The sequence below is a fragment of the Lepisosteus platostomus genome, chromosome 5 (genome assembly GCF_059453375.1).
Source record: "Lepisosteus platostomus isolate fLepPlt1 chromosome 5, fLepPlt1.hap1, whole genome shotgun sequence".
In the NCBI taxonomy this organism is placed as follows: Eukaryota; Metazoa; Chordata; class Actinopteri; order Semionotiformes; family Lepisosteidae; genus Lepisosteus; species Lepisosteus platostomus.
In genome coordinates, this window is record NC_142615.1 from 34992868 (window position 1) to 35064745 (window position 71878).

General features: G+C 41.5%; 2 protein-coding genes, 2 long non-coding RNA genes and 4 other non-coding genes across 11 annotated transcripts; 7 read left to right on the forward strand and 1 right to left on the reverse strand.

Moving 5' to 3' along the window:
- The first annotated feature begins 1894 nt into the window (after positions 1–1894).
- Positions 1895–1952, forward strand: LOC148665825 (U7 small nuclear RNA). The gene has a single exon (XR_015938898.1). It is a non-coding gene; the product is annotated as a U7 small nuclear RNA (small nuclear RNA).
- An 8514-nt stretch (positions 1953–10466) lies between these two features.
- LOC148665826 (zona pellucida sperm-binding protein 3-like) lies at positions 10467–11349 on the forward strand. The gene is made up of 4 exons (XM_088632899.1): positions 10467–10635; positions 10713–10830; positions 11030–11130; positions 11208–11349. Exons 1-4 carry the CDS (start codon positions 10511–10513, stop codon positions 11347–11349), a joined length of 486 nt encoding a protein of 161 aa, XP_088489025.1. The 5' UTR covers positions 10467–10510.
- Positions 11350–11417: 68 nt separating this feature from the next.
- Positions 11418–11785, forward strand: LOC148665827 (uncharacterized). The gene is made up of 2 exons (XR_015936605.1): positions 11418–11614; positions 11694–11785. It is a non-coding gene; the product is annotated as an uncharacterized LOC148665827 (long non-coding RNA).
- Positions 11786–20150: 8365 nt separating this feature from the next.
- trnae-uuc (transfer RNA glutamic acid (anticodon UUC)) lies at positions 20151–20222 on the forward strand. The gene has a single exon. It is a non-coding gene; the product is annotated as a tRNA-Glu (tRNA).
- A 2245-nt stretch (positions 20223–22467) lies between these two features.
- trnaf-gaa (transfer RNA phenylalanine (anticodon GAA)) lies at positions 22468–22540 on the forward strand. Its single transcript has one exon. It is a non-coding gene; the product is annotated as a tRNA-Phe (tRNA).
- Positions 22541–24571: 2031 nt separating this feature from the next.
- Positions 24572–32988, forward strand: LOC148665830 (uncharacterized). 4 transcript variants are annotated; one of them, XR_015936586.1, is made up of 5 exons: positions 24572–24727; positions 26530–26569; positions 27947–28217; positions 29134–29194; positions 32086–32988. It is a non-coding gene; the product is annotated as an uncharacterized LOC148665830 (long non-coding RNA). The 4 variants fall into 4 exon arrangements; XR_015936587.1 differs by lacking the exon at positions 24572–24727 and adding an exon at positions 25115–25149; XR_015936585.1 differs by lacking the exons at positions 24572–24727; positions 26530–26569 and adding an exon at positions 28463–28591 and having other exon boundaries at positions 27605–28217.
- trnar-ucu (transfer RNA arginine (anticodon UCU)) lies at positions 31790–31883 on the forward strand. Its single transcript has 2 exons — positions 31790–31827; positions 31848–31883. It is a non-coding gene; the product is annotated as a tRNA-Arg (tRNA).
- Positions 32989–37101: 4113 nt separating the features above from the next.
- Positions 37102–42492, reverse strand: LOC148665832 (uncharacterized). The gene is made up of 2 exons (XM_088631670.1): positions 42034–42492; positions 37102–39339 (listed from the first exon to the last, which is right to left on the reverse strand). Exons 1-2 carry the CDS (start codon positions 42401–42403, stop codon positions 38258–38260), a joined length of 1452 nt encoding a protein of 483 aa, XP_088487796.1. The 5' UTR covers positions 42404–42492; the 3' UTR covers positions 37102–38257.
- Between the last annotated feature and the right edge of the window lie 29386 nt (positions 42493–71878).

A 71878-nucleotide genomic window follows, 5' to 3' on the forward strand; every position in this document is an offset into this window, starting at 1 on the left:
CACGACTCCAGAGACAACTATAGGAGGAGTACAGCTCGGCTAACGGGGGAGGAGCCTTCAATTCAGCCCGGGCACGAGACCTGAAGGAGAGGCTCCGCAAACTCAATCAGGTCCAAGGAGCCCAGAAAAAGAGGGTGATCCACGGCCTGAGACGGGGAGATGGAGAGGAAGTGCTGGATGAGAGCGACAAGGTAGAAGCGGCCACCGCTTTCTACATGGAGCTCTTTTCAGAAAAGCAGACGGAGGTGGAGGCAGGCGATGCTTTTCTGGAGGAGCTGAAGGCACGAGTACCGGAGGAGTTGAGGGAGGACTTGGAGGGTCCGATCGCGGCCGAGGAGCTGAAGGCGGCGCTCTTGTCCATGGAGAATGGCAAGGTGCCAGGGCCGGACGGACTCCCCAAGGAATTCTACACCTGCTTCTGGGACACCCTGGCGGCAGATCTGGTGGAAGTGGCGCAGGAGATCTTCCGCCGGGGGAAACTCGGAGACACCATGAGGGAGGGCATCATCTCCTCTTCAAGAGCCCTTAGCAGAGACGGTGAGACGGGACCCTGTCATCGACGGCCTGGAGATACCGGGAGGCGCGGGGGAAACCCTGAAAATCTCCCAGTACGCCGACGACACGACGCTGTTCCTGAGGTCGGACAGGGGGTTAAGGAGGGCCCTGCAGGTCATGGAGCAATACTCCAGAGCCTCATGGTCGAAACTCAACCGCCGAAAGAGCAAACTGAAGTTCTTCGGGCCCTGGAAGCACAGGACGACAGCGCCGGAGGCTCTCGAGCTCTGCACGGAGCCCCTCAAAATACTGGGGGTTTCCTTCCAGAGCCAGGACAACGAGACCAACAACTGGACCAAGAGGATCGCCAAGGTGAATGCGAAGCTGGGTCTGTGGAAAACGCGGTCGCTGTCCTACACAGAGAAATTGATGGTGTTGAAAGCAGACATCCTGCCGGCTTTGGTTTACCTGGCGGTGGTGTACCCGCTGCCGGCCAGACTCAGACGAGCGTTGCAAGGGATGATCTTCGGCTTCGTCTGGGGCGGCAAGTACGAGTACATCACGAGAAACCGGATGTGTCAGCCGGTCGAGGAAGGGGGTCGAGATGTCCCACATTTCCCCCTGAAACTCGACTGCATCTTCTACTGCAACCTCTGTCGGGCGCTGCGGGAGCCCATCGGCCCTCAGGAGGAGGACGAAGCGCCTAGTCGCCAAATGGGGTTTCCCCACGGCGAGGGAGTGCTGGAAAGGACTTTGGGCCCTATACAGGGATTAAAGGACAATAGCGAGTGGTAGGTTTGGAGGGACTCTCTTAATTGCGCAAATCCACCCCCACTTGCAAAGATTGATAACGGACAATCAATCGCCGTTGTTTTTTATTACATGGAGTGTTAATATGTGTGAGATGTTCCTTTTGAGATGTTTTTTTTGCGGAATAAAGTATATTTTGTAGAACAAAAAAAATCTTATGACAAGGTTTACAAGTTATCTGTTGAACTACATTCTAATAGGTGTGGTCACAGTCCAGGTCATTTGTTTACGTTTTTGTTTCTGGAGCAACTGTTAGATGAAATGTGCTAATATGTAACCTAACTCCAGTGTGAATAACTAGAAGAGGGGAGCAGCTCCATTCCAGACCAAGGTAGCTTTGAGATTGGCTGGGCCAGATCTCTCATTTGCATATCTGATTTGGAAATACAACACTAAACCCCCTTCTTGCATGGATTTAACTTGCACCCAAGAGTCCCCTACTGTGTATTGCTACTTATTTTTTTATGATAAGTGGTGATTAGCAGTTGACAGGTTTTATTTGTTGAATTATAAATGGTTCTGTATTATCACCCTGAATGGCCTGTACTCAAGGTTTGGTAGGGTATGTGTTTTCATTTCATTTACCCAATGGAATTTTTGCTCTTTTAGTATTTGTCTAGAAGGCTTTCTGAAGTCAGGAAGCCCATTTATTTGGTGAAAAAAGATTCTGTATTAATATTTCTCATACAACATAAATAGGGTCTTTTATGAATAAAAAGATCTTGCACTTGGAAATCTTAATAAAGCTGTGTGCTTCCATACACTCGAGCAGTTTTGATTCCTAATATTTGACCTTAGGTGTGGGAAAGGGTCTTTTTTGCCATTTGATTTCCAATTGATCAGCATAGACCCATAAAGCAACCTCAGCAGTGACAAATGTGCAAAAAGTGATCACTTGTTTTCGCCCGCTTTCAAACTGAAACCCTTTGGTGTGTTAAGAGAATGTGATAACCACTACACTGCGCATGGTGGGAATGGGTGACTTGCAGAGAGTGTTGAACTTCGAGAAAGGACTTCTCTCAGGAATATATTTCCACATTCTGAAGAGGAGATTTTCTCCATTTCTGTAGTCTGACTTCCTCTTTTGCTAGAGAGCTGTAGAATGTGGAGTCACCTATCCAGCTCTGGGAGGAGTGTGTAGATAACAGGTTTGTTACTGCCTGATGAGCACAGTAAATTAATACAGCAGAATAAACACACTGAGTATTTGAAGGGAATTAACAATCTTTTACGTCTCGCCATGTTCAATGCTGCTGTCATTTCTGTAATATTGTGATTATCACATTCATCACACATGCGCAAGATCCCCTGTTTGAAATTGGGCAGAAACAGGTGTCTTTTTATGTTCTCACATTTTGCACTCCTGCCAGTGTTTTATGGATCTTGTTTTGTCTTATTGCAAGAATTCGAATTTCCTGTGTCATTCATCACATCACATCAAACAGCCAGCAGATCATGTCACCTTTCAGATAGTCATTCTTTTGCTTCCTAAATTTCCTAGAGACAGGTCTTTTCAGCAGAACTGACAAACGTGGCAAACCAACCTGATAAGACCAGGTCCTAGAAGTCACTATTCAGTCAGTTACTACTGCCGAAATGCAAGCCCTTCCTCCAGCCTGAAGAAGTTGATCCTACATTACTCAGGAAGAAGATGTATCTACCAAACCTCAGAGAGCTGAACTGGATTACTCCCCTTCTGAATGACGTAACGCTCTACCACGCCTCTTCGTGCACTCATGCTCGAACTTTGGGAGGCTACTGCAGACAGCAGAGGTTAGATCTTACACAGAGGTTGAAATAGCTCAGCTGAGAAAGCCTTAGACTGATGCTCTATAGGTCCCTGGTTCAATCTGGGGTTTTGGCATTTTGTTTCGTTGCGCCATTTGTTCCTCTATGCAATGCCCTGTGTCCAAAGTCACACTTCCCTTTCTCAGCCTGAATCCCAAACTAGAGTCTTTGTGTCCTTGAGTCCCTCTTTTACCGACACTGATGAAGTACAGAAATAACTTAACATATTTTGCACTCCTTATGGTGTTTTATGGTGGGACCTGTATTTCTCTATGAATTTCCTTAGTGACAGCCCATTTGTTTTCAATATATTTCTGGTGAAGTTATTACATCGGTCTCCCCTGGTGGATTGTTTTCATATCTCACTTCTGACAATGACTTTTCTTATGTCACTTTGATGGGAGTACAATTGGAAAAAAAAACTAAAATGTGTGTAGTTGTTTCCATATCAAACCTGTCTTCCATTTTATACAGTATTCCACAGGAGTGAATCAATTCCTTGTTTAATTTTGCAAATGACCCTGCTGTCAAAAAAACTAAATTCCCATGTAGCCAAGGAGTTGCTGAAAAGCTCCTTCACTTTGATGTTTTGTGTTGTTATAACTAATTCATCTCCTTTTTAAAAAATAGATTTCTGTAGAAGAAAGGTGTCTCACACTACAGTTTAAATTGTAAACAGGTCATAGAAAAAGCTCCTTAGCTCCCTGTCAGGAATCAAACCCCACTCTCCTGTATGACAGGCAGGGGTTCTCACCATGGTTAAATTGCAACCGTAATAATATTGACAACATTAATAAATGCATATATAATTGAAATTGAAAACATATCTAACACAGCATCTTTTCTGGTTATATACCACAATGCATTGCTGATATTTGTTGTTTGCCATTTAGGTTAAATACTGTCATGTTTTTCTCAGCAATCGTCTTTTGATGCGTAAGTATAAATAATGATAATACTATTTGAATACATACAGGTCTTAATATTATTTTGATTAAAAATAGTACGTTAATAAGCAATAAATGGCATATAAAATAGTGTGAAGGTGAAGATCACACAAAATCAACTACAAATGTGGGAATTTTACATTTTTAGGATTATAAATTGCATGTAGCACATTAGCAACACTACAGTAATGCTAATATAACAATAGTGTAAAAAAAATCCTGACCTAATTCCTTACAAATGCTGATACAAAATGTGAATGATTTCAGAGTTTCGGGGATTGGGTCTCCTGATAGAGATCAGAGATGAACTGAGCCATGTGGGAAAGTGTACAGAACTGGTGAACTCCCAATTCCACATCAAGAGGCTGAGCACAATGGAAGAGTCCTGTACACACAAGTGAGTCCTTGACAACATGGACAATCAAAACGTACTGGTATGATATTATATTCTCTCTGTGGTGTAGAAAATATTCACTACTAGTATTATAGGTTACAGATAGGTCATTATATGACAGCTTACATCTGATTAATAGGATCCATCTCTGGCATACATTCTTATTTTTAGTTTATAATGTATAATCTTGCTAATTATTTTAATGCCAAAATAAAGTGTTTTATAAAAAGCTTCATGTTCTAAGAAATTACTACAACTTTTGAACTTTGAAATATTGCCACTTTGTATTCTAGGACTTAGCAAATACTGCAGAAAAGTGGAGTTAAAATGTGAAAATGTGTAATGGGTATGTCTGATTAGTTGATTAGTGAAGATCCAGTAGTAAAAATAGCTTCTAATATTATTTCTAATATAATATTATTTCCAGATAAACCAACTTTGGAGAGTAGGCAACAGTGATTTCAAAGAAAGTGTGTTCACAGTGTTGTTAAGGTATTGCTTATAGATTTTTTTATGTTTTTACATTACATTTTTACTTTGATCAAGTTAAAATATCCACAAAATTTAGCTTAAAGATACCTTGTTAACCACTGAATTTGCAACGTGTAAAACCGCTAAATTGTCTTTTAAAATATAAGGATTACAGTAGTACATTTGATACTAAATATTTGAGTAAATAAACGTTGAGTAAAAACTCGCTTGAGAAATGTCTAAGCTCAGTCATAATTTGGTTTTCAGACTTAAGACAAATTAACTGATGATGGAATTCAACTTCGCTGGCACAAACCAGAAAGATCAAAGACAAAAGAGGTGCCTGGGAGACACAAATCTTTTTAGAGCAATTAAAGGTACTCTTATTCTACGTTGTACTTTCAAACTTTGGGTACTCTTTAATTAGGACAGACTTTATTGCTCAATTACTATGATGCAAGCTAAACTTAATACACTGATTAAGCTTTGATCTTAGTAAACCTTAATGGTTCTTTTTTGAGATTATATTCAAGAAGAGATTAATCATCATTTGTCGATCATTTGTTCATTTGTTGGAGAACTTGACAATCTTTGACAATTATTATTAAATGAGCATTATACAAATGTGCGTTGATATTTTTAATATGTACCTTAATTGTAATATATATAAACACAATTGCTTTGATATGGATGTTCATTTGAAGGATTTGAGGAAACTATCAAGGATCGCAGAACAACCAAAGATACATTTGGGCATCTGCTCATGGTAAAGATGAAAGAGTACCGTAAGTGTGAAGCTTGCATACACACGAGAGAAAAATCAGTTTTAATGCACTTCATTAAACTGATGGTGTGCTTATCAATCGTGCATAAAAAATATATAGCAGAGGATTGTTTCGATCCATCGACCTCTGGGTTATGGGCCCAGCACGCTTCCGCTGCGCCACTCTGCTGACAGCTGTCACAGTGTGATTCAACACAACTGCTCTATCTTTGCTCTCTAAAAGTGCGCCCGAGATGAAAAGTTTCAACGGCAAACGCAGACGTCACTTTGAGCACTTGGTCTTTTATAATACGAATCATCACACGCTGCTCTACATGGGCGTGTCTTCAAGATCGTTGAGAACCAAACCTTCTGCTTTCCGAGGCAACTGATTCTTTCCTTGTTAATTCACAAATCTTCAATGAGAATCAGTGAAACGAAAACCAAACACATGTACACACTCGCGTCCTAGCCTGAAAGAAAAATGATGGAAGCATTTGAGGAATAACAAGAGTAGTCTGAACAGCTCCAGTCTATCAACTGCTCTACAAAGTGATCGCTACTTCCACACCCAGTTTATAACACTGAAAATGATTCAGGAAGCACAGCAAAGTTCTAAAAGCAGTGGTTAAAAAGCGTCTACTGTAGATACATAAAATGACAATTTCTCAAAAGTAAAATCTTCAGCTTTTAAATATTGTCATCCATATATTTTCGTTTTTCTCTTTTTTACATAACACGCTTTCGAGAAATAGACTGTCTTGTAATGAAGGCTGCATTAGAAAATGTGTGTCTAAATTAAAATCGGGTTTATGACTTCTGCGTTTTTTAGCTTTCTTAGCGCTTGGGTCTCGATTCAGATATTGCAATGAAAGCAACAGGGGAGTAAGTTTTCCTTTTCTAAATCAAAGGTGATCTGCTCACAAGGAAGTATAAAAACTTCAGCGTTTACTTTTTGAAGACCGCAAATTGTCGAAACACTATTGCTTCATAAGCTAATAAGTAAGGTTTTTGAGCACGCATTGTATTACTAATGCTGTTATTAATTAAAAAAAAGCTTAAATTCACATAATGGAATTCGGACGGCTCAAAGTAGTCTATTCTTTGGACAACTTTACTTGCCCGCTGAGTAGAGTTTAAAGCAACGGCAGCAGTAGCAGTAGCAGTAATAGCAACAACCTGGTTAGAGTGTCACAATACACTCTATGAAATTATTGCGGCTTCAGATCGTTTTGTTCTGTTGAAGCTGCCTACAGGCTCTGAATTGCTGACATCGGCTGTGATCTTTTTTCAGGTTTCATGAAATTCTTCACATATTTGAAATATTTAATTCGGGTTCGCCTTATACACGGTGCAAACCGTACCTGCAGCAGAATGCTGTGGCACATGAAGCCGTTTTGTTTATCGGTTGTAAGGATTTAGGAGCGTACTACAAATCGAGCAAGCGAAAATAAAATTTAACAGGAGTCACTTTTTGGATTGCTAATTCATTGTGCTCTGCTCGTCTAGGTTCAAATCCCATCCTTGTCATGGTTAAGGCCTGAGACGTGTGTGTTTTTTCTTAACGGTGTTTGCATTTGTTTCCTCTTAACTCTTGTAAACTCAGGATTTTTTTTCCTTGGTGGCAACAATACGCTTCTGCAATACAGTAAATGGTAGACTCTGCTTTCAAATTAGCTGCACCGGGATTTAAAATTCAGGAATATGAATGGCCAATTGCTTACAGCTAGGGTTTTTACGTTTTCTTATTTAGCGATTTGTGTATCAATCTTTTAACAATTCATTAAAATGCTAACAATATGTAAAATCAAAACAACAGCACCGTTAAATGCTGGGGAGACAGGTAGTTGTTTTTTTCATCAGATGCCAATCTCTAATGCTGTGTGTGAGAGCTTACGTACCTTTCCTTTTCTCACATTTTCTGACAACTATTCCAAAGGGGCACCCTGTCAGCTCCTAATACTTTTTAAAAGTCTGCCTGCATGTTTGATTATTGTCGTTTTATTTAGAAAAAGTTCAATATTGATCATAACTAAAGAAAATTAGGATCACGAATAAAAAAAGGGCTGAAGATGCGAGTCGCTCTTGAATCAGAGCTGGGCGACACGGGCTTCTGTTCTGATATGATTGTACGAGAAGCAGGAGGAATCTCTTCTCTCCTATGGAGCATGAGCTGAATCAGGAGTGAGACATTTCGTATGCTCGTGCATATGTTAACACATGACCTACATCGTAAAACTAAATTAAAAACTAACATCTAACAAGTTGTCAAAGACATTCATTTATATACAAACAAGAGACAGACATAGTAATGATTCTACATTAACTTGTCCTGCACTGATCAGACTAATTGAAATGTATGAAAGCCCGTTTCCGCCAGGGAGTTACAAAAAAACGTGCTATGGTATCGCAGAATTCCGACTAAGTAACTCAGAATTGCGACTTAGTAACGCACAACTCCGACTTTATATCTCACATTTGCAACTTCGAAATAGCCCATATTTCATTGTCTGTCCTTTTGTTATTGTAACGGATTCGGGTTCTAGCTAGCAAGACCTGGGTTTGAGCCAATACAGTGAGGCACGAAGTAGGGTGGGAGCGGCGAGGGCACAAGCCCTAGAACCCGAATTCGTTACAATAACAAAAGGACAGACAATGAAATATGGGCTATTTCGAAGTCGCAAATGTGAGAGGTAAAGTCAAAATTCTGAGTTTTTAGGTCGCAATTCCATGATTCTAAGTCACAATTCTGAGATACCATAGTGCGTTTTTTTTACTCCCTGGCGGAAACGGGCTTCCATAGGTTCTCAGTGCTGCGAAGCAAAAGCAATCTCTGGAAAATCAGACAAATTATTATCAGATCATGTCAAAAGCTGATCAGTATTTCTTTACTGGGAAGCAAAGAAATGCTTGTATTACACATTTTAATATGACATGCAATTACACGTGAAAAATAGTAAAATTATTTTCATTGCGGTACATGTTGATAGAACAGCCCCCACGATAAAGGAAAGTGTGGACGGACGTGTCGCATGTTCCGTACTCTGTCTGACAGCGAGTTTAACACACTTTCCTCGGAAATTAGAAACTAATTGAACAATAAATTAATCTGAGCAAATTTTACACGTGTGGGTGATTTAATTCTGTCGAAATTGCGTGGAACTCCTCCGCTGAGGTCAGATACACACGGGAAAGTGTTCAGGCGGCTTCACGGAGTCCCGCCTCAGACTGGAAGCAGGTTCTAATTAGACGCTGAGAACAATCCGGGTCTCTGTATGTAATTGATTGTGTTGATTGAGCGGTAGTGTGACCATGTGAGTGGTAGCATAGTCCTGCTAGTATAAAAACCTAGTCACCGTGTTCACACTTTATGCTCTCTTGCTTCAACACAGTTTGGTGGTTTACTTGTCTTACTTCTGTAGCAGTTTAGCGGGACGTCAATTTGGCAATGCGCTCGTTTCTCTTTGTGCTGTGCCTGTGCGCAGGGGCCGGTGTCACACCCTCTGCAGCCAGAGGGCGCTCCTTCTCTGTCCTGTCCCTAGTTTCTGGTCTGCTGTCCTTCCTGTCCCTCTCTTTCCCTTGGGCTATATATTTCCGGGTCTTGCACTCTGTCCTCGCTCAGCATTGACGTTCGGATGTCCTGAGACCCGCCTAGCACCAGGGCGCCCCACGTCCGCTCCCTGAGGGCATAGGTTTCTATACGGCATTCCTGAACTCTTTGCACTAATGAGCCCGGGCCTTTTTCCTGTCTCGCCGCTATGCATATGGGTCTTTTTCCGCTCTCCTGCTCCCCACGGTTAGTCCCTTTGGACGTCCGTGACAGATGGGCTCCCTGCACTGATTTCCGCTGGGACTCTCGGGAATTAGCGCTCCAGGCCGACCTCCCGGCTCCTGAAGACGCAGCCCAGTCGGAGGACTTAAGCCTGGCAGATGCGCCCTCCGAAGACCTGTCTGCAAGCGAGAACGACTCGCAGTCCTTGGCTCCCGACTTTCGCCGCCTTCCCGTGTCCAGAGACGCGTACTCGCCCTACTTCGACAAGGAGAAGATGAAGCCCGAAGCTGGCAGCCGCCCCTTACCCGCCTACATCAAGAGCATCCTGTTTTCTCCCCAGCGAGGGCGGCAGCCGGCTCGCCCGGCCATCAGGGGCACCCGAGGAGTGGCTGTGTGGTGCGACTCCAGCAGGATGTACGTGAGGGTCAGTCGGCTCCTGTTCGGCTTCAGCTGTCAGCCATCGGTGGTGACCTTGGGCAACTGCAGCGTCAGCCGAACCACATGCTGTTACTTTTACTTCATCTACGGGCTTCACGAGTGCGGCACCGAGCGATCGGTAAGCAGGTCTTCATCTACATGCAGTGTATCGATGTGAGCTGTAGGGCTAGTGTCGGGGTTGCCTTTCCTGGGAATATCCCTTCCTCTGTGACTTTGCAGGTTGTCCAGGGCCGCCTGGTGTACTCCAACACTCTCTGCTATGCCCCGCCCTCCTCCAGTGCACCTGTGCATCACTTCATTCCCTTCTTATGCTGGTCAAGTACTCCTACAACAGGTAGGCAGGGCTCTGCTGCTGCTGGGAAAGTGTCCAAAAGCCCCTCATCCCCTCTGTCCTGCAGGTTCCACTACTCCTACAAGGTTGGCTATGTCCCCACGTGGGCCAGGAGAAGGACCTTCTTCAAGGACCTGAAGAACAAGCACAGCTTTGTGCTGCTCACCACCAACTGTAAGCTCTTTGAGTGAGTAGCTCCTCCTGCCTGCAGGGGGTGCTGTGTGCAGGTGTAATGCTGCCTCTCTCTCCAGCCCACTGGGTCCGGCTCTCTCCCAAGGATGAGTACTTCCTGGGTCAGCCCATGTACTTCCAGGCCACTGCCTACTTTGCCACAGCGGCGCAGAGGCTATACATCCACTCGTGTTACGTAACGGAGAAACCAGACCAGCACTCGCAGCCCCGTTACCCTGTGATCGACAACTTGGGGTACGGCCCCTTCTGGGAGGGGAGGTGGGCAGGAGCCCTGAGAACCTGCAGGGGTTCATCCTTGTCCTTGTCCCCAGGTGCATGGTGGACAGCAAGGCAGATGGCTGCCTGTCCAGGTTTGTCCCCTCCAAGCAGAAGGATGTGCTCCGCTTCACAATTGATGCCTTCTTCTTCCAGAAGAAGCTGTCCAGGAAGGTACTGCTCTCAAAGGCTGCTCAGCCTTCTTGCTCTACTGATCCATTGTCTGCTTTTTTCATCCATGATCTAGATGTGAACCAGACTGTGGCAGCTGTAGTGCCTAGAGCTGCCAGCTTGCCTTCACTGATGGCAGATGGTCCTTCTCTGTCCCTCTATTGGCCTTGATCCCTTAATGCTGTGACCTTCCCTCTTGCAGCATGAAGTGACTGAGCTGTACATGCACTGTGTCATGGCTGTGGCTCCTGCTAAAGCAGCACCAGGGACCAAGTCCTGCACCTACAACAGGGAGGCTAAGAGGTACTTCTGCAAGGAGCCTGCTGAGGGTGCTCTGGGACATGCCAGGTGGAGGTCTCACCTGTCCTCCTCTCCTCCAGGTGGGAGGAGCTGTATGGTGACCATGAGGTCTGTGCCTGCTGTGAGTCCAGGTGTGCTGGCAGTCGGAATGAAGGTGGGTCTCGTTCTCTATCCCTTGTGGATGCATCTCTGCCCAAGAGACAACCATGCTTGGACAACTGAGGAATGATCCCGTGCTGGACAAAGGGACTGTTTAGATGAGTAGCATCACTGTGGGACTCTGGGTATAGCAGATCCCTCACTCCTGGGTGTTACTTGTCCACAGGTACCAGGAGCCTGGTGACCAGCAGTCGGGTGGCTGTGGCACCAGTAGAAGCTCCTCTGGATGTGGGAGCTGACTGGACTGAGGATGAGGAGGGAGACCCTCAGAGCACCAGTGAGGATGGGGAGGGAGCAGAGGACTTTGGAGATGTTGGCCAGTGGACAGGTAGGGTCTGGCAGGAGGAGCTCCTGTAGGGGTGGGTGTCCTGCAGTTCAGCTGGATTGTTCTCCTTCTTCCTCCCCAGGTGCTTGAATGAAGGCACCAGCCTGGCCCTTGTGACTCTCCTGCCTCCACTCGCCTTGTAATGGCAACATCTCAATAAAGCTGTGAAAGACCCTTCTGCCTGCCCTTGTTTCTTTATGGTTTATAGGTTTGAATGGGGTGGAGGAATTCAAGGGAAGTGAGACCCATTAATAAATTGAAGTACTGTATTTGTGGGGGTTCCCCTTTCAAGAATGCTTCCTGTATTGCTGCCAATGAGGACTGAAAATGGCTGGAGTAGTAAAGCATTGTACTGGGGGAAGATGGCTGCACTTTTCCTTAGGCAGGGCAGTGTGATCTTTTACTGTGGGAGAGACAGAGGTGTTCAATATACTGGAAATCCTCCTGTTTCCGAGAAGGGTAGTGGTTATGGAGTGAGTTGCTACTGTAGTGCCCAATAAGAGTGAGATCTGGTGTCCTATTCTAGGCTGCACAAACTTCCTAAAATAAACACGAGGAAGGAATTGTCAACAGGGGCTTGGTGTAAAGTAGGCCTTCCTTCCTTAGCAGAGGAATAATACTGCTGTGTGAGCATCAGTGAATAATGGTACAGTTAAAATCACGGAGGTCTTATCTTATGGGTGTTGGTTTCACAGCAGTGGTAGTGGACAGTCATGGGAAGTACTAGGATTGAGACTGGAGATCCCAGTACTTGATCCGGAAGACAGGTGTTCACAACTACCTCTACCAGCAGCACAGACTGTGTAGATTGAGACTGAACGCTTACTACACAAAGCCTCTCCACTGTTTCAGTGTCCCATGTCATGGATTTCAAGTGAATCCTAGTCTTCCTTTGTGACTACCTATAATTTGCACAATCATGATGGCCCACTAAGGCTGTCAATTTTTAGTCCTACTGCAGTGCCCTATTAAAGTTTCAAGGATTTTAGAATAAACTGTTTTATATAATGGTTCCGAAGGTGGCTTCACAAAGCACTTGACAGGATTACAATCGGAATACACAGGATAAAACAATTCCAATAGACTGAGGAGAAAAGTAGAAGCAGAGGGGTAAAGAATAGAACCAGTTCAGTAAAGGCTCTTCTACAGAACAAGGTGTTGAATCTGAATTTGAAGGAGTTTAGGGAAGGTGACTCTGGTATCCTTGGGGAGAGAGTTCCAGAGCTTGGGGGCATAACAGCAGAAGGCCCTGTCACCCATACAGTATATATCATTCATTTAGACCATTTCGAAATTGAACTTGGTTACAACTTCTACATTAGATACTCAAAACAAGAACATAACTCTTAGGAATTAAATTGATATCAACTGGTTGGGATAACAATTGAATTCTCGAGCTGTAATGCATTGAAGTTGAATACTCATCCAATCTCTGGGGATTCAGATCTCCTGCGGGGTCAAAGAAACAGTTGCAGGCTGTTGCTGTCCAATCCGCGCTGTCTGGCTAGGTGCCAGGCTGTGCTGTGCTGCTGATGCTCACTGAACGGCTAGTTAGTGTTGGCTTTAACTAGCAAAGTTTGCACACAGGAGAAAAGATGACTGTGAGTCCCAGCAAGTCAGGAAGAGGACCGGTTCGTTCCTGATGAAGAGCTAGTTCTGAATAGTGATACAGCTGTCCACGGTTCCGACCTGTTCACGAGGCCTGCTGCTGGTGCTAACCTCGGGTGGATCTTCTGGTTACTCTCTGGCAACCTCCACTCTAGACTCTTAGAACAAAGGAAAGTTCTGGCACTCGGACACACTGGCCGTTCCGTGGTTGTCCGGGCAGAGTCTCAGGATGGTCAGGAGGCGTACTGCGAGAATGTCCTGCCCTTGGCAGCCTTCTGCTCCTGGGCCGTCCTGCCCTGGAATTCTCCTTTGAATTCCCCTTAGAAAAGTCCACAGAATTCTACACTACAGGCTCTCTGTGTTGCCTGTTTTTACCTGGAGGAACTTCAGCTTGTTGATTGGCTGAAAGTTCCATGGGCATCAGATTCCCACGTGGGTTACTCGGCCCTACCAGTCCCTGATTGGTTGATCAAGGTGAGATATGAGTCACTTACTCCTGACACTTAGGAATGCAGTCCAGATGTCCATCTGGCACTCCCTAGACAGATAGGCGCCAATGGATGCCCATTGATCATGATAGCCAGGCTTAGCTAAGTGTATCCACCTTTGGGAGCTGTCCCTTATCAAAAGAAAACATCTTTAAATCAGCCTGCATGAATAGTTTCTCTGTGGCTGCACCACAGAGATGAACAGAGAGATGAGGCCTCATTTGGGAAAGCACAGAAACACTGAATTCTGTCTTATTAACAAGCATTGCCGCTACACTGGGATAGGACATTCCACACTGGAGTATTATTATTGAGAGACAGGATCACTGTCTGTTCCTCAGGCTAAAACAGGAGATCACACACTGGATTATTATTATTGAGAGACAGGTTTACTGTCTGTTCCCCAGGCTGGGGCAGGAGATCCCACACTGTATCATTATTATTGAGAGACAGGCTCACTGTCTCTTCCTAAGGCTGGGAAAGGAGGTCACACACTGTATTATTATTATTATTGAGAGACAGGTTCACCATCTGTTCCTCTGGCTGGGACAGGAGATCACAAACTCTATTATTATTATTGAGAGACAGGCTCACTGTCTGTTCTTCAGGCTGGGGCAGGAGATCACACTGTATTATTATTTTTGAGAGACAATCTCACTGTTCCTCAGGCTGGAACAGGAGATGACACACTGTATTATTATTATTGAGATACAGCCTCAGTGCTCCCCAGGCTGGGACAGGAGATCACACACTGATCTATTATTATTGAGAGACAAGCACACTTTTTGTTCCTCAGACTGGGACAGGACATCCCACACTGGATTATTATTATTGAGAGACAGGATCACTGTCTGTTCCTCAGGCTAAGAAAGGAGCTCACACACTGGATTATTATTATTGAGAGATAGGTTTACTCTCTGTTCCCCAGGCTGGGACAGGAGATCACACACTGTATTATTAATATTGAGAGGCAGGCTCACTGTCTCTTCCTCAGGCTGGGACAGGAGGTAACACACTGTATTATTATTATTATTATTATTATTATTATTATTACTGAGATACAGGCTCACTGTCTGTTCCTCAGACTGGGACACAAGATCACACACTGTATTTTTATTATTGAGAGACAGGCTCAATGTTCCTGAGGCTGGGACAGTAGATCACACTGTATTATTATTGAGAGACAAGCTCACTTTTCCTCAGGCTTGGACTGGAGATCACACACTGTTCTATTATTATTGAGAGACAAGCTCACTGTTCCTCAGGCTGGGACAGGAGATCACATTGAATTATTATTATTGACAGATAAACTCACTGTTCCTCAGGCTGGGACAGTAGATCACACTGTACTATTATTATTGAGAGACAGGCTCAGTGTTCCCCAGGCTGGGACAGGAGATCACACACTTTATTATTATTATTGAGAGACAGGCTCACTATTTGTTCCTCAGACTGCGACAGGAGATCCCACAGTTGATTATTATTACTGAGAGACAGACTCCCTGTCAGCTCCTCAGGCTGGGACAGGAGATCACACACTGTATTATTATTATTGAGAGACAGGATCACTGTCTGTTCTTCAGGCTGGGATAGGAGATCACGCACTGTATTATTATTATTGAGAGACAGGCTCACTGTCTGTTCCTCAGGCTGAGACCGGAGATCATGCACTGTATTATTATAATTGAGAGACAGGCTCACTGTCTGTTCCTCAGGCTGGGACAGGAGATCACACACTGTTGTAGTGTGCTCTCACGAGGCACCAGTTCTGTAGGGGTTTGGGCATTTACTGGGACAATTATTAATTGTGGCAGTTAATCACAAAATTGATTCTTTTAATGGTCTCAGAATCCAACCATGCAATATAACTCAAACAACGCACACACAGGTACTAATACACGAGGATACATTAATTAATATATATAATATGCATGTAAACCTAACAGATCTTATTGTAAGGGTTATCAGAATACAAAAAATATATATTCATTCAGTTACAAAGAGTTACACATATCAAGAGGACATACGTTCGGTATATCATTCATTTAGGCCATTTCGTAATTGAACTTGGTTACAACTTCTACATTAGATACTCAAAACAAGTACATAACTCTTAGGAATGAAATTGATATCAACTGGTTGGGATAACAATTGAATTCTCGAGCAGTAATGCAGTGAAGTTGAATACTCATCCGATCTCTGGGGATTCAGATCTCCTGCGGGCACAAGCAGTTGCAAGCTTGTTGCTGTCCAATCCACACTCTCTGGCTCCGTGCCAGGCTGTGCTGTGCGGCTTGCGACGGTGCGCTGCTGATGCTCTCTGAAAACTGGCTAGTTCGTTTTGGCTGAAACTAGCGAAGTTTGTGCACAGGAGAAAAGATGACTGTGGGTCCCAGCAGGTCAGGAAGAAGACCAGTTCGTTCCTGATGAAGCGCTAGTTCTGAATAGTGATTCAGCTGTCCACAGTTCTGACCTTTTCACGAGGCTTGCTGCTGATGCTAACCTCGGGTGGATCCTCTGGTTACTCTCTGGCAACCTCCGCTCTTGACTCTTAGAACAAAGCAAAGTTTTGGCACTCGGACACACTGGCCGTTCCGTGGTGGTCCAGGCTGAGTCTCAGGATGGTCAGGAGGCGCGCTGTGAGAATGTCCTGCCCTTGGGAGCCTTTCTGCTCCTGGGCCGTCCCGCCCTGGAATTGTCTCACACCCCTGGAATTCTCCTTTGAATTCCCTTTAGAATAGTCTTGGAGCTCTGTGTTGCCTGTTTTTACCTGGAGGAACTTCAGCTCGTTCATTGGATGAAAGTTTCATGGGCATCAGAGTCCCACGTGGGTTACTCGGCCCTACCAGTCCCTGATTGGTTGATCAAGGTGAGATATGAGTCACTTACTCCTGACACTTAGGAATGCAGTCCAGATGTCCATCTGGCACTCCCTAGACAGATAGGCGCCAATGGATGCCCATTGATCATGATAGCTAAGCTTAGCTAAATGCATCCCCATTTGGGAGCTGTCTCTTATCAAAAGAAGACATCTTTAAATCAGCCTGCATGAATAGCTTGAAGAGAGAGATGGGGCCTCATTTGGGAAAGCACAGCAACACTTAATTCTGTCTTATTAACAAGCATTGCCGCTACAATTAGTAGGAAGAAATATACAATGTTTTGAAAATGTAATATGTTTTAAAGGATTAAAGGGAAAAGAAATACTTTATATACGCAAACTAATTCAACTGAGCTCCTCTAAACAATATAGCCTGAAGAATTGCCAAAGCACAATGTATCAATTTGGGTGACACTGGGGGAAAAGGATCATAACATTGAAAACCACAAGGCTTATTTTCAACAGCAAAATTTGTGCTTGAAAATATTTGACAAAAAAAGGAATATTACACGCACGGAAACCAATATTTACCACTAGGATAGAATGCAGCATAGAACAGTTGGATAGAAGGTTAGTGTAACTCTATAGTGCATCACAGAGGTCAGTCTCTTCCCCCTCTTTATGCAGGCTGACTTGTTCACAGTGAACTGTCCTCCAGCGATAGTCAGCTGTAATCACTGACGCAGACCTGATGTTAATACTCTGACAGCATCTTGGCTGATTTGGTTAAAGTGTTTTCCTATTAAACAGGAGATTCTGCGTTCAAATCCCAGCAGTGTCTTTCTACAAAATGTATCACTATGGATGATTACATGCAGCTTGATTTTGTTTAATGCAAGTTTTCATTCCCTTTCTGATGGCTCTCTACAGTAATTTTTAAAAGTACTAATCAGGATGGATTGCTGTATTTATCCTCAGTAAATGGGAATATGTAAGTAGTGACTATCCAAATTGCATTTTTGTGTGAAACAAATTTCAGAAAATCGAAAACCAATTTTCAAAACTCACAATAAGAAGACAAAGGCAAAACATAAGTTCACTTGCACTTTATGCATATTTACCACAACCTTGCCTTCTGATCATAAAAAGTCTTAATTTTAATATAGCAGTTTTAAATGGGACATTCAGAACATGGCATATGAGAATATATGGTTAACCGAGGATGACTTTCTAAATGAAAAAAATATTTTTTCAGTGATTATGACACTTCAGTATGACATAAAATATGCTTCAATGACAGAATAAATAATAATAATAAATAAGCATGGAAAAAATACCCAAAGTGGACATTCATAGTTCTGATGTTAGATATCGGGTGGGTAGCTGCGTCAGCATGCGTAGGCTGCAAAGGAACAAGTAAAGGACTATTCCAGCTGAAAAGAGAAGAAAAGAATTACAATGTTTCGGCAGTGGAGCCTTCTTCAGGTGTGAGAAAGACAGGGCAGTAAGCAAAGATAATTTTCTTTTTATCTTTGCTGAGTGCAGTTTATCGCTGATGACAACATCAAAGACATTAAGGAGTTTTTACGGCTAACAGCTCCATATCAACTTCCTTTCATAACTAACCTCATCAGATCCCTCAACTCCCAACTCTTCCAGTTTCTCACTTCAGAGAAGGATAAAAAACTCAAAATCCTCTACAGAGAAAAACCATCAACACCCTTATCACCTCCACCAATCCTAACCTTGGTGTTACTACACCCTCTGACCTTTCCCTTTCACCCCTTTGCATCCTCAGCTCACATATTTTAATAGTACAACAAAATTACAATAGATTGTACAGTATTTATGTTTAAAATTAAGGTAAATATGTCAAAATATGTAATAATGCTTGCAAGTTCTTAAACAAATCTGCATTGTATTTTTAAAATATTTCAGCAGAGGATGCAACGGGGGTATAAATGACGACGACTTTTTCTTGGGTGAATATGGTTTTCTGGGGAGTTGCGACGTTGGGCATACAGTAATTGGACATTTCCCGGTGATTCTGACACCTGTTAAGCACTCGCATTTCCTGCAAATATTAAAATGGTTAAGGTTTCGCTGAGCAATCCAATCGACCTTTGCGAAGACAATGTTTACATCGCAAAAGAAACCCGTCCCTGGGTGGACTCAAACCACCAACCTTTCAGTGAACAACTGAACACGCCACACAGACAGAATGGTGGGTCCATCTCTCACATCACAACTTTCAGGTTAAATTTTTTTTTTGCCAGCTGGCACTATTTCTTCTGCACTGATAATCAAGAATTGAATTTCATTTCTCGCAAGCTGTGTGAATTTCTTGAAATACAAGTTTTCCAGAAAGGAAATGAATACATGCATTTAACAAAATCAAGCCCTTTGTGATAGTCCGAAATTGTACGTTATGTACCACAAGATAGGAAAAAAAACATGACTGGGATTTTAAGCTACGTGACCTATGGTACCAGACCGGGGTAAAGTTAGCTTGAAGTTCGAAAACGATTTTGGCACGACTGTAGCGTTTACACGAAACCTCTTAGAATCGTGAGAATACTTGCTTTGTGTATAAAATACATTGTGAATGCTTTCTCAGCCTTTACTGTTTCATTTTTATGACATTTTTTTGACCAAGCACGAATATTCTTTTGTCCATATCTTCGCAACGGAAGCAACGGAAGCACAGAACGCCTTCAAACCAAATGCATTTTAAAGACCACGACATGTGGATATTTCCACAGCCTCTACATCAAAGTATCAGTGAGCTAATTAACTTTTTTTTTTAAACCTCCGGTTTTTCATCGATGTGTAATTACGCACGAACTGGAACCCAGGGGACCGCTGTATACACAAGTTCACAACGCGAGAAATACTGTTCAATACGGCTTCATGCGAAAAACCCGTATATGACCATAGGCAAAAGATTAGTGCAGTCTCCAATTACTCAGGCTGTAAGCATGGGAATAAAGCTTTGTTTGATTTCTGAAACCTTTCCTTTACATCCTGTTTTCATTCAGGTAAGAGTCAACTATATTCACAATACTACTGACAGCAGGAAGATTAAAATATTCTTTACTCAGCAGCTTATTAAAAACAGCTCCCATGATGTTCAAACCGATTTTTTACACAGAACACTGACACAGCTTTGCGTTCTGAATCTCTTTTTCTCGTGCGTTTATTTAATGTGGCACAATGCACTGGGATAGGGGTATTCTGTTCACAAACCAATAGCATTTAAACCACAGCACCCACAATGCTGCAAGTAAGTGTTTTGCACACTAAGCAGAGAGCGATGTCTCTCTCGTTAGTATAGTGGCGAGTATCCCCACCTGTCACGCGGGAGACCGGGGTACATCAGGACGGCCACAACACAAAGTACTGACCCCTATAAGATCACGGCGAGTTACCGATACACACGTGGCAGGGCGGAAAAGGCTGTGCTCTCTTCGTGTGACATAATTCGGGAAAGTCCTGACATTGCATTTCAACTGAGCCCCAGTATACATCGACCCTTCGACACTCTGAGTGACAACTCTCTTGCGTGTTTTCTCATATTTATGTAGTTTGCTTGCATGATGCCCGGAACAGCAGGCTGGTGTGCTCTCATATGGTCTAGCGGTTAGGATTCCTGGTTTTCACCCAGGCGGCCCGGGTTCGACTCCCGGTATGGGAACGTGTTAGTTTTGCCTCCTGCTTTCCAAAAGATCAGCACCGTGTACGAAGGAGCCGCATGAAAACTACTCGAACGTGCAAAACGTGCGAGAAGAGGGGGCGCTTGTTTCCAGCCGAAACTTCTCGCGTGTGAGACGAGCTGATCATCGCTGCAGGAGGTGGGAGGGTTACTCTGGTAGACAGGGCTGACCTTCGGCAATAGGATTTATACTCTCCAAGATGATATTTGCACTTTCTGGAGAGGCGATTTTCTCCACTTCAGTAGCCCGATTTCGTCGATTGCGTGGAGAGGGCTGTAGAATGTGGCGCCGCCTTTCCTGCTCCGTCCATGACAGGCGTGCTGGTCTCTGGAGAGAGAGCATGGTCCATCAGCGCACTCCAATAAAGGCACTGGAAGCAGCTGAATCGCATTGGCGAAGCTCAGCACTGGGCAGCTGGGCACCTCTTACCACTGTTTCCGTAGTGTAGTGGTTATCACGTTCGCCTCACCTGTGAAAGGTCCCCGGTTCGAAACCGGGCGGGAACAGATGTCTTTTGTCGCCAGGCACAAAAGGGGATTGGGGATTCGCCTAGCACTGTGATGGAACAGACCCACTCACCTCTTAGTGTGGCGGGATCTGCACAGTGCTTGTCACAGCGCATCCTGCTTTCACTTCAATGCGCGTCCTGATGTACCCCGGTCTCCCGCGTGACATGTGGGGACAGGTGACAGGTCCTATACTAACGAGGAAGACATCGCTCTCTACGACCCCCGGCATCGTGTCCTGACCCACCGTGCTGGAAGCCGACGCGTGCTGTGATTCCTTTACGGAGCAGAAATGACAACCGAGGAGCCGAGAGATCATTTCAGCATTTCGCGTCTGAACGGAAAACACAAATGACCAACTCGGAATGACTTGCCTTTGACGCTTATCAAAGCGTTCTTTGTGCATCGAACAGACCCACTCACCTCTTAGTGTGGCGGGATCTGCACAGTGCATGTCGCAGCGCTTCCTGCTTTCACTTCAATGTGCTTCCTGATGTCGAGTCGTGTGCCGTGCGGAGGCTCTGAAAGTGAGAGCAATGAAAAGGTGCACGACGCTGTGAAAGAAAACAGAGAAGTGAAAGGCAGTCCTTTCTCTAAGGAGGTAAAAGAAAAGCTTTCTTCTCCCCGTCAGGGAATCGAACCCCAGTCTCCCGCGTGACAGGCGGGGATACTTGCCACTATACTAACGAGGAAGACATCGCATGCTCCAACCCCCGGCATCGTATCCCGACCCAGCGTGCTGGAAGGCGACGCGTGCTGTGATTCCTTTACGGAGCAGAAATGACAACCGAGGAGCCGAGAGATCATTTCAGCATTTCGCGTCTGAACGGAAAACACAAACGACCAACTTGGAATGACTTGCTTTGGACGCTTTTCAAAGCGTTCTTTGTGCACGACGACTGCGCCGCCTAGCAGATACAAATGGGTTGTAAAACTTTGAACTAGCAAATGGAAGAGGGCTAAGCCCCCTCTCTTTTAGCCCAGGTTCGATCTGTCTCCCAGAATCACCAGGGCGCATGCACACACACCCGTGCCGTTGAAGTGCTCTGCTTCATTTCTAAGGGCAACTCAACATTCACTCCTACCCCGAGTGCAGAAAAGACAGCATCCACAGCAACAACAGCTCAGGTCTCTGCACAGGAGCTAAGCTGCCCCCATCTCCTCTGCTCTGCTCTGCGGCTCCTGCGGAGCGGAGTCCTGCCTGGAGCTGTGTTTGCAGGCGGCTGCTCCCCGCGCCCTGTCTGTGCGTCGTGTCCAAGAGCTCCTGGGAGGAAGAGAGAGCCCTCCCACTCGGGAGCTTTTCCACGGTCTGTGTGAGGAGGGGTGGGTGTGTCCAGTAGCTTATCGAGCGGAAGCCTGGGGCGGCGGAGAGCTGTGATCGTGCAGACCTTGAGGTGTCACCTCTTTGTCAACTTTTCCGCCCCCCCCTCCGCCCAAGCTCTGCTCCAAAGTAGCCCGGCAACCCCTCACACCTGCACGTGTCACAACCTAAGGTGTGGTCATGAAACACCCATGGGGTGTTGTTCTGTTCTTGCTAATTGTTTCCTGCCTGTCACAGGCAGGAGTCCATGCGAGGAAGATGCGCTTGACAGAGCTCAGAGGGCGCAGCTGGGTGGCTTTCCTTCTGAGTGACGTTCCTGCAACACTCTCCCGCTCCTCTTGGTGCGCTCATGCCGCAACACAGGAAAGCTGGAGCAGGTGGCAGTGCGCTCTGTGCACCGCCGCAATAGCTCAGTTGGGAGAGCGTTAGACTGAAGATCTAAAGGTCCCTGGTTCGATCCCAGGTTTCGGCATTTTTTTTCATCGCGCCCTTTGTTCCTCTCTCCAGTGCCCCCTGCCTGAAGTGACGCTTCCCTTTCTCAGCCCGAAACGCAAGCGAGACACCAGCAGCAGTCCCTGCAGGTTTCCGTAGTGTAGCTGCTATCACGTTCGCCTAACACGCGAAAGGTTCCCGGTTCGAGACCGGGCGGAAGCAGCCTCATTTTGCATGCTCCTGTACTTCACAGAGGTATTGAGCGACCGGTCATTTGTTCCCAATGTATTTCCAGTGCCTTCTTGCACTCTTGTACCAAACGCACGTTCCTTCTGTACGCGGAGCCGATCATTTGCAATTGGGCTGTGCCGACAGACCAGGACAAGCTCTGTCGGCTCAAAAGCAGCGCAGGACCTGCAAGAAAAACAGAGAGATTAGCATCCAGCGGGGGCTTCTTAGTGAGCCCAAGATCTCATCAAGAATCAGCTCCAGCAACAGGGCTGGGCGCATCGTTCCATTCTCCGACCACTCTCGGTGTAAACAAGTCCCTCCTGGTCTCTGCTTGAATTGCACTTTCCTGCGTTTGCTTTGGTGTAACTGGCTTCCCCTGCATGGGCGAATGTGAAGAAGATCCTTAGTAAGTCATTAAAGAAAACCGAGAAGAGGTCGGAGTGGCCTCTGTCGTTCATCAACGATCCAGTCAGGCAGTACTCCTCTGTAAAGCGCCGTTCGTTCACATCGATTGGCTTTTTTTTGCCTTCATTCGTGCAAGTAGTAAAAGCAGACGCCCCTATTCTGCCGTGATCCGGATTCAAACCGGGGTTGTTGCGGCCACAACGCAAAGTACTGACCACTATACGATCACGGCAAGTTACCGATACACACGTGGCAATGCGGAAAAGGCTGTGCTTTCTTCGTGTGACATAATTCGGAAAAGTCCTGACGTTGCATTTCAACTGAGCCCCAGTATACATCGACCCTTCGACACTCTGAGTGACAACTCTCTTGCGTGTTTTCTCATATTTATGTAGTTTGCTTGCATGATGCCGGGAACAGCATGGCTGTTCGCTGCCATATGGTCTAGCGGTTAGGATTCCTGGTTTTTACCCAGGCGGCCCGGGTTTGACTCCCGGTATTAGAACGTGTCGGTTTTGCCTCCTGCTTTCCAAAAGATCAGCACCGTGTACGAAGGAGCCGCATGAAAACTACTCGAACATGCAAAACTGCAGGATCTGCGGGATCTGCACAGTGTATGTCGCAGCGCTTCCTGCTTTCACTTCAATGTGCTTCCTGATGTCGAGTCGTGTGCCGTGCGGAGGCTCTGAAAGCGAGAGCAATGAAAAGGTGCACGACGCTGTGAAAGAAAACAGAGAAGTGAAAGGCAGTCTTTTCTCTAAGGAGGTAGAAGAAGAGCAACTCCCCATCAGGGAATCAAACCCCGGTCTCCCGCGTGACAGGCAGGGATACTCCCCACTATACTAACGAGGAAGACATCGCTCTCTCCGACCCCCGGCATCGTGTCCCGACCCAGCGTGCTGGAAGCCGACGCGTGCTGTGATTCCTTTACGGAGCAGAAATGACGACCGAGGAGCCGTGAGATCATTTCAGCATTTTGCAGCAATTCAGCATTTCAGAAACACAAACGACCAACTCGGAATGAGTTGCTTTTGACGCTTTTCAAAGTGTTCTTTGTGCACGACGACTGCGCCGTCTAGCAGATACAAATGGGTTGTACAACTCTGAACTTGCAAATGGAAGAGGGCTAAGCCCCCTCTCTTTTAGCCCAGGTTCGATCTGTCTCCCAGAATCACCAGGACACACACACACTGTCTTGTTTCTCATACACGTATAGTGTAAAAATTAAGAACCCAGGACGAAGATGTGACACTCGAACAAACTCTTTATTATTTAACCTGTAACCAGTTATTACCCGGTCAGCCCTCCATCAATCAACATGCAGTTTCACTGCTGACGCACACAAATATTATACATTCTGTTATGAATCGCCTCTCTTCAATGCCCGGTGTGTTTTTTTTTTTTGGGAGATGTTATATATGTCAGAAAGAGCACTGTGACGTCAGAGACACCAGCCAGGGCGCCGGGATCAGAGAGCAAGACCGCGGGAGGCGCGCGGATCACACTGCGGAGAGTTATTGATCACTTATCTATCGACAACCTATTAATTCAACTGAAGAACAGTAAAATTAACGATTAACTTCACTGATTGGTGAGTACTGATTCTTTTCCCGTTCTTTTCCCTGTTTTAAATATCTAGAAAACGGTCAATACCGCCTGGATCGATCAATTACAGTACCATAGTGCGTTTAGTGTTAATAATGTTCAATCCGAAATTAAAGAATGGTTATTCAAATTATTATTTAGGAATTTAATCCTAGAGCTAGAGAATTATATTCCAAGTTGATAAATTTGTTTAAGTAACAGTTGAAATGCATTTTCCATTTGTTTACAAATCATAAGTATGGTAACCACGGCGACACGCGCCACGTCACTGTGCCCGGCTAGGCGTCTCGCCTTTGTCACAAAGAGCGGTGTGACGTCACGGACAGCTACTAATACTAATGCTAGTGTATTCCTGTTAATATTAGTGAGAGTACAACTGGTAGTTTTAATATTAATGCTAGTGTTCATGTGAGTATTAATGATGATAGCGCTACTGATAGTTGTAATGCTTGTATTCATGTAATATTAGTGCTTATTATAGATTTACTGTTAGAGTATTTACACTAGTAGTCATGTTAGTTTTAGTGATAGCATTACTGTTATTATAAGTATTAGTAGTGTTGTAGTAATTTTGTGTTATTGTTAGTAATAATGATAGTGTTAGTCATAGTGATAATGTTACTGTTGTAATATTAGTGGTATTTTTGTTAGTGTTTGTTATAGTGTAACTTTAGGTAAGAGTGTATGTGGTGTCCGTCATTGTGTGAGTTTGTGTCTGTGAGTATGTGTACTGTCTATGTGTGATTCTGTAAATGTGTGCGTATCAGTGTGTGGGTGTGTATCTCTGAGTTTAGTGTCTACAGTATGTGTGTGTCTGTGAATGTGTGCTAGTTTGTATTTTTGCATGTGTGTGTGTGATTGTGTGTATAAATGTGTATGGTGTTAGTCAGTATGTGTAGTGTCTTTGTGTGTGAATGTGTGTGAGTGTGTGGGTGTATATCTGTCAGTGTGTGTAAATGTGCGTAGGTGGGCTTGGGCTCCAATGTTGTCGTAGTAGTAATGGTAGTAGTGGTAGTAGCAGTTGTGTCAGTGGCAGCAGTATTAGTAGCAGTAACAGTACTACTAGTAGTTTTAGAAACATTAGTAGTAGCAGTAGGAGTAGCTGTAGTAGCAGTAGTAACACTAGAACCATGAGCAATAGTAACAATAGTAGTAGTAGTTATGCTGTATTTCAAATCTTTAGTTCAACAATATAGTAAAGCTGTGTTGGAGCTTCACTTTAATAATTGCAGCAGCAGGAGCAGAAGAGCAGGAGTCAAACAACAAAAAGAAAACATCAGTACTTGTTAATAGACCAAGGCTGAACAGTGAGAACACGGCTCACATCCTTCTTATTAATAGTAGCAGAAGTAGTAGCAGTGCCAGCAGTAGCAGCAGTAACAGTAGTACCTGCAGCAGTAGGAACAGTAGTACTAGTAGCTTTAGTAGTAGTAGTAGTAAAATATTACTAGTTGCTGTTATATCAGTGGCAGTAGTAGTAGTAGCTGTCATAGTTGTAGTAGCAGTATTAGTGGTAGTAATAGCAGCAGTAATATTTGTTGCAGCTTCACCATAATAACTACAGGAGCAGAAGAGCAGGAGTCTGTTTCAAAGTATTAAAAAACAATAAAATGATTAACTAGAAACAATCAGTTCTTGTTAATACAGCTGAACAGCTGTGATTTAAGGCCACAATTCCTGCTGGGCTAGCATGGAAAAATGTCATATAATGATATGACAGCATATTTTTAGAGAGGGACATATTATCTTCAGTAAAACTGCACTATCTCTTCACTCCCCTGTCTTTAGGAAATGGGCCTGTTTCGACAGAGCTTTACTGGAACTGCAGGTCAGACTGTGCAGTGAGTTTGTGGTTTGTGCAGTGCAGTGTGATGAGGTATACAGGAAGACACATGGGGGAGCACAGTGTTCAGATCTCTAGTGCTGTACAGAGACACACAGGGAGTCCAGTCAGAGCTCTATTGCTGTACAGTGAGGCACACAGGGGAGCCCAGTGTTCAGAGCTCTACAGGGTGACAGGTCTTCTACCCCCACAGCTGTCTCAGGGCTCTAACAGCTCTCTCAGTGTGTCTTTCAGGGCTGAACAGGAGGGGCTATTCCTGTCAGAATGGAGGCTGACTCTTAGAGCTCCAGAGTCAGTATGAGGAGAAGCTCCCAGACCTGACTGCTGCCAGAACCTCTGAGCCTGAGTGGCCTTGAGCCCTGAGCTCCTCAGCAGCTGAGAAAAGCCTCCTGTCTCCTGTGGTCACAGTGTGGCTGAACACCTGCACTGTCTTCTCCTCTCTCTCCCCCTTCCTGTCTCTCTCGCTGTGTGTGCTCTTATCTGTCCATCTCTCTCTCCTTTTCTCTCACTCTGACAGTCTGTGCAGAGTATCTGAATGGGATGTAACATTGATTGGCAAAGGAAAAGACTTCTCACAGACAGAATAAAAAAATGTATCTCCTCTCAGTCAGATTCACAGCTCAGACTCACACACAGAGCATTGGATCCCTCAGTACTTTACCAAAACTCCTACCTCCTGAACAGACAGAAGCTCATCTCCATCCTTCTATTTATCCTGACAATCTGAGTTCTTCAGTTGAATTGTATTCTAGATATTAAAAACAGGGTCAAAATGCGAAAATAATTCACTCTCACCAATCAGTGAAGTTAATCGATTATTCTACGGTTCTTCAGTTGAATTAATTGGTTGTGAGTATTGCCACTCTTACCAGTGTATTATGATTCTCAGCAGCAGCAGACCAATGGTTGTGTCTACAATAGTGACCAGTTGACCAGTCTTTAGCTCTGAGCAGTGGGACTCAGATCACACAGAAGACCTGTCTGTGTGTGATTCCACACCAGACCTGGGATTCAGCGTCTCCCACACATCTCTCGCAGACAGTCTTATAAATATACAGTTAAACAGAGTCTGATAACAGTTATACAGTTAATTAAATCATCAAACCGGCTGAGGAGCTGAGAGCTCTGGTGGAAATAAAACCAGGAGATACTCTTCAACCTTCAGGATCAGGTGTCTGATCCTCCTGGCTTCTATTCTGTGGAGATTTGTTTAAAATGCTTAAAAGAGCTCATTACAGGGACTTGTGCCCTTTCTCTTCTGCTCTACAGGAGTATGCTATACTATTATTTTAGTCTGTGAAGTTAACTATTTTTTTTGGTTTAATGAATTTTATTCCTTGGTTTGTCACTCTCCATTTCCAGCTGTTACGAATCGCCTTTATTATTGGAGATGTTATATCTGTAAGATGTTATATCCTGGGCTCCGGACAGGAGTCTCCTCCAGCGGAGACATGTCTGCTCCATCAGAACGAGCGCTGTGACGTCACGGTCACCAGCCAGAGCACCAGGATCAGAGAGCGAGACCGCGGGAGGCAAGCGGAGCGCACGGAGGAGAGTTATTGATCACTTATCTATCGACAACTAATTGATTCAACTGAAGAACCGTAGAATAATTGATTAACTTCACGGATTGGTGAGTACTAATTCTTTTCCCGTTTTGACCCTGTTTGTAATATCTAGAAAACAGTCAATACAGCCTGTATCGATCAATTACCATAGTGCGTTTAGTGTTAATAATGTTCAATCCAAAATTAAAGAATGGTTATTCAAATTATTATTTAAAAATTTAATCCTAGAGCTAGAGAATTATATTCCAAGTTGATAAATTTGTTTAAGTAACAGTTGAAATGCATTTTCCATTTGTTTACAAATCATAAGTATGGTAACCACAGCAACAGGCGCCACGTCACTGTCCACGGCTAGGTGTCTCGCCTTTGTCACAAAGAGTGGTGTGACGTCACGGACAGCAACTAATACTAATATTAGTGTCTTCATGTTAATATTAGTGTGAGTACAATCGGTAGTTTTAATATTAATGAGAGTTTTCATGTGAGTATTAATGATGATAGTGCTATTGATTGTTTTAATGCTAGTATTCCTGTTAATATTAGTGATAATTACAGAGATAAGGTTAGATTATTTACACTAGTAGTCATGTTAGTTTAAGTGATAGCATTACTGTTATTATTAGTATTATTAGTGTAGTAGTATTTAGTGTCAGTGTTAGAGAGGATGATAGTGTAAGTCTTAGTGATGGTGTTACTGTTGCAATATTAGTGGTATTTGTATTAGTGTTATTTATAGTGTATTTGTAGTTATGAGTGTATGTGTCTGTTTGTGTGTGGTGTTTGTGAGGAGTGTGTGTTTGTGAGTTTGTGGATGTGTGTCTATAAGTACTCGTAGTGTCTATGTGTGTGTCTGTGAGTGTGTCTTTCAGTGTGTGATAATGTGTGTGAGTGTGTGGGCATATATCTGTCAGTGTGTGTGAGTATGTGTGTAGGTGGGCTTGGGCTCCACTGCTGTGTCTGACAAAGGTGACCCATCAACAGGTGTTGAGGTCCAGAGTCACTTGTGAATGGAACCACTTTCCAGACCCACGTCCAGAGATCTGTGAGTGCCCTGTTTTTTATCACTATTACTAGTAATGACAGCAGTAGTAGTAGCAGGAGTATAAGTATCAGAATTAGTATTAGAATCAGAAGTCAAGGTCGTAGTAGTAGTTATAGGAGCAGAAGCAGTAGTAACAACAGTGGCAGTTGGATTATTCAAGCAGTTACTTCAGAAACTAAAGTATTAGACATTTATACTCTACTTTTCTATGCATGTTTTGTAAAGTGCCTTGATGCTCTGGATAAATTAAATTAAATTAAATTCAACTTATTTTTATATAGCGCCTTTCACAACAAGGTTGCCGCAAGGCGCTTAACAAAGGAAGTGACAATACAGTTGATATAAAAAGTCTACACACCCTTATTGAAACTGCAGGGTTTTGTGATGTAAAGCCAGAAATCAAGATAAATCATGTCAGACATCTTTCCATCCTTAATGTGACCTTGCAACCAACAAAATTCAAGAGAAAAACAAACAGATACTTATTAGGAAAAATAATTTAAACTAATAAACCTACAACACCCTGGTTGCATAAGTGTGAACCCCTCCCCCCCAACTAATACTTTGTGGAAGATCCTTTTGCATTTATTACAGCAGTACGTGTTTGTGAATTAGTGTCCATGAGCCTTGCACACCTGGACTTTGCAATTTACTCTGTAGACAAGCAAATCTGTTCAAGGAAGAAACTCAGTTTAGTGAACTACTGGTGAATTCAGCCCACATTCTGTATTTGCTTGTCAGGATGGCATCTAAGGTTTCAGACTTAACAACTGCTGTCTTTCATCTTGTTTGGATGTTCTGGTCTCCGAATGGAAGCGTGGGATCAAATCCTACTTCTGATGGCTTCATTTTTTATTTTTTGTGCATTGTTCCTGTCTTATTCTGCTCGCTGACAATGACAATAGGAGGAAAACAGAGAAACCGCTTATCAAGAACACGATGGGCAGGAAACTGCTTTGTCAACACTTTAATGTGATTAGCAGAAAGGAAATTTTAGATGGGCTCCGATTTCTGCATTAAGAACTTTTTGAGCTGTCTGTAAGTGAAGAAAGATTTCTGGTAAGGTATGCATTCAAAAGTCAAAGACCGAAATATAAAAGGAGCAGAAGAATGCAGCAACACTGTGATTTGTGAGTGTTCTGTACTGTTAAAATCCCACGGGTTTCCATGCTTCTTGGATTTCTTTGCCGAAGAAGTGATTCCTGTTTCATTTTCTATTCACCAGCTCGATTTGCATTACGCCCCTCAAACCTCAAAACCGAATAACACACACTAATCAAAGTTGTACAAGGGCTACACTACTTTGCCCCGTCTAAATACCATAATGTGAAATTAAGAAAAAGCAGTATTTTGACAAAGTACGGTCTTCAAACAGTAAACACTCATGTGTTTATACTTACTCGGGAGCAGATAACCCTCGATTTAGAAAAGCCTTTGCTTGCCCCTTGCTTTCACAGCGATATCTGAATCGAGCCCCAAAGTGGTAAGAAAGCTGAATTACACAAAGCTCATAAGATATTGGGTTGTCACTGTATGCTATCACGTCCTGCTTGCACTGTTCTACTAAAAGATTAGAGTGATAAGAAAGGACACAAATGACCCTTGAATCCACAATCCTAAACTTAAGGGTCGCCAGCTCTACTGGCCGCGCTTCTCTTGCTCCTTTATTACAACAGTAATATTATTAGTGTTGGTTGAACATGGTATAGTAGGCTGACAGCTGGAACAGGTGGCTCATTTACCTCATTTACTGGTAAATGAGGGAGCTACAGCGAAGGACCTAGGTCCCATGATGAAGCGAGCAAAAGAAATCCATTGGGAAAAAATAGATAATCCTTTGATTTATCACTCTGTAGATAAATCACTCATTAAGATACTGTGCGCCACATTGATGACTGGAGTTCCACGAGAGGTAGAAATTACAGCCAGACAGCAGGTACAGTTAGGTGGAGAAATGACAGTTAGTGATCAGCTTAGGGAAAAAATGGAGAACAGCATCCCTATTAGGGTATGGTCAAAACACGATACTGATGTAGGATTGGTAGAATCAGCCAGCCCTGTGTACATAAGCACAAAACTTGGTGTCAAACTCCCTTGGAAGGCACCATATAGCATGAAGCCTGAGGTAGAAGAGGATATAATAATGACAATTGAAGGACTAGTCGAAGCAGGGGTATTGATAGAAACAAACAGTTGTTGCAATACACCCCTGTTGCCAGTTCCTAAGGCAGATAAACAAAAGTGGAGACTGGTCCATGACCTAAAGGCAGTAAACAAAATAGTACAGGATTGGCCTGCTGATGTTCCAAATCCACACACATAACTGACTAATGTTCCCCCTGATGCTAAATATTTTACGGTAATTGATCTATGTGGAGCATTCTTTAGCGTACCCCTGGCAGAAAAATGCAGACATCTGTTTGCATTTACATACAAAGGTAAGAAATACACATACACTCGTATGCCACAGGGGTTTAAACACTCACCCCATGTGTTTAATCAGATTCTGAAAGCAAACCTTGAAGGCCTGACAGTCGAGGGAAACACTAAAGAAAATACAAGTGATGAACATCAAGTGATGGAGGTAGTTACACAGCTCCAGTTGCGCAATTGGTCAGCGCGTGGTACTTCTACAGCAGTGCACAGCAGAGTCATGCCGAGGGTGTGAGTTCGAACCTCACCTGAAGCAGTGTAGCCTGTGTCTTAAGCTACCGAAAGCAACTGACGAGTTTAGATGCTCTTAGGTATTTGCTAGAGATCGCGTCTAAATTAACATGAAATAAACAAGTGAAGGTTTATTTCATATCACACCCAAAGAAGGCTCCACAGCCAAAACGTTGTGTTTTCTTCTCGTTTCAACATGGAATAAACCTTTCCTCCTTCCTTTGCAGCCCATGCATGCTGACACAGCTACTTACTTAAATTACCATCAGCTGTGGACCTCCAACTGACCTGAGAGATATCTACTTAGACGAGAGGAGCACGATGGAGTACCAAAAACTTGAAAAAGCTCTCGCAGTTAGATTCTGTGTTTTTGTTGTTCCCCAGATATGTTTTTAATGTTGTTTTTCTATATGTTTTGAAGTTGTTTCATTTGTTTGTTTGTTTTTATAGTTGTTAGACCACTACAGGGATTTACCTAGGTTCCCAGAAGACTTCTCGTTTTGTGGTTGTTGTTTTTTTCAAGTTACAATTTTTTTCTATTGATAGGACCCCACGCATTACTGTGGGACTAGTTAACTTTAGTTCTTACATTCTACCTGAAATTACCTCAATAACTACAACTCTTTTTTTCTATATGTAACTACAGTTGCTTTCCAGACACCGCAACTATTCACGATGAATCTTATGAATACGTCTTTATGAATAATAGTAGTATTTATTAATAATTAACTTTAATGTATATCTTTATTAGTAGCTGTATTACAGGTAAGGCATGTACAGCATGTCAGAAAGTTTGACGAAAGGTGTCCCTCTATACTACTGACGTTTTCGCCTTCTCTCAGCTTTTTAAAGACTGTCATAAACGCTCAAGAAGTAATTAATTTCAGTTTGAAGTCTGTTTCTGTTGTCTCCGCTTTTGATGAAGAAAAGCCATGCGTGGGAGACTCCCTCTCTGAAGAAGTTTGCCGCCACCTTGCAAGGGAGAAGAGCCATCACCAAAACAACCACTGAGACAATTAACGTTAAACACGTGAAATGCAAGATGTTGTGATTTTTTTCCCACTTAAGGCTTCTATCATTTCTACTCTAACAAGAAAAAACCTCTTTATTAAAAGTGAGATTTGAACAAACATCTCCAGGGGAAACTGTGAACTGAATGCCCTAGACCACCAGCCATCTTGCCTGGGGTTCTTATAATGAATTATATATTTTATTTCTTTCTCCTCGTTGATAAGAAAAAAAGTGAAATCATGTAGAGAAATGTCTTTCTTTCATGGGGAAAACTAGCACGAGCAAATGTAAAGTTTAGAGCAGTGCTCAATAAAATCGATCAGAAACCAAAAGCGCTTCTTATGCGGATCAGTATATTCCGATACCACTGGTTCTGCAGAAGAAATAAGAAAAGCCGAACTCCTAACACTGTGTTGCCATTAAGGCTACTTAGTTAAAAAAAATATTGGCGTTACAAATTATCCGCCGAGCTGTTTTATGTATCCGGCCACCTCTTTCCTTCCTACTTTGCAGTGAGCACAATTCTTTCAGTTCTTCTCTTGTATTTTCCTTGCTATTTTACTGTCCCTTTCCCCCATGTGAAGATGGATCCACAATCGAAACCATGTTTTCACCCTGTGTTTCTGCAGCTGCAGTCTGTATGAGGAGAGGGAGGTATACAGCATCAGTGGCACAATCGGTCAGCATGTGGTACTTATACAGCAGTGGACAGTGGAGTTATGCTGAGGTTGTGAGTTTGAACCTCAACTGGAGCAGTGTGGTCTGTGTCTTTAGCTACTGAAAGCAACTGATGAGTTTAGGTGCTGGAGAGGAGGTTTAAATAATCTGAAAGAAACAAGTAAAGGTTAATCTGTATCACACCCAAAGAAGACTCCACTGCTGAAATGTTGTTTCTCGTTCTTGTTTCGGCATGGAATAAGTAGTTGCAAGAAAATAAGCCCCCTGAATAGGGACCCTGAGATGCAAAGTTCGATATTCTACTGACTGGGCTATTCACGTCTACTCAGTTTCTTTCTGAAACAACGTTTTTCAAGAAATACTTTCAATTTGTGAAATTTGAAATACAATCTTAATGCAGATTATTTTTTCCCAAAAACTGTAAATGGAGAAAACCGACCCGTTTGAGTCTCTGTGGTACAATTGCTTAGTGCAGTCAGGTGAGGACTAAAATGATAGTAAGGTGCTGGTTGAAGCACAACCAGGCGTGCCTTTCTCACTGATCCAACATGAACATCATCTAGGGAAAAAAGGGGCATGTAATGCTTAATACATTATTGACCTTATTGATAATTGGAGGGAATACAAATGCTTTGCATTTATCGAATTAAAGCACGTAACAACTGAGTACCTGAGTTGATATCACTGGGCAATTTCCAATAATGACCAACATCATCAACTTCAAGTAAAATAAGATTCACACATAGAGTTTTATCTTGGATTGGAGGGCGGGAGTATTCATTTATACTCCCGTTGCATCTTGAGCTAAACTATTTTAAAAATATGACGCATATTTTTTCAAGACACTTGTAATCGCCTTAAAGAGAGTTTTCATGAAGATGTACATTGGCTAGCTCTCCACTGTTAATTGATGGGACTTTTGAAGAAACTGTTCTCATACAACCAACATACAAATTACACATCTTAATAAACATGAAGGGAAATCTGTGTTGTGAATAACATAAAACTGTCACTACACATGATTGAGTCCTTGAGTCTGGCACCTAAGACCACTCAGCCATCCTGACAAGCAGTGGAGGCTGGTGTGTTGAATGCACCCGTTGCTTTGTCAAAGGATTATTAACAACTACTGATAGTTTGTTTTTTCTTATTACAGAGATTTCTACATTGCAAGACAATTGACAATATAGATAAAGTAAAGTCTTGGTAAACAAAACAGGCACGGACAGGGATTGAATCTATGAACTTCAGTTTACGAGCCCAACACCTTACCACTTGGCCACCACACCTTAAAGTAAACAACTTCCAATCAAGGCTAAAATGTTCAAATTCAGAACAAAAAAACTATAAACCTTTGAGTACAAATTGCATGAAGAAGAGGAGTAAAACACGCTCAAATGTGATTATTATTGTTGTTCAAATTATTTTTTTCTGAATCTGATTTACATCGCCTGGAGACAGCAACAACAAAAGAAGTGATTCTTAACAAGTAGATAAGCAGCAGCTGTGTGATTCCAACAGATGCCCCCAAAGAACTTGGAGCTTTAATCCAGCTCCTTAAAGCGCTCGGCCGCGTTACTCTCGACAGCACCTCTTCAACTCTTGTTGTCTGACCTAGTGGTGTTATGATGCGTGGAAGCGACTGCAACTTTGTTTTCTGAGATGCTTTCTTTCGCGTGGTGAAACCTTGACTTCTTTGGCACCTCTGGATATAGTTCTTCTGTGGAGCAGGCTTTCACACCTTTTTTTTTTACAGGAAGATGCATTCCAAAACGATCTCTCCTGTTTTAGAAATGCTTTATGCGGCGTGTTTGATTCAACAGATAAACAGTATTCTAATTGTAGAATGCAGATCTGTGCAGCAATCATACTGGATTTGACTGAGATTCTGAAATACTTCTTGCAAAGGTATTCAGACTTTCTTGATCCTATAATAAAAAACTTCCAATCTCTGATGTTACTGTCCTTAAACTCAGACGTGATGTTCTCCAGACGTGCAGTGTCCCTTTACTCTCGTGTTTTCAAAACAATCTCCGTTTCCGGATGTAGTTGAAGTGGAAGTGGCCTGACTGCAGAGGAAAGTATGGAATGATAAAATGTTTCTACAATTTACAAATTGTGGGTTCAAGTCTCCCCAGCATCCTGTGTAATTTTGATTCAACCTTTCGAAATCCTCTAGCGATCGACTTTGATCAAGTCAAATAGAGGACTTCTTCAGAGTCAACAATCGAAAATGAACCCGAGGCCACAAGGGAGGAATTAGCACTAGACCTGGTCAAGCAAGTAATTGCATTACTCCTGTCCTGTAGTCCTTGCTCTTGCTTCATGTTGACTTCAAAATCCTCATGCTCAGCTATAAGGCTCTGCATGGCTTGGCACCTCAGTACCAGTTTGAGCTATTATTGCCCTACTCCCCACCTCACAACCTCCGGTCTTCTAACTTCCAGCCTTTGAAAACCTAATTAGTAAAACTGAAAGAACCATCTCCATAGGTGTTGGTAGTGCACGAGGAGAAGCTGTGACAATGGAAGAGGAGGAGTGAGAAAGGCATGGATGGAAACCTCTTTTCTTGTGCTAATCTGGAAAAAACGAAAATAAAAGCTGAAACATGAAAAAATAATAATAGCCATAAGAGGAAATGGCTCCTAGCAGCAAGCACCCCTTGTTCATATAGTTGTGACCATCCCCATATATCTCATGGGAGACCGGGGTTCCATTTCCCGACAACGAGACTGGTAGCTTTTCTCCCATCAGATTTCAATCTTTCATGCAGTGTGAGAAAGCGTACATAATTTTCCATTTCTGTCATTTTCTGATGGCTATTTCAAAAACTCCTAAATGCTTTTAGAACATCTACCAATGTATTTGATTATTTTTTCCCCTAAACAAGTTCATTATTGATCATAACAACCTCCAGAGAACAAAGAATGTGCCGAAGATGTGAGGCGTTGAATCTTGAATCAGCTACATGGGTATCTGTTCTGTGGTGGTCAAGATATATTTGTACGAGAAACCAGGAATCCCTTCACTCCTATTAAGCATACAGGATAGGAATGGGACATTTTGTGTGTAAGTGCATATGTCAATGCATTACCTATATAGTGGTGTATATAGTATATAGTATATTGTAGTGCCATTCTCATTTGCACCATACTAGAAGAACCAAGCTCTTTATCATGGGTGAGAATCAAATCCATGCCTCCAGGGTGACACCACTATTAAAAGCTTTGGAAAATGTGTGAAGTTTTATAATCTATCTTCTTTGTGGAGTGAATGTTGTATTTGAGAGAAAAGCAAAGATGCTCACTAAGGTAGGGATGACCAAAACGTCTGGCAGGAACTGCAAATCATATTCATACGAGGTCATCAGAAAATAATGTTTAATAATGTTTAATTGCATTTAGTTTATGTGGCTGTTAAAGTGTATATATATTGCGGGTCCTGTCTGGTTTAAAAAAAAAATGCATTGAAAAAAACTGTTAAAAAACATAAAAATATGGATTAGTAATGGTGCCAAAATAGATTTTCTTATTAAGAGAGATTCATATAATATCTCTGTTTCCTCATTATTTATCCTTTATTGCATACATATTTCTTGTATTTGATATGTATTCTCTCTGGGGGTAAATAAAATGTAGATTGTGCAACAAAGACTTTGAGCTTTTTGGTAGATTTTAATCAGATGTGGGACTTTTTTTCTTAAGAGTTACAGTTAAGGAACCTAATCTGTTTTATACAAATTTCTTGCTCAAAATGTAAAATGTAAGTTAAAAGATGTTACACAATTACAAGCCTATCCAATGAGAACAGTCTTAATTGGAAATTAAACAGGACTAAACTTAACATTCCAAGACCAAACAGAAATAAAGAAATCAATTTAGACTTAATTCATTTTAAAACTGAATAAAACTAAAAACTTTATACATTTTATTATACACAAAAAAGTAAATGGCATGATTAAAACTAATTCTGTTCTAATCACCCATAAGTAAGGGTAATAACAGTCAAAATTTAGTTGACTAGACTAAATCAAAAGTGGGTGACTACAAAGAGACTATAACAAATAGACATTTTAGGAACAAGTAAAGGCTTATTCTATGCTGAAAAGTGAAGAAAGAAAACACAATGTGTCGGCTGTGGAAGCTTTAACGAATGTCACATACTAACGCAGCTACCTACTTCAACGAATAGAGATTTCAGTGGAAAACTGGTGACTAAATTGGTGTGTTTTTAAGTCGCCTGACTGGATAAAACACTTCCCATACTAACTGTAGCTGAACTAACTCGCTCCTGTGTGACTGCATTGGTGGATTCTAAAGGTCTCCTGTGTGAGTATGCTGGTTGGCTTTTAAGGTATTTGAATCACTAAAACCCTTTCCACACTGACTGCAGCTGAAAGGTATCTCTCCTGTGAAATTAAGGGTAGTCTGGTGGCTCTGTGGTTAAGGATCTATGTCTGTGGGTGGAAGATTGCCATTTCAAATTCCTCAATTGACAGGGAAATATTACTCTATTGGACCCCTGAACAAAGCCCTTAATCCTGATAGCTCCAGGCATGCTGTACAAAGAGCTGATCCTGTGCTCTGACACCAAGCTTCTCTCCCTATCTGCAGGCCTCATGGTGAGCATGTTGTGAATACCTAATACACGAAATTGTATACGGCCAATAAAGTGATCTTATTTTATGCGCTGGTGAGCTCTTCAGGTGATTCAGTCATTAAAACTCTTCCCACTCTGACTGCAGCTGAATGGTCTCTCTCCTGTGTGAATATGCTGGTGTGTTTTTAAGTGACCTGACTGACTAAAACTCCTACCACACTGACTGCAGCTGAATGGTCTCTCTCCTGCATGAATATGCTGATGCGTTTTTAAGTGACCTGACTGACTAAAACTCCTACCACACTGACTGCAGCTGAATGGTCTCTCTCCTGTGTGAATGCGCTGGTGGGTTTTTAAGGTACCTGACTGACTAAAACTCTTCCCACAGTGACTGCAGCTGAATGGTCTCTCTCCTGTGTGAATGTGCTGATGTCGTTTTAAGAGGTGCAAATGACTAAAACTCTTCCCACACTGACTGCAGCTGAATGGTCTCTCTCCTGTGTGAATGCGCTGGTGTCTTTTTAAGACGCATGAGTGACTAAAACTCTTCCCACACTGACTGCAGCTGAAAGGTCTCTCTCCTGTTTGAAGGTGCTGGTCGGGTTTTGATTTGCTAGACTGACAGAAACGCTGCTCCTCCCTGTGCCATAACGGCAGTTTGTCCACTCCATCTGAGGAAAGCCTTGAGTGATTCTTCCTCATCCTCTGATCATGCTGTGGTCTCTTATTCTGCAAATGCTCCATGGAATGGTCTTGCTCTGTGTCCTGAAACTGAGATTTGTTTTCTCCATTGTGTCCTTCAGTGTGCTGGTCAGCAGTGTGAATCAACTGGGGCTCCATGTCCTGCTCTTTAACATTAAACTCACTCAGTTCTTCTTTGAGTTCATGTACAGTGATGCAGTAAAGTTCATTACAATGTTCTGCAATATTCTTGGCATCCAGATGATTAATCTTCTCCGTAAATATTAAGAGTCCAGGTGTCTCACGCTCAGGTTCTATCTTCATCATGGGCACAGAGTCCAGATCTTCGACACTCTGTCTGCCCTCTGTGTGCTGCTCACTGAGTGTCTCTTTCCCTTCTGCAACAGTGAGCTCTGTTTCCTGCATCAGATTGGAGCCCCACTCCTCCTCACTGTGCTGCTGTTCAAGAGGAGCCCTTTCCCCAGCATCAGGGAGAGCACTGGCCTCTGAGCCTGTAAACACAGGACAAGAAAACAAGACCTTTATAATAATAATAATAATAATAATAATAATAATAAAAATCTTCTCAAAGTGCTTTACATAATGCCAACAACAACAACAACAACAAAAAACACAATATAAGCATGATGAGAATACACTGTTTTAGGAGACAGCAGATTGTGGTACAAAATACAGTAGGAGCAGATGGGTAAAGAACAGGTAAATAAAGGCTCTTCTAAAGAAGAAAGTTTTGAGTCTGGATTTAAAGGAGTTTAGAGAAGGTGACTCTCTGATATCCCTGGGGATAGAGTTCCAGAGTTTAGGGCATAACAGAAGGGCCTTTCATTCATAGAGTGTAGATGGACCGGGGGACAGATAGGAGACCAGAAACAGAAGAGAGAAGGTTGCGAGGTGGGGAGTAGAGCGATAATAACTCAGACAGGTACTGAGGTGCCAAGCCAAGCAGAGACTTATAGGTGAGCAGGAGGAATTTTAAGTTGACACGAAACTTGACAGGAAGCCAGTGCAAGGACTCCAGGATAGGAGTAATGTGAACACTTGTACTAGACCTGGTCAGGATTCTGGCTGCCGAATTTTGGACATAGTTTGTTCAATGTGGATTTAGAAACCCCAGAGAGCAGAGCGTTATAGTGGTCGATTTGGAAGAAGAAAAAACTTTTCAGCCACAGTTAACGATAATATAGGGTGTAGTTGAGCAATATTTTTGAGGCGAAAGAAAGAAGTTTTGACAATATGTTGCACACGTTGGTCAAATGTCAAGCCTGAGTCAAATATCATCCCCAAGTTTTTCCAATTTAGACTGAAGCTCAAGTACAGAACCATCTACAGATAGGGTTACAGGATTGGCTTTACAAAGTTGATGGGGGGGGGGGGGGGGTTCCAATAAGCATGACTTCAGTCTTGTCACAGTTAAGATAAAGGAAATTTTGAGTCATCCTAGTTTTTATGTCAGAGATGTAATTAGATAGAAAAGAGACAGCCACATTAGCGTCAGGTTTGGTATGGATGTATATTTGAGTATAATCAGCATAATAATGACAGCTGAGGCCATGTGATCTAGTATTTAGCCCTGAACTTTAATACGAGCTTAGAGTAGCGCTCAAAAGGAAGTACTATCCACGCAAAAAGTAGCTTACATTTTAAACTTGAGATAGCAAAGATATTATTTAGTAGCATGTTAGTGGGGCCAGCGGGGGGCGCCCACCCTGCGGTCCATGTGGGTCCTAATGCCCCAGTATAGTGACGGGGACACTATACTGTAAACAGGCGCCGTCCTTCGGATGAGACGTAAAACCGAGGTCCTGACTCTCTGTGGTCATTAAAAATCCCAGGGCGCTTCTCGAAAAGAGTAGGGGTGTAACCCCGGTGTCCTGAACAAATTTCCAATTGGCCCTTACTAATCATGGCCTCCTAATAATCCCCCTCTATGAATTGGCTACATTACTCTGCTCTCCTCCCCACTGATAGCTAATGTGTGGTGAGCGTTCTGGCGCACTATGGCTGCCGTCGCATCATCCAGGTGGATGCTGCACATTGGTGGTGGTGGAGGGGAGTCCCCATTACCTGTAAAGCGCTTTGAGTGGAGTGTCCAGAAAAGCGCTATATAAGTGTAAGCAATTATTATTATTATTATGTAATTTAAGTTTTAAAAACTAATTTTCCAAACTTGATATACATCAAAGATTCAAACACATTTAATCTCTTTTAACACAGATAACGTGAAAAGGGATTAAAACTACAGCAGACAAGTACTTTACGTAACATTTTTACACAAATTCATGTATAGCCATTTAGTGGTGAACAAAAAAATTCAAATACTGTAAATAAAAATGTAAAGAATGTGGGAAACATAAAAAATTCAACTCTTATACACGCAGCTGAGTTCCTTATTTGGGAACTAGTCACTAGTTATCATGCAGCATCACCATCGATATGACAAGTACAAAGAGGAAAGGCAAGTCAAGAGAAGTTAAGCTGTATCACTGTTTTTATTATACTTTAAACTACATACATGCATGTACTAGTAGACTCCCAATCGATTTGGGTTGTTTAAGCAGAGGGGAATAAGTGGGTATAAAGGGGTGTTCTGATTATAGGCGATTTTAGATATACAAGCTATGTTACAAACCTAACTACCGTGAAAAAGTAAGTCTACTGTAATAATATCACAAGTACATTACATTTACACTAACAGTGCACTGAAAGAAAATGAGGGGTTGATCCAAACACACTGACTGGACACTCCAGTACATTAACACTGCACTGAGAGAAAGGGAGGTTAATTACACACACTGACTGGACACTACAGTACATTAAGACTGCATTGAGATTAGTTAATACAGACACAGGCCCTGGAGGACTGCAATACTTAAACCAATTAAAATTATTTTGTATACACAATCATTAGTATACATATAATAATATAAATCAATAAAACGTAAAAACAATATATATATATACACATAAGTCTTCTTTCTTAATTACATTGTATTATTATCTGATTCAGTGAAACACTGTAACCAGACAAAACAGTTCAGTTTCCAGTTAAGAATCCCGTTGTTACATCACACAAGTCTTTACCACTTCACTCTGCCTCTCTCCACTATACTCTCACCAGTGAGGAAGTTAAAGACACTGTTTTAAACTCACACACACCCTGACTAAATACAAGTCACCTCACTGACCTGAGAGCTGCAGTTTCGTGTCCATTTCTTCTTTTATTCCTGCAGGGACTTCACAGGGAAGCGTCTGGGTACCCTGATCTCCTCCTGCTCCCGAATCCTTCTCGCACAGCTGCAATCTCCACTTCAGGCTCTCGTTTTCCTTCTTCAGCTGCGCCATTTCACTCCCGACACTGTCCTCCACACACTGTGTGATTTTAAACACGGCCCGTCTTACCAGTATCTTGGAGATGCTGCGGAGTTTGTTTTCAATCTCCTCAGAGTCAGAAATCCTGCTTCGAAACACTCGTGAAACTTCATACACGATCGATTTGAGCAAAATCTCCATGAAAGAGTGAAGCTCAGTTTCCAGATTGAACAGTAAAATTGTCATATTTAACCAAAGTTGATCACAAATACAGAGAGAGTGCTGTGCTGATACTGAAATGAAAAACACTCCTACGCACCTACGGGTCTATATGATTGCAAGAGTTTGAACTCACACTTGAAGCAGGAACAGGAACTGAGCGATCACTCCTCCTACATCCTGCCACATGACGCACTTCCTTAGTGATTGTTGCTATGCACTTCACGTGAAGGACTTTCAGTATGTTGTATCTTGTTGAATATACAATGAAAAAAAATGTAGCATAGTTTACAAATATATGTACATACAATATACACATATATATATACACACGTACAAATATATATATATATGTTCTATTTTCATATATTTCCAGATCCTTCGCCTGTATTGAAATAAATAACAGCACTTAAACGTGTATTGAAATAAAGGGATCAAACTTTTAATGTAATGGATTCATATCTAAACAATGTCTGCTAATAGACGGTAATGTGAACAATTCCTGTTGCCAATTGGTTTGATATCTCCAAGACATCCAAGAGATCAGGTATTGAAAATATTTTTTTAAACAGAAAATGTTAAATGGAAAGTAGGTCAAAAACCTTCTGATAATCTAAGTACACCATACTACATGTTCTGTGCATCCATTAGTTCTATGGGCTTTATGGCATTTAATTAGTTAGACAAATTATATTTCTGATTACAATAGATAGTTTTATATCTGTATTCATAATAAAGGTTGGTTTTATTATAATTTATGATTTCTATAATTTATAGTAATCCTTTGTTTCATTTTTCAGAAAAAGACTGCAATGTTGATGGAATAAGAAAAAAAAAGTCCCTAAAAGACTGTGATTTGAATGAAGCATTTTTTGTCAACATTTAACATTTTGCAGCTCTCTGACAAACCAGCAGCATTCTGACAGAAAGAGCAGTTGTAAACTGTCATTGTCTCAGTTGTCCAGAGGAGCAGAGTGACTGAGAGGTCAGAGCTGTTAGCTGGTATTGCCAGTGTGAGGACAGCTCTCCAGCTCCGTCTCATTGACTTCACACCACCTGAGTGCTGATGCTCTTTCTCTCCTGCTCGTCTCCTCTCCACTCCCGTCTTTTGTTCTTTTGTTTGATTTATCAGCTGTCCCTCATACATGAAGGAGGCACCAAAGCCAAAACATTGTGTCTCTTTTATTTTCACTATGGAATAAACCTTTACCTGCTCCTTTACCTTGTCTGCAGTCTCACCTCCTGCTGCTCCATTGTCTGCAGTTTCTGTCCAGAGTTTCACCTCCTGCTGCTCCATTGTCAGAATGAATGATGTGTCACAGGACTGTTCTCACCTGTTAACACCCAGTAACATTTCTGCCCAGGTGGCAATTTAAATACCTGATTCTGTATTTTAATGTGTCTGTTTTGTGTTTAATGTCTTCATCCTGCTCTTTTTGTAATGAAATTGTTGTACTTGAAGTTGTAAAACTCAAACCTTGGTTTACCATGAGATTTTAACATGATTTCTTGTTGTAATGTTCATCTGCATTTGATATGTTTATATTTCACTATATTTACTCATAATCATATGTACTCATACATACTCCATGTAGATAATGTAAACGAAATCTCATGTCACAGTAAAGGCTCACACAGCGAGAATTCTTGAAGAATAAAATCACACTACACAACTTTGGAACATCACGTCCAAGTTTAGTGACAGCAACATTAGAGATTTTAAGCTAAGAAGTTCCAGATCACCTTTTTATTAAAAGTTCAAGCAAAATTGAATAACTTTGCAAGGAACATTTCAAAATCTCAATCAAATCCAGTACAATCCCAATGGATTAATCTGAATTTACTCCCTGCGATCCCGACGAGTTTGGAAACAATTTTATGGTTCTTATGGTAAGAAAAATAACACAAGATCACACAGATTCATTAATGCTTACATCATAATGTTATTAGACTAGGACACTGATGTGAATATGTGTTTGGGTTTCTATTCACCGATTCTTGTTGAAGAATTGATGATTTACAATTAAAGAATCAGTAGTGTCGGAAAGCAGGAGCTCTGTTTCTCAGCGATCTTGAAGGCATGTCTATGTAGAGCACAGTGTGAAGATCTGTACTAAAGAACACCAAGTGCTTAATGTGACATCTTTTACCATTGCAACTTTTCATCTCAGGTGTACTTTTAAGAGGCATAGAAAGAACAGTTGTGTTGACACTCTCATCACACAGCAGAGTGGCGCATCTGACGCGTGCTGGGCCCATAACCCAAAAGTTAATGCAGCAAAACCCTTCTCTTCTATGGACATTTTATGGAAGACTTAAGCACACCATCGGGTCAATGTAGTATAAGAAAAAAAAACATAAACAAAGTCTCTTTGTATAAGTCCCGTTCTAAGTTTCTTGCTTTTGTGAGCAAACTTACCCAGATCTGCAATATTTTAAAATATATGGAATAATTAATTGGAAATAACTAAATTATCGACAATATCCAGTTATATACTTGGACAGACAAAAAAAAAGATTATGATATTACATATACCCACATACCTCATATCCTACATATTAACATACTGACCAGAATAATTGAAAAGCTATGATTCTGAACCCCTGCAGTTAGTGTTAATTAGAAAAACAACAGTGCTGCAACCTGAGCACAAGTTCAGCTGTTTTCCAGCTTTGCTCTGCACGGTTTTTCGTTGCAATTGAGCTCAGAGCTGGAGATGATCTCCAGACAGTATGGTTAACACCTGGTTAACTAGTCCGCAGCTGTGTGCTCCTTTCAAAAGTTTGACCCAATTGACCCAATGTGTGGTTCTATAGCTGTCAGATGCAGTTCCCTTACATAAAGGACATTTATTACTGAGGAGCCCGATTGACAAGCCAGGCAGGAGTCAGATCTACAATTTTCTGATCCACGTGATTCTGAATACTTGATTCAGGCCCATTTATAGCTTTCTCTGTTCAAGCTAAAAATAAAAAGGTTCAGTGCGTATCAAAGAATCATCAATAAATTGAATGCGGAAGTTAAGTCCTGTTCTAAGTTTCCTGCTTTTGAGAGCAAACTTACCCACATCTGCAATATTTTAAAATATATGCTGTTGTTGAATTGGAAATAACTAAATTAAAATATCCATTTCCAGTTATATACTTGAACGAGACTGAAAAAATAACAATAATGACCTACATATTAACACATTGATCAGAATAATTGAAAAGTTTTGATTCAGAACCCCTGCAGTTAGTGTTAATTAGAAAAAAACAAAAGTGCTGAAACCGGAGCATAAATTCAGCTGCTCTCCAGGTCTGTTCCACATGGTTTTTCGTTGCAATTGAGCTCAGAGCTGGAGATGATCTCTAGATAGAACCGTGTAAACTAGTCCGCAGCTGTGTGCTCCTTTCGAAAGTTTGTTGCAATTGACCCAATGTGTCGTTCTATAGCTCTCAGGTGCAGTTCACTTACACAGAGGACATTTATTACTGAGGAGCCTGATAGGTTTAAAAGCAACACGAGTCAAGCAGGAGATGAACCTACAATCTTTTGATCTGCGTTATCCATTGCGTTACTGCCCTTCCTCTCACATTGCTGTACTGCACCAGAGTGAGCTCAGCGCTGTAATACCATCTATAATATATGGGGTGGTGCGGTGGCTAGGGATCTGTGCCTGTGCCTGGAAAGTTGCAAGTTAGCGTCTCGTGGCCAGCAGAGAAATTCTCTTAATGTTAGATGCAAGACAATCAGATGTCAGGAGAATCTTAAAGCTCCTGAAGCAGGAGTAGCAGTAACAGCAATGAGGTGGGTAAAGTTTGGGATTTCTCATTTTCTTCTGCACAGCCACCGTGTCAGAGCGCACTGCTCAGGATATAAAGGGAATTACAGCTTCAGATTATTTTTACTGAGCTCTGCATTGTTTTATTCATGCTGCCTACATGCTTTGAATTGCTGACATTTTCTGTATGCATTTCTTTTTCAGGTTTCATTAAATTCCTCACATTGGAGCCAACACTTAAATATTTCATTCGGGGTTGCATAATACATGGTGCAAACCTTATTTACTGTGGAATGCTGTGGCACATGAAGCTGTTTTATTCAGTGGGGAGGTTTGATGCGCATATTACAAATCAAGCGGGCGAGTAAGAAATCCAAGAAGACATTCAATTAAAAGAAATGAAAAGAATCCAAGATGCGTAGAAAACTGCAGATCTTAAAAATGCAGAACAGTTACACAGTACAGTACACTGTGGTGCAGCTTTTATATTTCGGTCTTACACATTTGAATACATACTTTACCGTAAAATCGTGCCTTGATTACAGACACCCCAAACAGTTCTTAATTCACAAAGCAAAGGCTATCTAAATGTGCCTCTGTTTCTTTCCCTTTCAGGATATTATTAAAGATTAGAGAGTACCATAAGTGTGAAGCGAAGAGAGAAACTCAAAACGGAGCATTAATAAACACAGGGAAAGGGAGTCTTCTCTCACATTTCAGTGAATCTAGGGTGTGCTCATGAACCGAGCATAGCAGAGGATGAATTTGACCCATATATGTCTGGGTTATGTGACCTGAACGCTTCCACTGCGTCACTCACCGTAAAATGCTTTAACACAACTGTTCTTTCTGTACTTTCTAAATGTACTCCTAAGATTCAAAGTTTCAATAGTAAAGGAAGGTGTCACCTTGAGCACTCGGTGTCTTTTTAATACAAATCATCACACTGCTCTACATAGACCCGTCTTCGGGATCCTTACGATTGCTGAGAAGCAAAGCTTTTGCATTCCGAGGATACTGATTCTTTCACCGTAAATCCCCAATTCTTCAACAAGAATCAATGAAAACCAAACACTTATACACACTTGTATCCTAGCATGAAAGCAATATGATGGAAGCATTTGAGAATCTCCTTCACAGCACAGATGAGAATTTCAATTTCTTCCCCATTGCAGAGCATGTATGGGCACTCCCTCAGTACCCTAGTTTGTAAAACCACGACTTAAAGGTCGAAGCACTTTTTAATATTCTGGAGTCTCTCATTTGATGACCAGAAATAAACAAATTTATGTCAGAACTTGAAAAGCTTTCTAAAATTGTTCGGTGCTTCTTATTAAAAGAAATGACAAGAGCAGTCTGAACAGCTCCAGGCTATCAACTGCTTAATATAGTGATCAGCAGCTTGATAACCAGTTTATAAGGCTGAAAATGATCCTGGAAGCACAGCAAACTTCTAACTGCTACTAGTGTTTTGGGTTTTACAACCGAATAACAAAACGGCTTCAATATCGTCGATTAGACTCAGTGAAACGTAAACACCTATGATATTTGCGGGAATTGTAAGTGTTTTGCACAAGTCGAACCTAACGTCAAAGAACGTTCACCATTGTAACCAAGGCAACCACAGGAGCAACATTAAGAAGCACAATCAATTCCCCATTTAAATCTTTCCTGTAAGGTGTGCTTTGTGAAAGCATGAAGTAAACCCCCAGATTGCTTTTGAACATGGACAAAGTATTTCTGGTGGAGCGCTATGTGCAAAGATTTAATAAGCTTTACCCCTGCTGATGATTCGGCATGAAGAAGTAAAAGTTTCACAGACAGTTTCACAGAAAAGCAGCTCGCCACCACAGCCAATAGTAAATGTACTTGCCGGCACACTACCATGTACACTGGCTCATAAGTGATCTCTTATCCTTGATGTTAAGCTGACAGCCTGTCTTTTAGAAAGTCTATCTCTAAACACCTTGGGAAGCATCTCAACAGACTCTTTTACTGATCGTCTTGCAAATCAGAGGAAACAAAGTCTTAAAACAGTGTAATTTGGCAGCGGTGGGATTCAAACCCACGCCCGAGAAAGACTGTAGCCTAAATCCAGCATCTTAGACAGCTTGGTCACACTACCTTCCGCAGGGCTGATCTTCCTCACGTTGCTGGCTTGGAAAATGCCGGGGGCTTCAGCTCTTGTCATCAGATCTAATGGTATCATGACATGCGGAAGTGACTGCAACTTCATCTTGCTTTCAACAGCACAAACCGGCACAAACGTGCTGTTTGTAGCAGCGCGACTCCACGGAAATCTAATGAATTGAAAAGCAACAACCAAACTCCTCTGCTATTACTGTTGCTTTTTTCATAATTTCTTCAAATCCTTCATTTGACCATCGATTTCGAAGGATATTGATGATAATACCACGTGAATTGTGGTTTTCTTTGATCGCCAATTTTATTCAAATACCAGCCTTTTTTACAGCTGTCTTGCATGTTTCACAAGGTATAATAGCCCCCCTCGCATCCTCAGCTAACATATTTTAAAATTGCAACAAAATTTCAATGGATTATACAACATGTTTGTTTACATTTATATAAAATTAAAGTAAATATACCATTATATCAACATACATACAGTGCTAACCTAATAATTCCTGTCAGGTTCTCCATCAAATCTGTGTTGTTATTTTAACATATTTTAGCTGACAGTGTAACGGGAGTATAAATGAATTTTCCTGCTAGCCATTCAAAGACTAAATTCCTTGGGTGAACATGATTTTCTCTGACCTTGCCGGTATTGGACTTTGCCGGTGATATTGAATTATGTCTACAACTGTTGTAGTAGTTCGTACTTGAAGTTCGACATGTGCAAAGCACTCGCAATTCCTGCTAAAATCATAGGTGTTCAGAACTCCAGAACTCTTTGTACTGCTGAGCCCGGGCTAACCCCCGTTCCTGTTGCTTCCCATAGGGTCTTTTCGCTCTCCTGCCTCTCCACGGTATGTCCCTTCCGACATCCGTGACAGAATGCTGACCCATCTACGACCCCGCCAGCAGTGCTTTTTTATCTTGCCGCAGTTTTTTCTTTTTCTCTGGGCTTTTTTTTCAGTTCTCCTATTCTAATCTCGGGATGCTACTCGTGACTTCCGTGTCTGTGAGCGGGTCATTCTGTGTTATGCCATTCCGACATACACTCCTGAATACCTGGCTTTCCTCGGGTTGTCTCTCCTGGGATCCGTGATTGGATGTTGATCTGGCCCTCCTGTCATCATCGCTGGATATCATTCCATTCTTCTGTGCCTGTGAGTGGCCCCTGTGCCTGGCTCTCCTCAGGTAGATCACTTTTATATCAGTGATAGAATGTTGAGCTTTTTTCCTGCTTTCCTGTTCTCATTGCTGGATATCACTCTGAGCATCCATGTCTGTGAACGGGTTTCGTGCCTGGCTCTCCTCGGGTTGTTCATTCCGATATCAGTGATAGAATGTTGAACGTGTTTTGCCCAGTTTGTGGTATTTTTCCCAGGTTTTTGTCTTTTTATTTTTTGTTTTTGTGTTTTGATTTTTCATTTCCTGGTTTCCCCTCCTATTTGGTCCCCTTTTTGGTTCCTACCAGTTTTTTGTTGTCACCCTGGTCTCCCAGGTTTATGTTTGTTGTGGTTTGTGCTTGTGTACTTGTCTTTTTTTTTGTTTTAAGCCTCCGGAGCTCTACCTGACCCCCCCCTTCCTCTACCCAATAAAGGTTTATACCCTGGAGGAGGGGGCAGCTCTCAGCCGTGGACTTCCGCCGGTTTCCTTTCAGTTAAATGAGGTTTTTCCTCCCCCCAGTGCTGTGCAGCTCATTTATTCGTTGGGTGTCTGGAGCCGCCCATGAAGGGGGGGGTACTGTCATGCCCTCTGTAGCTTCTCTGTCCTGTCCCAAGCTTCCTGTGCTTTGCTCTCCTTCCGGTGTCTCTCTCTCTGGGATATATTTCCGGGTCACTTATTCTGCTTCGCTCAGCATTGACGTTCGGATGTTCTGAGACCCGCCTAGCACCAGGTCGTGGCTCCATCCATGACCTGAGGGCATAGGTTTCTTTACGTCACTCCAGAACTCTTTGCACGGCTGAGCCCGGGCTAACCCCCATTTCACCGCTTCGCATGGGGTATTTTTCACTCTCCTGCCTCTCCACGGTTTGTCCCTTCTGACTTCTGTGACAATAGTTAGTTTAAATAACAAATATGTTTAGAAACAGCTGGGTGAGACTAAAATGTTACTGTTATTCCTCTCAAACTTCATTTAATAATACAATTAGTCAGCATGTGTAGGCTGCAAAGGAACAAGTAAAGGTTTATTTCAATGCTGAAAAGAGAAGAAACTAAACACAAAGTTTCAACTGTGGAGCCTTCTTCGGGTGTAAGAAAGATAGGGCAGTCAGCCAAAACGTTGTGTTTCCACAGCTGGCATTGTGTTTGTTTTCTTTTGAGTATGGAATAAAACTTTACATGTTTGGTTAATAATTTTTGTTTTTTTCTCGAACAACCTAATTTGGAATCAATTTGCCTGTGAAATTGTTCTAGATTTATTTTGAACCATTCACTTCCTGAACTTTGTTTCTGTGCTCCAAACTTACTTACTGAGAGACTTAGACTAGCAGACAAACAGATTGCTGCTTCTAAAATTCAAAAAACTTTTCATCTAAAGCAACTTCCAATATCTGAGTAATCCGAGTACAGTACCTTTCTCATTAGTACAACAGCAATGACTGTTCTGAAAATTGCTCATTTCTGGTTACTGTCTAACTTTCATAATCAAAGGACTGCTGCAAATAAGAAATAATTTTCTAGCACAGTTACAATGACATTTTGCTACCAAGGCATACATTGGCACAAATCTACCAGACCACAGACAAAGAAAAAGAGTTGCTTATTTTTAATCATTCCCACACAAAGTTCCAAACAAATCTATTTTCCTATCCTCATCTAGTTAATATAGTAGCACTTTTAACCCTTAACCCTTCAATATGATTCACTTGTTAAAATGAGGCGATCAAAGTGTCCTGGTACACCACCCCTGTCCATGTTAACTGCACATGGATTAAATGCTTAAATTCTGTGGTAAAAATGCTAAATATACAGTGCTAATGAACTAGCACAGCACTGTTGATTTTTCCATCACGGATCAAAAACAGCTATGATTACTGATACTTGTCAATTGTCTTACCTCAGCTAATAACCTTTTATGGCAATCTCAAATTTAACTTTCTGTAAATACTCTTCAATGTTAATAACTTACCAGGCTCCACTTTATTTTTCAAATCCGAAGCAGTTGGGTTTTCATTAAGTTCATTAAAACCTTCACTGGAAAGATCACTTAAACATGTAAGCGGATCTTCTGTTTTAAAGGTGTCTAAATCCATTTTGGACAATGTTTATTTCTGCAATTGTGTTCTTAAATTTAGTTGACTCTTCATCCACCCAGTTGAGAGTGTTAACTTTAGGATGCTTTATCATTGTTTCTAAGTGAGCTTGTTCCGTTCACTTAGAGCAGATAAAAAATTAACATCCTTTTATTTCCTCCTAATAAACACCTGCTCACTGCCCACTAGCACATCATCCAATCAGTTTTAGTGAGATTAAATAACCTTTTTTGGTTAGCATTGGCATTACCTCCGCCTCTTCTTTCTTCTTTCTTTCACTTTGTTTTTATCTGCACTACTCTGCACAGTATAAAACATGGGACATTCCCACAGATGAATAATTCATGAGTTTCTCAGTTTCGGTTGTCGGTTTCACTTTCTATTTGTCGTGTATCCATCCTCAAATAACATGATACAGACTGTATTTTGCTTTTTAAGATAATCAATGTAACGGTCATTTTAAGTAACATACTGTACTGCTGTTGACAAGAACAACAAACATCAACAAAAACACAAAAGAAAACCCTGCATATTCTGTCTCAGTTTAGCTAATAGACTTTCGGGACTGCTGTCCAATCACCAACAATTTCTAAGGTGAGCTTTAACTACAGTAATGTCCAATAGACCTCTGTTTTATATTTTTTGTAGGATTCAGTTATAAAATCTTATTTCCTGTGGCAACCTATATCCTGTGGTGGTTCCCTGTGGTGTGTGTGACTTTGTCAAGAAAGTCACACATTTCATCCCATGTCATTTAAAAAAAAAATCTTTAAAATATATGAAAAATGGGTGAATACCTCTTCTCTAACTCAAGTGTTTTCCTGACAGAATCCTTTATTTCTCAGGTAAGAAATAATGGGATTAAACCACTTAAGAGACATTCCAGGAGAAATTTCTATTAGATGTTACGAAGACACAGATCCTCTTCTCCACTCAGTCTGCCTGAGCTGTTAAATCGCCATTGCCGCATAAATAGCAAGAAGTAATCGGAGCAGAATGATGGTAGGGCCACTCATAATAGGAGAAAGAAAGATACAACTGCTCTATTAAACAACTACATCTTTCTTTCCCTTAAATGTTGTGCAAGAAAACAATTAGAAACAAAAAGGAAGAAAAACATGCTTGTGAAAAGCTTCCAACTGAAAATGTTGTTTTTATTGACCAGAGCAAAATGTATTTTCTATTTTGGTTTTGTTTTGCTCATGCGTGCATATTTACCATTTTAGATATATAATGCTGTAAAGGTTTATACTGTATGTGTTTGTTCTGTATTTGAACTTAAAAGTTGGAAAAAAAAATCTCACTGCTCAATCCAGGAATGAGAAAATCTCTGAATCTCAGGGAACATTTAGGGTACAAGAAGTGACCATTTCATAGACAATAACAATGGGAAACAACCCCTTTAGATAATAGACAGTGTATATCTGGAAAAACAAAAATTTACATAACATTTTTTACAGCTAAGAAAGACTGGAATAACACCTGTGTGATATGTAAGAGGACACGGGGAAGGGTCATCTCTAACAGGTACTTCCGAAATGAAACGCTGAAAATGCTAGAGATGGACCTTAGCGAGATGGCGGACAAAAAGAATCGGCTGACCAGTAGATGGAAAGGGTCTACCTTAAGAGACAACGAGACACAGCTGAGACGCATCAGGAACCGGGATATAAGTGGCCCGGAGGCAGTGAACAAGGTGGAAGCCGGTAAGGTGAATGCGTTTTGGAGGAAAAGAGTGGAAAGAGGTGGATGTTAAGGATCGGGCTAACGAACGACTGCAAGGAGAAAGGTTTATGATTCTGGATTACGGACACTGGTTTAGGATACATCGCGGATTGTCTTTATTACGAACTTTTGGAACTCGGAACGAATCAGGACTAAGGGAACGGATTACGGACTGTATTAGGAAGACAGTTGTTGGAAGAAACGCCATGGATCGGAGGACAGTAAAGTGTGGTGTAAGTACAACCTTCGTTTACATAAACTATTCCCCCGGAGACACCACAGATAGCAATGTGGAACAATTGTACAGTGTTTCATCAGTACCGCAGAAAGTGCATCTCTGTCTCTGCTTCTCCCTGCTAGCAGTGGGAGCACAATTTGTGCTCTCTGGACAGTCAGGTCTGTCTGTGACCAGTTTCTGTGTCCAGACTGTGGTCACTGAGCCTATCCTGTCTGAGCAGTCAGGTTTGTGTGTTTCCAGTTTCCATGGCTAGGCTGTGGTCACTGGTTCTGTGTTCTCTGGGTAGCCAGGTCTGCCCGAATACATGTCAATCATCATATTTAAAATTTTTTCTCTTTAGTTTTTGCAGACATTTTCTATAGCATATCTTAACCTCAGATATTAAGTTTAATAAAATTTTGGAATATTAATATTAAATGTCCAAATAGTTTTGCAAGGCACCATATTCACAAAATTTCCTACACAACCTAAATAAATGTCTGCTACAGTACATTTTTTCAGTCCTTTGTAAAACAACTCTTCAGTACACAGGTCTCCTATCGCAAATGATAGACAATTAGCAGCAAAGGGGAATTTTAATTTCACTTTCCATTTCCTGTAAGCAATGTGTTGTCAGCAATATTCTGAGAACAAAATGAACTGGAGTGAAAAGGTCTTTATTTACAGGTTACAGGTTGCAATTAGTCCTCTTACGGAAGGAAGATTCTTTAACAAAGTGAAAACAGACTAATCCAAGGTTATTAGCACCTCAAAATTCTTTCTGGAGACAGATGAGAAGAAAACTGAAAATCTCTATATTGTTATATAACAGCAGAAATTATTGGCTAAGTTATAATGAGAGAGCTGAATCCCCTCTAACTGACTATTAAGGCGTCCAGTTGCTGTTCATTTTCACTTTCAAAGTGACTCTAAAGTGTCCCATTTGATCCCCACAGATCAATACTAGCAGCCAGCCTGATTCCAGCCAGGATTCAGTCACTGTCTCCCAGATATGCTCCCTCATTGTTTCCACCAGCAATGGATTTCATTACTTCAGCAAATCATTTTCACTAGTAGATAACTCAATTCATTGGCGCATCCAGGTCCCGCGCTCGCATGATGCAGGAATCAATGCAGAGACCCAAACTGAGTGGGTGTCTGGCTTTTAAGGGGGGCTGGAAGAAAGCTGAAACAGGGGGCAGGTGCACAAAATCAAATCTGACGTGAAAGAACCGGAGCACCCTTAAGGGGGAGGGACTACAATCGTGACAGCATGAATACTAATACACGACAATACATTTATTAATACATAAAATGTGCATATAAACATAACAGATCTTATAGTGAGGGTTAGCAGAATACAAAAGGTATGTATTCAATAACGAAGAGTTACAAACCAATAGGGACATACATTCAGTATACCATTCAAGTGTACCGTTTTGTAAATGAGCTTTGATTACAACTTCTACACTAGATACTCGCAAGCAAGTACATCACTGATAGGAATTCAATTGATATAAACTCAGGTTGAGGTAACAATTGAATTCTCAAGCTGTAATGCAGAATGTTGAATACTCATCAAATCTGTGTGGATTCAGATCTCCCACGGACACAAGGGAACAGCGACAGGCTGTTGCTGCATCAGATTGGTGCCCTCCTGCCTGGTGCCATCCAGTCCTGTTCAGTGTGGGAGAAGGAAGGAGAGATTCTTGCTGCTGTGCACAGGCAGTGGGCTCTCTAAAGACCTAGTTAGTCCCGGCTGAACTAGCAGAGCTTGTGCACATGGAAAGTGACTGCGGGTCCAAGCAAGTCACACTCTTTAGACGGGAAGGAGACCAGTTCGTTCCTGATGTAGCGCTAGTCCTGAATCCTGTGATTCAGCTGTCGACAGTTCCGACCGTAGTTCACTCGTTGATCAGGCAAGCTTTGGAGGTGGAGTACCAGCTGTTCACGAGTCTTGCTGCTGGGCTAACCTCGGGCGGATCCTTTTGTTACGCCCGGGCAACCTCCATTCTCGACTCTTAGAACAAAGTCAAGTCCTGGCACTCGGACACACTGGCCATCACGTGATTGTCCGAGCTGAGTCTGAGAGCATCCTGGAGGGGCCTCTTCGGGGTGTTGTGCTGCCTGTTTTATCTGGAGGAACTACAGTAGTTCATTGGCTTAAAGTTCCACAGGCATTGGAGACCCACGTGGGGTTACCCTGCCCTACCAGTTCCTGATTGGCTGATTGAGGTGGAGGATGAGTAACAGTGACCTCTGACCTTAGGGTTGTAAACCTTGGGATGAGACTCTCCCATGGAATCTCCCAGACAGTAAGGCGCCAGAGATGACCACTTATTAGGGTGGCTGGTGAATCATAGCCTTGGGAGCTGTTCCTTATCAGGAAACTCTATCAGCTAGAAAAACACCTTAAATGTGAACCAGATGGAAAGGCCTCTCTGTATCCAGCTGCACTGAGATGAGGGAGAGAGGGACTGGCAAGGGAGCAGCAAACTTAATTCCTGTATTTTAAATACGTCTTGCTACTACAGAACTGTCCTTAGAAGAAAAACATCTTCTATGATAGTGGTACAGTCCATCACACCCCTCCTATAGCCTTTGTCTATGTGTGGTAATCAACCAGGTCTTACAAACATTCTTAAACCCTTCCATCTCCTTTCATTGCAAATGATTTGTACATGTTAGAAGGTTAATTTTGGCTTCTGATATTATGGTGGATTAAGAGTCCTGAAATCTTTGTAGAAGTACAAAGATGAAAGAAAGGGCAGTGTAATCATGGCCGAGAGAAGCCAAATGTTGGACTATCTGCTTGGATTGAATGGAGCAAAACATAGGCAACTCCTTGAGCAGAACCTGCTTCATCCTTCAGACTGGGGTTTCTGAAGATCTGTACATTTGAACTTTCAAAGTGACTAAAGTAAAGGAGTTTTCCCTTTTTACCACAGATCAACACTAACAGAGAGGCTTATTCCAGCCAGGATTCAATCACTGTCTCTCAGGCATCCCAGCAGTGGATTTCATGACTTCAGAAAGCCATCTTCACCAGTGGAGAACTCAATGCTCTGAGGTTTACTGGCAGAGTCTCACACTGGGTAATGTTAGATGTTGATAAATAATGTCCTATGGAATTCTACTATTGATAAATTCTACTATGGAACTGCGATGTGTCTTGAAAAAAATCTTCTATGATAGTGGTATAGTCCAGCACAGCCTTTAAAAGAGAAAAAAAACTGACAACAACAAGGTAAGTCTGTGGTGTAATCAACTAGGTCTTGCAAACATACTTAACCTCTTCCAGCTACCAACATTACAAATGCTGTTTACACATTAGATGGTTATTTTTGGCTTCTGATATTATGGTGGATAAAGAGCCCTGGAATCTTTGTAGAAGGACAAAAGACGGAAAGAAAGGGCAGTGTAACCATGGCCAAGAGAAGGGAAATGTTGGAGAGATCTTTTTTCATTCACTTTTTATCATTGTTTTTCCAGCCCAACAAAGATCAACATATATGAGCAGGCGTCCTGTGTCAAATCCAATCTGCCTTCCTTCCAAGCATACAGGAATGTCAGTGAATTAAATATTGACATATGAAAATACACAAAAATATGCAATCACACATATGCAGTTTGAGCAAATATAAGACAATAACCAAGTACCACAAACTACCAGGCATCTAGTATCATTAGCAGTTCAGGTGGGGAGCTGCGTCACCATGTGTAGGCTGCAAAGGAACAAGTAATAGGTCTATTCCATGCTTAAAAGAAAAGAAAAAAAACACAACATTTCAGCCGTGGAGCCCTCACACCTGAAGAAGGCTCCACGGCTGAAACGTTGTGTTTTCTTTCTTCTCTTTTCATCTAGTGTCATTAGCCTTTTAACAGTTCCTGTCAAAATAAAATAGAAATGGATAACATTCTATAGTGAGTTTGAAATACCAAGGTACAATTTAAACCATATCTCTTCCACTACAACCACAATATTTTGGAGAGATCCATGAACCTCACTGTTCTGACATGTCCGTTAGCCTCCGTCCTGCTTCAGCAATGAATGTGGCAGGGCACATTCTGAGGGAGATGAAGTCAATCAGGTGGCAGGAAAACCACGCTATGCTTTTTTTTTAGATCCTGAAAAGGACAGAAGGGCCATGTATACGTGTGCAGTTGGATATGTAATTGCAGGTGCCGTAGCAAATTCTGCTGAAGCCCCACTGCCTGGTGTGGACGGTAGCTGTGCATGTTGCAGCAGAATTGTGCATGTGAGATCAAGGGGGCATGTCATGTGTTTGAGCAATTTACTCCCTTCCGGTAGCACGCGATTCCCTGAGTCCAAAAAATTTGTAAGTTCTTTGGATTACCTGTGGACCGATCTTTCACGATGAAGAATTCCTAAAGAAGAATAAATATCGGCCCACCATCCGAATGCCTCCATCTCAAAACAGCAACCTTCCACTGCCCTTAGTCTGCAAGGCAGTCCTTTCAAATGCGATGACAACGCCGGGACCTTCGTTGCCTATTGTACGAGCTGAACTTTTGTGCTCATCAATTCAATACTCTTTCCATGAACTCATCTTGTCCTTTGACGCTTCGTGTTTTGCGCTCCTTTGACCATCGGCATATCGGGTGACTGCAAACACTGAAGTTCTTGCTTACGGAGTGTGGAACATTGTTTTGAAATGATCGCTGTTCTGTCATGTTGATGCCGAGTGAATCTTTCTTTGGCAACATGGGTAGGCTGAAAGCAGCGCGAGCGAAAGTAATGGCAAATTTCTTGACTTATTTCTGAATGTGAATGTTCTTTAGAAAAGGGATGTGGTGTTGCTTCTCGCCCGTGTAAAGGTCACGCATTCCAGACGTGGATATGAGTGAACAGTTGCCGCAAGTGTTTGAAAAGAGCAAGAGAGGAAGCAGCCCTGCCCAGTGTGAGGATCAAACTAAGGCCCTTCAGATGATAAGACTGACGCACTAACAATTACACCAGCGAGCCCAGCTGCAGTACACACATCGAAAAGTTTGCCTCACATGGATTTCAGTCGCCCGTTCCCTAATCTTTAGATGCCCTCTGCTGAATGTTGCATTGTGCCTTTTGATCTCACCGATACATTTTTGGTCTGTTTCTGTTGCGAGTCCGTCTTTCAGATCTCACCTAGCACAAGTCTCTGAGGCTGAAGTGGCCTCTCTGCTTCAGCATCGTGCCCTCACTCAGCCATTAAAAATGTCACTCGGACTTCTGACATGCTGACATGAAATGTCAAGAGAGAGTGGCGGAGACGCTTAAGCCAGAGAGAAGATGAAAAGGGGGCGTGGCTGCGAAACGCTTGACAGCTGCACGATGCTCTCCACACAAGGCGTGACCACAGGCTAAAGGACACCTTTCGGCACATCAAGCTCTAAGCACACACCTGGAGGATGCGGGAATTGATCCCGCTACCTCTCACATGCAAAGCAAGCGCTGTACCACAGAAGCTAACCCCCCTCGCTGGGGCTTATGCCTCAGCATCACCTAGTGCCACTTGTTCCCCTCTTACCGGGCGCAGTTCATTACCCTTCGTCTGCAAGGCAGTCGTGTAATTGCGGCTTTCTTGACTTATTGATGAAGGTCTGACTGGACGAGCGAATGACGCTTCTTCCCCATCCTCAAGCTCACTGACAGATTGAAATGGAAAGTGCTACTGTGGCTCGTTGGTCTAGTGGTATGATTCTCACTTAGGGGGCAAGAGGTCCCAGGTTCAACTCCCCCGCGAGCCCTGGTGTGCTCTTTTCCTCCTCGTCCACAAGACTGGGAACTGATATCCACATCACTTCGCAGCGTCTGCTTATGGCAAACGATGGAATGTGACTAATGACTGAACGAGCCTGGTGAATTCTCATCACGTGGCACAATGAGAGCATGCAGTCAGCTGTCCAAGGCGGCAACCTCATTGCTCGTTCAAAAGAACACGTACTGAAAACTCATCACCACTATGTCGTAGATGAGCACCGCGATTGCTTGTTGTCATGCGTCCTTACTTGGGAAATGCAGAAGCAAAAACTGCCCTCTCTCAGCCACCGAAACGTGTGCGGTTCTCCTTGCGCTCTCAGCGCCTCGCATATTTGTGGAGCTGTCTGCTCTTCTTTCTGTTGAAGTACTCAAGTTACGAGGCGTCCTGCAGCCTATGATGTTCTCACTGAGAGCTTTCAAGATTTGAAGGAAAACTACGAGCTTGATGGCTCAAGTCGAACGAATGTGATTGTTAAGCAATCGATGATCAAAAGCACGTCTTCTAACAATTCATGAGAGTATTATCAGCACTGTTTTCACTCGGATATACTTTTCACTTGCTAAGCTTACAAATTGGACGAGAAAATGCCGGAGACGCACTCAGTGCAGACTGAGGTTGGGAAGGAGGTGTGGCGCACAGCGACAAGAACAGCTTGAACTTTTTCTATAAGTGAAGGAAAATTCAAAAGAGCATGAAAAGTATGGATCGCATAAAATATCCATGATACAACAAAAAAAACTGAAGGACTAAACAACGACTTTTGATGATTACAAGAGATTCAAGAAGCACAACAGTCCGCACACGGGCTTTGATCCTGAACGCTTAAGTTAAAAGACAAAGCGAAGGATATGAACTGTAAACTCTCTTCACGTCTTACAGTTTATGAAATAAAACAATTTCATACTTTCTTAATAATTTCTTACTGCTGATAGATGATTTATTGCATTTTAACAAAATCGCAATTACAAACATTTCGGGTTGAACTGTTATTCACATACTCTAACAGAGAGAAATGTTAGTGTCTTCAGGTGTGTGAGCCCATTTTTAAAAAAAAAAGTTATATGAAATTAATTGTTCTACTTTTTAGGCTTGCATAGCCTTATGAATAGTTCGGTTAAATATTTTGCTTTCTGTAGTAATTTCGGTTGATATTAATATTAGTCATTATTTACAATTTTTGGACAAGGTTCATCTTAAATAATTTTGTAATTAGTTTCAGTTTTGGAAAATCGCACCCAGAAGCTACCAAAACTGGTATAGTTCATATAATGATTAATGCAATAGCAGCATTTTGGGTTGAAAACAAAAAGTATATCTTGGTATGAATCCTAACACTTCATAGGCAGCGTTCTAGGACTTCTCGCTTCAGATAAAGTTGTCAATACATCATAGATTTCTACTCAATCAATATCAGCAGTGTTATCACTACCGAACGCTAAATATAGATCCTGGCAATACTTCGTGAGATCTTCGTAAGAAAATCCCAAATACTACGGAAGGAATCAAATTTATATGTTTCTTTGGATCGAGAAGATGATCATTATGAGACTCAAAACATGCCTGTCTTTTCTTTTTTCGAGGACAAATGGATTATTGAGGTGTAAAGATGGGTTCAAAACCAAAATCACCTGCTATCGCTGCTGTTTCTTTAAATCCTTCAACTGATCATCGATATCGAGGAATAATATATAGTTTCTTCAAATCCTTCAACTGATCATCGACATAGAGAAATAATATTATACAATTGTGGTTTTCTGTTAATTGCCAATTTGACTGTAATTACATCTTCGTTTACAGATGTCTTGCATGTATCACAAGGTATAATAGTCGTCGTGCGTCCTCAGTTAAAATGTACGACAAAAGTACAACATTTATGGTTACATCCATATTAAAATGAAGGTAAATATACCAAGATATTAAAATACAATTGTACAGTCCTAACTTAATAATGCCTGTGAAGTTTTCCAACAAATCCGAACTGTAATTTTGAAATATTATAGCTGAGAATGAAAAGAGAGTACAAAGATCAAATTCAATGAGTGAAAATGCACCAGTAGTTCTCTAAACTGAGTTTCTTCCCTGAAATGACTTGCTTGCGAAGCACCAAGCAGCCTTGAACGGATCGCAGAAATCAAATATACAGTACAGATGGATTCAGAGTGTGCTTTCCAACTTTTGTGCAACAATTACCTTTGATAGGGTGGAGTTGTCTTCACAATCTGGCTTAAATAAAAAGGAGTGACATCAGTGTTAAACAGCTTTCCTTCTTGGAGAACAACGGTTGTGTTCCATATTTCTAATTATTTTGGTTTCAAGATCGCAATTTAGTGTGAAACATAAAAGCTAGCTGGATAAGCTTTATTAATTTCCCTCATGGGATCAATAAAGTATCTACAGCAGTGGTTCTCAAACTTTTTGGACCAAGTACCACCCCTAATCCAACCAAAGCATCCAAGTACCACCTACAAGTCATCATCTCATAGGAACCCCAGAAATAAATATTATAATAATGAACTTTATTTGATATAGCGCCTTTAAAGGTGGCTTCTCAAAGTATTTTACAGAAAAAAAAACATTAACAACAACTAATAAAAAAGCACCATTTCAGTGAGAGGGGTGAGCCTATTTAGTTGAGCAAAGGAGATGTGAATTAATTTTTCGAGCCTTGATACAATTCACAACAGAGTCTAACAGATATTAAATCGTCAGGCATTTTCTTGACGGCAAAGGTCTCGCAGTGGATGTTGTAATGCGTACATTAATTTCTGGAGCAACCTCTCTAATTCTTGCAACTGCACCGTTATGTCGGCTTGTCATTGCTCTAGCACTGTCTGTACAAACTCAGACGTATTTTATCAAGTCGAGGCCATTCTCTTCGAAAAATTCATTCAGAAGCTGAAATATGTGCTCTCCTGTAGTTCCTGTTGGTAGCGGTTTACAGAACAGAAAGTCTTCATGGGACATACCCTCAAACTCGTATCTAACGTAAACGAGCAAATTGGCCAAATCGACTACAGACTCATCTAATTGCAGTGAAAAACATCTGCTCATCTTAACACGCTCTATCAGTGTACTTTTGATATAATCCTTCATTTCAATAATTCTTTGAATGACTGTGTCTTTCAGGGGGAGGGGGGCAGCAGGTCAAGCTGTTTAGCAGCTTTTTCTCCACACATAATACGTGTCAGCTCTTTTGCCAACGGTAAATAAGGTTCTTCAAAAATAGTGTAGCTTACCTGCTTTAGCAATCCGCAAGCTTGCATTTTTCCGCGTTTCTGTTTTTATTTCCGTATTTATTTAAAGTTTTTATTTCATGCGCATGGGAGCGAAACACAGAGACGCTTGGTGTATTTTTCTCAAATTCGAACAGTTCTTAAATATTTTTCTGTTATCACGCTTTCGTGTGCTCACAAGATTGCCTGCGTTCGTAGCACGTATTTCTATGCGCTCCTGTGTTTACAATGTTGGCATTGTTCCAAAATCACGCACATTCTCCTTTCTCCCTATTTGCTGGAGATACAATAGCTTTTTTTAAATACAATTGGTCACTTGTGTCCGTAGCACGCATTCCTATAGAGTGGTATAGAATTACAGAGTATCTCTTGTGTCCACTGAAGTATTAGCATGCACTGTATCGTAGTACTTCGGCTGCGTATTCGACACATTTTAAAATACAAAATATGAAAACCCGTCCCGATTTTTCAGTGCACACTACACAGTTCCAGGGTCATTTGGCGTACCACCTGGTGGCACTCCACGTACCACTGCCGGTACGCGTACCACAGTTTGAGAACCACTGATCTACAGTATCTATAAATCTCTTACACGTCATTTACAATGGCTTTTCAACTAATAGCCCGTGCAGGGATCAAACCCTAGCTATTGGTACAGTACGAGTTGCGTAAGGCTCTGTAACGCGCAGATGAGAAACTAACCTCTACTTCTTCATTTTATACACAGTGAGCTATATATGCGAGCTTACTGCCTCCTATGGGCTCTGTATTTGATTGCGGTACAAGACCGGCTGTGGAGATAAAGTGAGATGGGTGTGTACATTAAAAGGCTCATAGTGTCCCTGGGAGGGCTCAAACCACCACCCTTTTGGTTAACAACCGAACCACAAAGACTCATGTACAGCTTAACACTTCTCGGTCTCAGTGAAAGTGATACACTCCGTAAAATTTCCAGAGATTCATTTTGTTTTTAAAGGAAAATCACCAACAGCGGCCGAGATCTACTGGAGTTTTTTCATTCTATACTGCGATTTCTGAAGGGTACTCTGTGAAAATACGAGTTTTGACAAGAAGGGATGGACATATAAGGTCAAAAGGCTTGGGGAATTGAACTTTAAGGTGAAGACTGCGGGTTCAGTAGCAGCAGAACCTGATCAGTATCAGTTGACTCCGATATACTTTGAAAATGAACTTGGGGATTTAGAGTCAGACGTGCTACCGTTGCACCATGGGGTACTTAAGTTAAAAAAATAGGGAAAAAAAATCAGTGTTCCTGGATCTGTAATTGAGAACAACACCTGCACAAGAGCTGCGCAGGAAGAATAAAATGTGGTCTGGGATGAAGAGACTCTCTTCGGAAGAGCGGCGCTCTTCACAGGAGATTTTTTTTTGTGAAGTTGATTTGTCTCCTTTGGGAAACTCAAAGGTGCTGATAGCCGTGGCGCAATGGTAGCATATCTGACTCCAGATCAGAAGGCTGCATGTTCAAATCACATTGAGGTCTGCTTTTCGTTTTTCAGGTTCTGCTCGTCCTAAACACGGAATTCACACCATGTAGTTGAGTTCTATCTGTACACCACATAGATAATCTAAACAAAATAGAGCCCTAGTGGACATACAGTTAGGATCTCACACAGCGAATACCCTTGAACACAAGAGAGATGGCACAGTTCACATCTACGAAACATCACATCCGTCTTAAGAGAGAGCTACATCAGAGAATGGAATCCCGGAAGTTTCAAATAACTTCTTTTAATACAGGTTCAAGCAAACCTGAAAGTTAGGGAGTTTCCGGACACTTTTGTTTTATTAAAAAGTGTCTGAAGCCTGAAAATGTAATTTGAAAAAAAAAAAACCGCTATTGGACATTAGCAGGTACTTTTTGTAACGATTTGCTATTTCATGCTGGAAAACAAAGGAAACAGACCCAATGTTTGCTTTTAGGTGCGGTTCATTACATAATAAACATCTATTACTGAGGAGCTTGAATAAAATTTACACGAGCCAGGTAGAAGTCGAACCTACAATCTTATGATTCAAAATCAGATGCGTTATTTATTAAACTGCTGGTATTTCACATAACCGGAATTCCCCCATAGTGTGCTCAGCGTCGCTACTAGTAATATACCGCCCTGTCTAAAATTTCAAGGTGAGAAACGTGTTTTCCGATTTTTTATGATTTTTAAAATATTATTTCTTTAAATCAGACAAAGGGTTTATGTTTCGAATTCCGATTGATTGAGAATTCAAAGAAAGACTGTTTTCTTCCACAACACCGTATAATTATTACATCCACCAGACTCTCCAACTTCTCCAGACCTTGGTGGGTGAGCATTTACTCCGATAAATTAGGTCACGTATCATGTTAAATCACCTCTTCTCAACACAACATTTCCTGGTGCACGTTTTCTCTATGAAAAAAAAGACATTTTTCCCTTGCACGATTTCTCGTTTTTTTATCAAAGCGTACAGAAATAAAAAAGAAGAAGAAATAGTGTTGCAAAAGAACTCTGTCGCCCTTGGGAGATGTCAAACGCATTGGACATGAAAAATGCCGGATAAAAGCCAGTTCTCTTCGTTTCTCAGTGTCGGGGCTGCTACTGTATGTAAAAGAGGCAATTTGCTCTGAGAGCAGGTTCAGCGCTTTCTGAACGCAGATGTCTCAGAGCGGTGTGTCCAAGAGGCTGTAAAAGGTGATGGTGGTCCTGTCACCGTAGCTTATTTGGTTAAAGTGCCTCTTTATTGAACAAAAGAACTGTGATTCAAATCCCAGCCGTGTCTTTCTTCCTATCTTGTAGTACAGAACGGACCATCTTGGGCACTCACAAAGGGCTTGATTTCGTTAAATGCATGTGTTCATTTCCTTTCTGGAAAACTTGTTTTTGATGAAATTCACACAGCTTGTGAAACATGAAATTCAGTTCTTGGTTATCAGTGCAGAAGAAATATTACCGGCTGGCAAAATAAACGGTAAGAGATTTTTTTTTTTTTGATTCGAGAAGAGACTCCACCAGTCAGTCTCTGTGGTGCAATCAGTTAGCGTGTTTAGCTATTAACCGAAAGGTTGGTGGTTCAAGTCCACCCAGGGATGGGTTTCTTCTGTGATGTAAACATTGTTTTCACATAGGTCGATTGGATTTCTCAGCTAAACCATAGCCATTTTAATATTTGTAGGAAATGTGACTGTTCAACACTTGTCAAAAATGTCCAATAATGCCCAACATCGCAACTCCCCAGAAAACCATATTCACCCAAGAAAAATGATCGTTGAATCGTCATTTATACTCCCGTCACATCCTCTGGTGAAATATTTTAAAAATACAATGCAGATTTGTTTGAGAACTTGACAAGCATTGTTTTGTTAGCACTGTGCAGTTGGATTTTGATATTTGGACATATTTACCTTAATTTTAAACTGTAAATACTGTACAATCTATTGTAATTGTGTTGTAATATTAAAATATGTTAGCTGAGGATGCAAAGGGGTGAAAGGGAAAGGTCAGAGGGTATAGTAACAACAAGGTTAGGATTGGTGGAGGTGGTAGGGGTGTTGATGGTTTTTCTCTGTAGAGGATGATTGAGTTTTTTATCCTTCTCTGAAGTGAGAAACTGGAAGAGTGCAGTTGAGAGATCTGATGAGGTTAGTTATAAAAGGAAGTTGATGTGGAGCTGTTAGCCGTAAGAATTCCTTAATGTCTTTGATGTTGTCATCAAAGATAAACTGCAGTAAGCAAAGATAAAAAGAAAATTATCTGTGCATACTGCCCTGTCTTTCTAACACCTGAAGAAGGCTCCACGGCCAACACGTCGTGTTTCCTTTCTTCTCTTTTCAGCATGGAATAACCCTTTACTTGTTCCTTTGCAGCCTACGCATGCTGACGCAGCTACTCACCTGATATTTAACATTCCTATAATCACAACTATGAATGTCCACTGTGGGTATTTTTTCCATGATTATTTATTCTATCATTGAAGCATATTTTATGTCATACCGAAGTGTCATAATCACCGAATTTTTTTTTTTCATTTAGAAAGTCAGAAAATGATAAATCACTATGAATTGCATTAAGCCTGTTCTGATATAGAGTTTCTATATACTTTAACATGCCATGTTCACAATGTCACAACTCAGAAATGCAACAGTGAAGTGTTGTAATTACCAATGTACATAGTGTTGGAACATTGAGATGTTTTGGTAATGAGGAAGGAGGGACATGCCATGTTCACAGGGTCATATTTGAAAAAATGGCACTGTAAAATTTCCTAAAGTTCAGGATTTTGATAGTCTGTTCCATTGTCTCTCACACCTCAGTGTCAGAATTTTTAGATGTTTTTATAACCAGGGGGTAGGTTTATAGCAAGAAGCAGGAAGTGCCATCACCCGTTGCTCATCCTCGGTTAACCATATATTCTCATATGCCATGTTCTAAATGTCCCATTTATATTAAAAAGTTCTTGTAAAATGCAAGATTTTAAGACTTTTTATGATCAGAAGGCAAGGTCGTGGTAAATATGCAGAAAGTGCCTGTGAACTTATGTTTTGCCTTTGTCTTATTTACTTATTGTGTTTGTGTTATTGTGAGTTTTGAAAATTGGTTTACAATTTTCTGAAATGTGTTTCACACAAAAATGTTATTTGGATAGTCACTACTTACATATTCCCATTTAATTACAGTAATCCATCCTGATTAGTACTTTTAAAAATTACTGTAAAGAGCCATCTACAGGCGAAAGGCGGCATAACAACACAGCAGCAGCATTAAAGGCAGAAGAAGAAGCTGGCGAATAAGAAGCCAGCTTCAGCCTCGTTAATGCAATACCATTGGGTGAGGTGGAAAAATATTTCTTGCTCTGAATCCTAACATTTTTATAGGAGGTGTTCTAGTACTTCTTGCCTCAGATAAAATTACCCAATACACTTAATTTCTACTCCATCAATATCAGCAGCGTTATCGGTACTGAGTCCTAAATGTACGTCCTGTCATCATATAAAATGTCAAAAGTTTCGACTGCATTCAACTGATCAAATTTCTCTTCGATGACAGTTATAATTTTATCCAAAATACATCCGAAACAAATTTGCACTGTTTTTTTTTTTTAATCCAGAAGAGCATCATCATGAGACTCAAAACATACCTGTTTTTTCTTCTTTCCAGGAGGAAGGATTGTTCGGATTCAAACATTGGTCCAAAATCAATGTACTCTCCTATCGCTGTTGCTTCTTTAAATCCTTCATTTGAATGTCGATATTGAGGGATGATATCGTACAAATTGTGGTTTTCTTTTAAAGCAAATTATATTAAAATATGAGCCTCTGTTATAGTTGTCTTGGAAGTTTCGGAAGGTATAATAGACCCCCTTGTGCCCTCAGCTAAAATATGATAAAATACAACAAAATGTATTTACATAGAACAGCATTTATGGTTACATGTATATTACAATTAAGATAAATATACAAAAGTATTAAAATACAAATGTACAGTCCTAGCATAATCATGCTGTCCAACTGTCTTTTTTGCTTGTCAAGTTCTCCAACAAATCTGTGTCGTAATTTTAAATATTCTAACTAAGGATGCATCGAGAGCATAAATGAATTCTTCTGCTAGCCGTTCGAAGATCAAAGTCCTTGGCTGAATATGATGTCCTTGAATGTTGGTCATTATTGGCCATTCCCAGTGATATTGACTTACATACTTAATTGTTTAACAAAAACATTCACATTTCTTGCAAATATCAAGTGGGTTAAGGTTTTGCTAAGAAATCCGAATAAGTAGAGATGAGGTTTACATTGCAATAATGCAATAATGAGAAGTGCATTTCTGGGTGGGCTCAAACCACTAACCTTTTAATTAACAGAGACTCACGTGTGTCCCTTTTCTCCATTTGCAAGCTTAAAAAAAAGAAAATAATGCTTTTTTCTTACCAGCCTGCGATATACAAGGCAAGATTTGTATTTCATCTTTAACAAGCTGTATGAATTTCATGAAAAGTAAGTTGTTCCAGAAAGAAAATGAAAACTTGCGTTAAACAAAATCAAGCTGTACGTAATCATCCATAGTGATACATTTTGTAAGACAAGACAGGAAGAAAAGCACTGCTGGGATTTAAGCATCTCCTGTTTAAGAGGAAAGCATGCTAACCAAATCAGCCAAAGTGCCCTCAGTGTATCAACACCATGTCTGAGTCAGTGATTGCAGCTGACTGTCACTGGAGGACAGTTCATCGTGAACAAGTCAGCCTGCATAATGAGGGGGAAGAGACTGACTTCTGTGATGCAGTATCGACAGATACTAACCTTCTGTCCAACTGTTCTCTGCTGCATTCTGGAGTAGCAGGTAAATATTGGTTTCCATGCGTGTGTAGGGGTTTTGTGTGCCAAGATCACTTTTGAGGCAGTGCACATGATAGTGTACCGGCAAGTACAGTACATTCAATATTGGCTGTGGTGGTGAGCTGCTTTTGTCTGTGAAACTTTTAATTCTTCACGCCGAATCGTTGGCAGGGGTAAAGCTTATTAAATCTTTGAACATAGCGGTCCATCGGAAGTACTTTGTTCGTGATCAAAAGAGATCAGAGGATTAACTTCATGAATTCACATAGCATACCTTACAGGAAAGATTTAAAAGGGGAATTGATTGTGCTACCTGATGTTGTTCCTGTGGTTTCTTTGGATACAAAGGTGAATGTTCTTTGACGTTCTGCTAGAGTATCCACTGGGTGGGTTTTATCGATTAGCTCAGATAGGTCATCAGTGCTCCGTCTCCGGAAAATAATCAGCACTGTTTTTTCCTGTGCTGTCTTTTAAAACATAAGATCACGAGTTTACAGATTTCTCCAAATAACAACTATACATTTTAACCCAGCGGTTAGCATTCCTTCAATCCAATAGTTTTACTCTAGGTTAAAAGCAGCGCAATATACAGAGAGATGATATTCAAATATTTCAACGTTCTGTTGGATTACCTGTATGGAGATATCGCTCAGAATTCCTAATATGATTTTGAGTTCAGTTTTGCTTTACTACTTTCAGAGTCTTATATTGACCTTGCTGAAGCAGAGAAGTGACATAATCACAAATAGTCTTATTAATATTTCAGTTAAATCTTTTTTCTGTAGTAACATCAGTTGATATTAATATTAGTCCTGATTTATAATTTTTTGTCATGGTTGATCTTAAATAATTTTGTAATTAGTTTCAGTTTTGAAAAATCATGCAGAGAAGCTACCAAAACTGGTATAGTTCATATAATGATTAATGCAACAGCAGTATTCTGGGTGGGAAAACAAAGAGTATTTCTTGGTATGAATCCCAACGCTTCATAAGCGGCGTTCGAGGACTTCTCACTTCAGATAAAGCTGTCAATAAATCATAGATATTTAATCAATATCAGCAGTGTTATCGCTACCGAACGCTAAATATAGATCCTGGCAATACTTCGTGAGATCTTCGTAAGAAAATCCAAAATACAACAGAAGCAATCAAAGGTATATGTTTCTTTTGGATCGAGAAGAGGATAATTATGAGACTCAAAACATTCCTGTCTTTTCTTTTTTTGAGGACAAATGGATTATTGAGGTGGAAAGATGGGTTCATAACCAATCATCTGCTATTGCTGCTGTTTCTTTGATAGTTTCTTCAAATCCTTCAACTGATCATCGATATCGAGGAATAATATTATACAAATTGTGATTTTCTGTTAATTGCCAATTTTATCGTAGTTACATCTTCGTTTACAGATGTAAGACAAAAGTACAATATGCTTAACAACATTTATGGTTATATCTATATTAAAATGAAGGTAAATATACCAAGATATTATAATACAATTTTAAAGCCCTAACCTAATAATGCTTGTGAAGTTTTCCAATAAATCCGAACTGTAATTTTGAAATATTATTGCTGAGAATGCAAAGAGAGTACAAATATCTAATTCAATGAGTGAAAATACAAAAGTAGTTCACTAAACTGAGTTTCTTCCCTGAAATGATTTGCTTGCGAAACACTGAGCAGCTTTGAACGGATCGCGGGAATCAAATATACAGATGGGTTCAGAGTGTGCTTTCCAACTTTTGAGTAACATTTTTCTTTGATAGGGCGGAGTTGTCTTCACAATCTGGGTTAAATAAAAAGGAGTGACGTCAATACAAAACAGCTTTCCTTCTTGGGGAACAATGGTTGTGTTCCATATTTCTAACTATTTTGGTTCCAAGATCTAAATTTAGTGAGATAAAAAAAGCCAGCTGGCTAAATGGTCTTTCAAATAATTGCCCGTGCAGGGATCAAACCCCACCTGCTATTACGAGTAGCGTAAGGCTCTGCAACATGCAGATGAGGAACTAATCTCTGCTTCTTCATTATATACACAGTGAGCTATATTTGGGAGCCTACTGCCCCCTACGGGCTCTGTATTTCATTGCGGTACAAGACTGGTCGTGGAGACTTCTCGGTCTCGGTGAAAGTGATACACTCCGAAAAATTTCCGGACATTCATTTGTTTTTAAAGGAAAATCACCAACAGCGGCCGAGATCTATTGGAGTTTTTTTTTTCATTCTATACTGCGATTTCTGAAGGTTACCCTGTGAAAATATGAGTTTTGACGAGAAGGGATGGACATATATGGTCAGCAGGCTTGGGGAATTGGACCTTATGGTGAAGGGTGAGGGCTCAGCAGCAGCAGAACCTGATCAGTATAGGTTGACTCCGATATTTACCTAGTATCCGTATACTAAGATGTTTTGGTAACGAGGAAGGAGGGACAAAGCAAATTGGCAGAATGTGTGCTATTTTGTTGACTATAAATCCCCACATGCTGTGTTCAGAGGGTCATTATTAAAAAAAAAACGTAACAGTAAAATCTCTTGTACTTCACGATTATGAGTGGCTGTTACATTGTGTTTCACACCTCAGTGTCAGAATTGTGAGACGATTTTGTAATCAGCAGAAATTGCATTCACCTTTTCCCAATGCATTCTCACATGCAATTTTCTCACATGCCATGTTCAGAGGGTCATATTTTTAAAATGGTACCGTAAAATGTCCTGAAGTTCAGGATTGTGACAGTCTGTTATATTGTGTCTCACACCTTGATATCAGAAATATGAGACGATTTTAAAATCAGGAGGGAGGGCCCTAGCAATATAGCAAACATTGCATTTACCATTTGACAATGTATTCTCTCATGCCATGTTCAGAGGGTTGTATTTAAAAAACGGTACAGTAAAATGTCCTGAAGTTCAGGATTTTGATAGTCTTTTCCATTGTCTCTCACACATCTGTGTCAGAATTTTTAGACATTTTTATAACCAGGAGGTAGGTTCACAGCAATAAGCAGAAAGTGTGATCACGCCCTGCTCATCCTCAGTTAACCATATATTCTCATATGCCATGTTCTAAATGTCCCATTTAAAACTGC

Coding starts and splice junctions, on each gene's coding strand:
- LOC148665826 (XM_088632899.1), top strand. CDS start 10,511: ATGTACTTCCAGGCCACTGCCTACTTTGCCACAGCGGCGCAGAGGCTA. Junction 10,636..10,712: donor CCTGTGATCGACAACTTGGG/GTACGGCCCCTT, acceptor CCTTGTCCCCAG/GTGCATGGTGGACAGCAAGG. Junction 11,131..11,207: donor TACAACAGGGAGGCTAAGAG/GTACTTCTGCAA, acceptor CCTCTCCTCCAG/GTGGGAGGAGCTGTATGGTG.
- LOC148665832 (XM_088631670.1), bottom strand. CDS start 42,403: ATGACAATTTTACTGTTCAATCTGGAAACTGAGCTTCACTCTTTCATG. Junction 39,340..42,033: donor CACGAAACTGCAGCTCTCAG/GTCAGTGAGGTG, acceptor CTGTGTTTACAG/GCTCAGAGGCCAGTGCTCTC.